At 41.9% G+C, this 70,815-nt stretch overlaps 5 protein-coding genes across 6 annotated transcripts; all 5 read right to left on the bottom strand.

Moving 5' to 3' along the window:
• Positions 1-16,738: 16,738 nt before the first annotated feature.
• Positions 16,739-33,409, bottom strand: LOC130180402 (CD109 antigen-like). The gene is made up of 32 exons (XM_056393904.1): positions 33,303-33,409; positions 32,024-32,175; positions 31,900-31,928; positions 31,559-31,792; positions 31,161-31,283; positions 31,008-31,047; positions 30,296-30,377; positions 30,107-30,212; positions 29,916-30,027; positions 29,706-29,815; positions 29,427-29,618; positions 29,054-29,158; positions 28,896-28,958; positions 28,243-28,413; positions 27,982-28,137; positions 27,103-27,175; positions 26,825-26,906; positions 26,559-26,676; positions 26,092-26,205; positions 25,758-25,976; positions 25,459-25,600; positions 24,630-24,803; positions 24,353-24,434; positions 23,862-24,093; positions 23,545-23,716; positions 22,946-23,136; positions 22,522-22,677; positions 22,319-22,384; positions 18,234-18,373; positions 17,899-18,055; positions 17,563-17,665; positions 16,739-17,286 (listed from the first exon to the last, which is right to left on the bottom strand). The coding sequence occupies exons 1-32, from the start codon at positions 33,407-33,409 to the stop codon at positions 17,090-17,092; spliced, it is 4,200 nt and encodes a 1,399-aa protein (XP_056249879.1). The 3' UTR covers positions 16,739-17,089.
• LOC130179715 (piggyBac transposable element-derived protein 3-like) lies at positions 18,770-21,508 on the bottom strand. The gene is made up of 2 exons (XM_056392700.1): positions 20,173-21,508; positions 18,770-19,963 (listed from the first exon to the last, which is right to left on the bottom strand). The coding sequence occupies exons 1-2, from the start codon at positions 21,233-21,235 to the stop codon at positions 19,236-19,238; spliced, it is 1,791 nt and encodes a 596-aa protein (XP_056248675.1). The 5' UTR covers positions 21,236-21,508; the 3' UTR covers positions 18,770-19,235.
• A 1,095-nt stretch (positions 33,410-34,504) lies between the features above and the next one.
• On the bottom strand, positions 34,505-49,324 carry si:ch211-195o20.7 (cytospin-A). Its single transcript, XM_056394181.1, has 12 exons — positions 48,948-49,324; positions 48,092-48,225; positions 45,719-46,357; positions 45,439-45,491; positions 39,217-39,761; positions 38,749-38,845; positions 38,536-38,602; positions 37,519-37,579; positions 37,056-37,152; positions 36,527-36,643; positions 36,381-36,440; positions 34,505-36,270 (listed from the first exon to the last, which is right to left on the bottom strand). The coding sequence occupies exons 2-12, from the start codon at positions 48,129-48,131 to the stop codon at positions 36,181-36,183; spliced, it is 1,866 nt and encodes a 621-aa protein (XP_056250156.1). The 5' UTR covers positions 48,132-48,225; positions 48,948-49,324; the 3' UTR covers positions 34,505-36,180.
• A 1,095-nt stretch (positions 49,325-50,419) lies between these two features.
• On the bottom strand, positions 50,420-54,604 carry zgc:193593 (uncharacterized protein LOC564090 homolog). Its single transcript, XM_056392756.1, has 2 exons — positions 54,360-54,604; positions 50,420-53,108 (listed from the first exon to the last, which is right to left on the bottom strand). Exons 1-2 carry the CDS (start codon positions 54,408-54,410, stop codon positions 52,815-52,817), a joined length of 345 nt encoding a protein of 114 aa, XP_056248731.1. The 5' UTR covers positions 54,411-54,604; the 3' UTR covers positions 50,420-52,814.
• Positions 54,605-57,592: 2,988 nt separating this feature from the next.
• LOC130179680 (glutamate-rich protein 1) lies at positions 57,593-65,908 on the bottom strand. Of its 2 annotated transcripts, none has more exons than XM_056392643.1 (6): positions 65,843-65,908; positions 64,800-64,940; positions 64,457-64,603; positions 60,614-61,003; positions 59,359-59,553; positions 57,593-57,847 (listed from the first exon to the last, which is right to left on the bottom strand). In XM_056392643.1, exons 2-6 carry the CDS (start codon positions 64,864-64,866, stop codon positions 57,729-57,731), a joined length of 918 nt encoding a protein of 305 aa, XP_056248618.1. In that variant the 5' UTR covers positions 64,867-64,940; positions 65,843-65,908; the 3' UTR covers positions 57,593-57,728. The 2 variants fall into 2 exon arrangements, with proteins under 2 accessions (XP_056248618.1, XP_056248617.1); XM_056392642.1 differs by having other exon boundaries at positions 65,596-65,901.
• Between the last annotated feature and the right edge of the window lie 4,907 nt (positions 65,909-70,815).

The raw sequence follows: 70,815 nt of genomic DNA, 5'->3' as shown, positions 1-70,815 counted from the left end.
TCTTGGACACACCTATATAGGTTTGGACAGGGAATTGCATTGGGAGATTCCCCAAACTTAACTTATGAATCGTCAGTAGTTGTGATCATCAACAAATTAATTTTTTATTTGAAATTTGATGATAATGTTATATAAATTTGTATAAAGTGATAATGATAATTTACTATACACTAATAACATTAAGTAGTTAATGTTCAGTAAATACTTAGTTTTGCCCAATACTGTGCATTCAACCACTAAGTATGTGGGTGGACAAAACTGAGTTTTTGTGTGGGAAGTAAACTCAAGTCACTCTGCAGGCACATTTTGAGGCAGACCAGTATGTCAAGACCTTTAACTGGTATTTCATCTGCTCAAGGTCATTGTAAATGAAGGCTTTACCATCAATGATCTTTGAGTTTAAATAAAGACATATATAAGATAAAAAAGGGCAAGTCTAGGCTGAGAGCAGACGCTATTCCTCCCACCTCTGTGTATTATTTCTTGTTTTGAAGAAATATAATGTTATTTTGAATATTTAAAAATCAACAGTGCCATGTCTTCCTCATCCATCAGTTTCAAAGATTGAGGAAAGAAGGGATGTGGAAACTGAGGTAAGGGAGAGAGAGAGAGAGAGTGAAGGAAGAGAGGACATGGCTAGTAAGGAGAGACACAGAGAGTTGACACCACCCAGTGCAGCCAGCAGCCGTCAACATACCAGTGAGCCAGCAGCCAGTCAATCTGATCTACTGAAGAAAAATAAAGAGACAAGAAAAAAATATATCAAAAAACAAAGGAACCACATTGAAAAATAAGCGAAATGGAGCCCTCAAAAAGAAAATTAAAATTAGGGACATAAAATTCAAGAAAACTTTTTTGAAAGACCAAATTAAGGCATTAGGCAGATTACAAATTGCGTGCCTTGTGAGATGAAATGTGCTGCAGATGTTTGCATTTATTAGGCGCCAGAGATAATAATTACAAATATTCGGAGCATAATTAGCATCATAACAACAAGTAGTGTCCGAAATGTATCAACTGCTGTCTGCACATATCCCTATAGTGAGTCATCTGTGAGGCAAACACTATATAGTGAGTGAGTGAGTGAGTGAGTGAGTGAGTGAGTGAGTGAGTGAGTGAGTGAGTGGACAGCCCAAACACAGCTATGGACTCTTGACTTTGATGCTCAGTAATAAGCTACAATCCAACCTAGCTCGCTAGGTAGCATGAGCAGCTTTGTTGCTAAGACTTAAATGCTACTTTAGATTAGTTTCTGTGTCTGTATACTGTGTTTCTTTAAAACAGCAGCCTCTAGCTGGATCATTCAACATGTTATTGAATAATATTCAATAAAAACCAACAGAGGTTAACTTGCAAAATTTGGTAGCTTGCTTAAGAGGCAGGGGGCATATGATTGGCTGAAAGGTGAGAGCACTGTGACAACAACGCTGTCATGAAAAGTTATGTTACGAAATAAAACTGACTACTGTTATTGGGTAAATACCAGAGAAATAAAAACATGCTTTTAGAGTATGACAGGGGTGAGGCATCTTCTGATCAGCCAAAATGGTGGAAACCCACAAAGAGGCACATAAACAACTTTATTTTTTATCTTCTGATTTATTTTATTGAAAATACATTCTAGTTCTGCGATTCTGGGCAGATGGTTAACTACACACTGAATTCTTTAACTGGTCTGGAAAGCGACATGTGGAAAATAAATGGATCATTTCCAGATCTTGAGGTTTGGAAAATGCACAACAAGTCTGGGAAGTCTATTGAAAATATTGTTACCCTTTGTTGATATGAAGCACTGCAACATTTTATGTTGTTTTATACCTGTTGTCATTTTATGTAATATGATCTTTCCTGTTGTGAAGAAAAGTCTGTTTGGTTGAGGGTAATACTGCCATTATCAATATGCTGTACCATGGGCTGATATCTAATCAAAAATCAGTAAGTCAAGAAATTTTGGTCTGGAGGAAGTGTCGAATATAAAAAAGGATAATATACATCACAGGAATAAATAACCATCACAATACCAACATAGGTCGGAAGTTGTCTATAGTGGCAAAGATACCATTTCATGATAACTGGGCAAACTCCATTTGCTGATGAAGCTCATGTGATGTGCTCAAAAGCTGAAAACATTTCCTAAATGCATTTTGTGGTGAAGTGTCACCACTGTTGTTTCTGAGATCAAGAGTGAACTTTGAACCTCCGCCTTTCTAAAGTTTGCATAGAATATTAAAGTGCTCTCCTTGTCAATAGAGGTTCTGTTTGAAAACCTACTGCAACTTCATAAACAACTGCCCTGATAAATTGATTTTTACAGGACAACTAAAATAAGCAGTCAGACATGTTTAAAAACTCCCAGTTTAACCATAGTTTCCACACCAGTATTTTCCAACTGAAAATGAAAGAAAATGACGTTAAAATGATCAGCGTTTTACTCTTCAGTAGACAGTTATTTCAGTTATTACTGTATGTAAAATGTCATCCTAATGGTGGGAAAAAATATGAAAATAAAACTATTTGGCATTATTTATCAGTCCACGCACCTATCATTCCAGGAAGTGATTTAGTGAGCACACTTGAGCTGTTTGTATCAAACACATGCTATCGTTCAAGCATCCTGTTTGTCTCTGATGTTGCTGAGCGGTTTCTATTTAGTCTGGCCACTGTTGTATAACATATCTCAAAAAGGTTAAGAAAGAGAGAGATTAATGCTTCTCTTCCTGATTACATGGGAAGAGAAGCAATAACCTCTGTTTTAAACATAGCTCTTTATTCTTTTATTAAAACTGGAATTACTGTTTCCTCAAGCTTTTTACTTTGCTGATGATTTCATGCAGTGATTTAATTCCACAGCTTTGGTCGACGCCGATAGGTCTGTCCACTTGCTTCCCAGAGGAGATGTTAATTTTTCTGCAGTGAAAATTACCACATCATTTTCTTCTGGAAATGTTGGTAATGCTTTGCGACACTTATATACCAAAACTAATGTTGTCTTGGCTTTATTGGGGAAAAAGTTCTGTTTTACAATCTCCAGCCTGATGATATTAAATGTGTCATTACTTATTTGAAATTCAAATTCTTATTACCACTGTCCTGTTGAGTAGCTTTGAGAGTAATTGTGATTTTATGGTTAGAGTTAATATTTCATAGAACCCATCAAGGTTCATCCAACAGTTAAATAGCACTGTGCTTTAAATGAAAAGGGTCAGTAAATGTAATTTTCCAGTGCATGTGGTGAAATATGTTAAACGCATACAAATCTGAACAAAAATATTGAGGTAAGATTCCAGTGAAGTAAAGACCACAGTGAAGGAGAATCAAAATATTTTTCTGTGAAATTGAGTCATACGTGCTCAGGAATGCCTGCACTCCGTCTGCAGCAGGTATTTCAATTTCTTGTTAAAATCTTTACACAATAATGACATCAGCAGCGACGCATGTCATAACTCTGCTGCGCACTGACAGGGAGGAAATCCTTTGACCTGGTGTGCATCTGCTCAAAACCTCAGACCCCAAGCTAAATGGATGAATGAGTGTGTTGCTGGGTTATCAGACAGCCAAGGGCTGCCAACAAGTCTCATGGGACCAACTGAGGCAGAGTCATAACAGTCACGACAGTATTACTATCATCTCTGTGAAGGAATGAGAACTATATCAGTAAGTAAAACTGTTCTTATGTTTGCACTGCACCACTTTCTGTGTCAGGAAATCCATCATCCTCTAGACATTAAGACATACAGAAAAGACTGATCTCAAAACCATTCCTCTTGGCACGTCTTCTTCCTTGAGAACAAGTGGTCTTATAGCATGCGAGGACAATAAACTTGAATATTTCCCCTTTCTGTTCTGTTTCTTTGCTGTTCTGCGGTATCAGAGCGGGCCTAGCTTTGGCCCTCTGGGGCCGCAGGGTCTACTGACTTTCATAGTGCTTCAGTGCTCAAGTGGCATAACGACTTGGCCAGGAAGGACCCTTCACCTGGGTGTTCTAACAAAAAAAAAAAAAAGCAAGCGTTGATTTTAAAATTACTGTAAAGGCAGCAAAAGCGTGACCCCTGAGAACCGTGAATAACCCATGTTCTGTAGTGCAAAGTATACAGTGGGCTTGTATTGGGCCAAGCATCTCTCTGTGGGTTTGTAAAAGCTGATGCATGATGTTTGACGGTAATATGGCTCACGTTTAATGCTATTCTGGCACATATGACAAACAATCTGTCACGGTGCAGGTAAGGCTGGACCCAAACGCAGCCAACACAGGGGAACGAGGTGCAAACATGTTTATTAACTGAAGAACTTACAAAACGGGTGAACCAACAGAACAGCAAACTGAAGCACAAGGGCACACAAAGAACAACAACCGGCAACACAGGGGATACCACACCCCACATGAACAGGCTCGGGGACAAACCAGACATGAACAGACAAACCAACACAGACAAAGGGGAGCACAGAGACTATATAGACACAAGGGAGGCCAGAGTGATTGAACACAGGTGAAACACATTAGGGCGGAGAAGACAATCACAAAACAGAAACCGGACCAAGACAGGAAGTAAAAACATTGAGATACACAAGGAAACTACAAAATAAAACAGGAAGTGACAAAAGTCCAAACATAAATTCAAACCTAAAATGTCCGCCATGGCAAACCATGACACAATCATATCAGATGGTAATGAAGAATGATAATTTGAGTAGTTTACAAGACACTTTATAAACTCATAAAAATCACAGCTAGTGAGAGCAAACTGAAGTGACACTGTTCTGTTTCTTTTCTCTTTGTTCATTAGAACTCATGTTTCACTTTAACTGCTTGTCAATAGGCGGAGAAGCTAACAGCCTCAACTCACCAGAGACAAGACACAAATCACATCCCCGGCACACAAACACACACACACGTCCACCCCCTCCCAGCTGTATCCTCCATGACCAGTACACCGGCATGTGAGCCCTGTGGTTTGAAGTGGAAAAAATGGCTCTAAATCAGAGAACCACAAATCACAGACGGGCTATAGTTCAGCTCCAAAAATCACTACTAGTATTCACGTGCAGGCACACGTACACGTACACACCTCTCAGACAGAGCTCTCTGGTTTATGTTCTCATCAATGCGTACATAGGAAAAATAAAGACTAGAGAAATAGTTGAGGGAGTGAGGCTATCCAATTAAGCAATTACAAGCTTTGGGGGCCCAGATTTTCCATGACTTAATCTCAGCAGCTTCTGGTGTTCACCATGGAGGCTCCGCAGCGTCTCCTGGAAAGAGGCCTGAGACAGGGAGATGGTGGTTTCTGATACAGATGGATTCGCCCACCCCCCTCCCACTCCCCCAGGGTTCAGTGGTCCCACTTCCATCATACATCAGAGGAAGTCTAGACAAAAGAAAGGCTCCTTCTACACTGTGGAGAAAGGGAGGCCTCTCAATGCATGATGTTCAATCAGTCGTCACCATCTTCTGTCTTCTCCAGCATCACATTTTTCTCCCATACATCCTCAGGTGTACCTGCTCCTTCCTTTAAGCTTTTTGTCACTGCAGCTATAATTTACTGTCTCTCTGACTCTCTAAGAAAGGCCTGCAGAGGTTACCTGGATAATAAAGGGCTGGGCTTTAGGTTTTGGCAAGATGGAATACAGCCTGTCTAGGCAGAGTTATGTAAGACTTGGCATGACTGGCTCTCACAACTCCTATCCATTCTCCACAGGCTGTGGCCTGCATGGCATTGAGCTTAACCCAACTATATTTCATGCCAGAATCTGCATAAAGGAAGATAATGTCTGCTGCTACTCACCTCTGCTTGATGTTTTCTGCATATGTTGGCTCCCCCAGCGAGGAAGGAGCGGCTGTAAAATCTATTTAGGTCAGAGCTATTACGTTTCAACCCATGTTCCCTGTCTCAGCAGTTTGGGGGTTCAGAGTACCTTGACTCCATTTGTCTCCATCCAGTAGATGTTTCTGCCTTATGTATGGTACATAGTTTACAGGAAACAAGGAGGACAGTCCTTACAATGATACAACACAGAAAAGAAAATGGAAACCATTTTTTCTCAGGTTCAACTATCCGAGGAGGTTTGCTCAGCATGCATGTTCTTTTTCAGTCACACTTTCCTGACATTCATCTTGCTACACGCATTCACACTGTCTGCTTGTCGCCACTGAGCAGCTTGACTTGAGAAATCTGGGGTGAACCTTTTACAAGTGAGCCTTTAACATGGATTGAAAGGATAGGAAACTCTACAGAGCTGTTTGTTTCTGGTTGCACCTGCAAACCACTTCAAATACGTACCACAACAAATTTCAGTTCAGTTTGGGCGATTTAAATGACACGAGTACAAAACTAGAAACCGTGGCAACCATCTTGGAAAAATGCATTAAACTGGGTTCCTCTTTGATTTTTGTACATATAAAACAAAAAAATATGTTTACCAGTAAGTTTTAGGGGTCTTCATATCTTGTTGCTAAGCTAGGCTACGTAGCTGCAAGCAATAGTTTCATATTTACCGGACAGATATGAGAGTGGCGTTGGTCTCTGGTATTGAAAGTGAATAATCGGTTTCCGAAAAAATGTCACACTTATTCTTTTAAATGTATGTAAATCTTTTAGGGCTTTTAGTCATCCCAGTATTTTTCAAGTTTGACACTAACAACTAAGAATTAAATTACATCAGAATCATAACACAGTCTACCTCTACTTTTTCTCTGACAAATTACTGACATTTACCGCCAAGTTTATAATACGTCACATAACAAATCATCACTTACTGTAATTTGCCACAACACTAAAATACCGTCATGGATACCTTGTGCCCAAGCACTGGTGTGTAATGATTTCCATCTCACTTATTCCAAGTGAAATATCCTTTCAAGGTGTTCTTGTGTGTGTGTATTTATATACAGTGTGCAGTGAATCAGTTATGTGTGCATGGGTGTGCTGGACTCAACGTCTTTCCAGGTACATAAGCAACAACACAAAACCGGTGCTGGAGAAGATCCATGGCAGCAGATGACCGAGCGGCCTCATGTGGACTTCAGATGTTTGAAGCGAGATGTTAGAAAAGGAAAATTCCACCGAGTACGAACAATAATTCAACTGCAGCTTGACAGTGTATGGTATGGTATGAGCAGATCAGAGGGTCAACAGGGAACAAGAACAACAAGGCTGGTAGTTGTGTAAGTGAAAGCTTCAGCAGACAGGTCACTTCATGTGTGGAAGATGAGGGCAAAGAGAGGTTACAGTCCTATTGTAAACTTGGGACCATCCATCCTGGGAACAGAGAGATTAATGGTCTTAATTTAAGAGCAAGGTCTCCCTGTCAACGCCACAGGGCTATAGACTGAAGGTCTGCGTGCACGGCAAACAATGCTGTTTGTGCTTGTCACGATGACACTAAAATGACATCTAAATGTATGGTAAGCACTCCAAATCATCCCTTTATGTTACTTTTATGCTCTGGAGTTGGAGACATGAGACAAAGATTCACAATCGAGACAAAAAAGATGGTGCACTTACATTATGTCAGTTAAATTCCCCCCACAGCTTCACAGAGAAAGCTACATTCAAAGACCCTAACCCTAACCCTAACCCTAACCCTAACCCTATCAATATGCATCAAAGATAACAAACATTTCTGGCTTTGTTGCCAAGAGTTAGGTTTGAAGCTTAAATTTGAAGGAGACAGTTAGCTCAGTTCTTTTCACACTGCTTTCAGTCTAAGTTAAACTACCCATCTTGTTGTAGCTTCATATCTAGCAATAACATGTAAGAGTGGTATCAATCTTCTCTTATAACCATTGGCAAGACAGTAAATAAGCACTGATCAAACTATTTCTCTAAGTGTAAATTACCACATTGCATTTTTGTGTATTTTACCCCATTTGTTTCAAATCCTGTGTAATTACAGCTGACAATTTTGTAAACACTGCTGCTGTGTTTATGAAATCTTCATGTATTTTCTGTGTATTCCAACATTTTGATATATCCTCTGTCTTCCACTCATTTTCATATGATGACAGTCTACCTATCATGAGGTAATGCAGTGCAGACTTTTAGCATCAATCCATGCTTAAACTGCACCACAAAAAGATCAATAAACACTGACAAAAAATGATGCATGATATTCAGTACTGCAGATTACACAACTCAAGTATGCAAGATTCAAGAGATGGATTTTCATATTGTACAGAAATGAATGGAAACCAATGGCTGACTAGAATGGTAGGGAAAATACATCCAAAACTGTAAAACTGCACGGCATGCATTCAAAAATGGTGAGCAAAAATGTATGAGGGTAAAGAATATTTTGTATTTAAGGAGCCAAAATCACATGCAAACAGGCTTGCATGTCTCCTCGGATATGTAACGGAACAGAGGTGTTTGGGCAACAGTACTAACAAAACAGAGATTCAGATCTTCTTGTTTTGGTTCTGCAGCGTACAGCGGTCCATTGACCCCTGATTGGTTTCCTTCTAGTCAGTCACATATGTCGTCCTGACAGACATTCCTGGTCTGTATGTCTGCCACAGCAAGAGCTCAGCTTGTCTCCAAACACCACAAGATTGACAGGGGGGGATTTACAGTTAAGTGTGAAAATTAGGAGCAGATTGGGTGTGTTTGCATGAGGTGTTTGATGTGTCAGCAGTCTCCACATGGGTGGAGTGCTTGTTCACTCATTCATACAGTACATGTACATACAGATGCTGTCTGCGGCTAAAAGAAAGTAATACAGTAGATGTTACAAAGCAGCAGCACACAGCAAAATGATGACTGATTCAGATTCACCCATTTTCTTTATGAGTGTATGTCTGTTTGACTGTTGCACATCTGGGGCTAGATACTACATGCAGCTATTGCCAAAGAAAAACCCAAAAAACACTGAACACTGAAAATCCCAATTTCTCACAATAGTTATAATAAAAAATAGAGCCACATATTTTGCATCTAATATCAGTCAAAATCTTCAAAACATCAAGTGGTTATGCGGCTAAAAAACTAAGTTTTAATGGGACAGAAAAGAAGAGTTGAGTAATAAAGGATTACGAGAATCGTTGCAAGCTCCATTAAGGTTGTAAAGAGAGAACTGGATGCACACTTTAGTCCACAATGCCAAAGGTTGTCACATAACTAGTTTTCTAGAAATATCCTCTTTTCATGGTATCCACGGGCCAAAAGGAGCAGCGTGGCCTTACCAACAAGGTCTTAGGCCAAGGTCCAGTCTGTAAAGTTTACGAGCTCATGACTGTGAATGTGAACAACTTGAATTCCAGCTTGAAAAGACTGTATAAGATAAATTCATTTTATTGGATAACGGAAATGTTACATATGAGCTCGTACAAATATATCTGTAAAGGAGATGTTTCAAGGCTGCATGCCTTTTATGGTCTGCCTTTTATGGTCTGCTGACAAAATATCACATGACTGAATGCCACTTCAGAGTGTAGACCTTATAACATGTACACACAAATACATCTGCGCTCATTAATGGTAATGGAGTGGCAAAATTTCTCACCTGGAAGCTTTGGTTATCTAGCCTGTGTCCACCCAGGGTGCCTGCCTATAACTCTGTCACTCACCACATTGTTGTGGGCCTAAAGTGGCTTTGCAGCCCAGTAACAAAATGGAAATATTGTGCTTCTGAGTTTTATACCAGCTGCCCTCCTGTAAAACTCCTTAAACTGTGACAGGAAATATTTAGACAACAAGATCAGCTCTGTTGAAATCACAGGACAGATGGGACTAGACAGAGCTGAGAGACAGAGAAAGAAAGAGAAACTGACTATTGCACAGTAGAATGTGACGTGTCCTGCTTTGAACTGTCAGAATGTTTTTCTATGATTTGGTCAACTTAAAAGTATGGATTATTCTTTAAATAGATTTGTTTGTCTCAAAGAATATGCTTAAAGGAGCTATTTGTAAGTTCTGCTATTGCTACATAGCCAGCGCTAGCATTAACAGATGTTTACTTGCCAGTCTAGAAGAAACGTTGTGAGTTTAGCATCAAACTTCCTTTACTCACCAAGAGCAGTCTCTAGTGGTGGAAAGCAAACCTCTTGTTTTGTTTCCATTTCCATCACCTCTTTTCTTGTACTGAAGTTAGCATGCTAACCCAGCCCAGTCAGACTGTCTGTACTTTCCGATAACAAATCGCTGTAGTGTCAGGCTGCCCTGAAGAAACAGTGCTGCTCAGAAGTATTAGTGCATTATAACCTCTTGTCTTGTGAACACAACAATGGCTGAAGCTCCAAGACTGGTAAGTTAACAGCCGTTAATGCTAACACTATCTATGTAGCAATAGCAAAACTTACAAAGAGCTCCTTTAAGCTAACACAGATGCTTGTGAACATAAAGAGTTCTCCAGTGAGTGAGAGTTTAGCATTGCACTTTTATTAAGTTGGAGGTCTCGCAAGAAGTATATTTGGTGCAGCAAAAGTAAAGATGTCCTGGATCCTGCATTTCCCATTATGCAACCACGGGTAAATGCCACTTTCAGTCTCTCTATTACAGTTTGTAATGAAAGCTTTCTGTTATAAATCTGCAGTCTGAAGACTCAAGCTGAGAGAAAATGGCTGATGACATCACTAAGGCAGCATGTTTTTTGATCCATTTTCCACAATAATAATCAATTGTGCTGCAAAAATATATATAGTGTCATGGAAAATCTAATTGATATTTGATCTTGATTTACTCAGGTAAAAGTAATAATATTACAGTGTAAAAATACTGTTACATGTAAGAACCCTGTATTCAAAAGTATGGGGGGAAATGTACTTAAAGTATAAAGAGTAAGAGTAGCCTACTCATAATGCAGAGTGAATCCTGTCAATGTTATATTTTTTTAGATATTATTCACTTGTTAGTGTTGCTGAATTAAAAAACAAGCAACATTTTACATTTTAATGTTGTAGCTGGTCTCGGTAGAACAAATTCTAAGTACTTGTTTTACTATTGTATAAAGTGATCATTTACTGAATAGGTAAAATCTTGTGCCTGCACACCTGCAGTCCAGCCACACAGGTGTTTTCAATTCCTGTGCCTAATTAGCCCTTTTCTCTGGTGATCGTGGGTGTGTGCAAACTCTGCTTGAGTGACATCTGCCTCATGGTGCAGTCACACCAAAAACACCAAAACACATTCGCCTGTGGTGGTGCAGAGTGAACTTACACCCCCAAAATATTTCTCCTCTGACTTCAAATCAGTGATTTATGATACACTATAAATGCAGGGCTGCATTGTTTGATAATATATGGTCTTCTACCAGACGGCGAGACAGAGAAGTTCATATCAGATGCGATGAGCTCCATCTCAGCTGGGGCTCAAGTAGTTCCAGCAGCATTCAGGTTCACCATTTAAGTCTTCATTATCATCGAGCCATACGTCAGTGGAATAACAGAGCAAGAGCGTTTATTTGCACTGCTCCCTCCATTCATCAATCCCGTGATCCCTGCTACTGCATGAACCCTCACGTCACTTGTGTTTAGCTCGGCCTTTGCGTTTCCTGTGTGAAGTAATCAAAGCAGTTGATCACACAAATCCAGACGACTCAGGCAGTGTTTGGGTCCTAATCACACTGCAGGAACTGCCGCTCTCTCTGTGGTCTAGACACATAATAATCCCATGTCAGTCAGATATGACTGTGCAAACACACATGTGCTGCTTTCATAAGGCTGACCCTGGCTTTCACACACATAAACAATCTTGCTTTGATTTCCTCTCTTCTTTTTTGTCTCATGTCCTCATACAATACAAACACACTCGCACATGCACATACAGGAGCAGTGGTGTAAACCTATTTCCACCTGTTTCTGGTTACTCTAATTGGCCAGTGAGGTGGAGGAAATGTGTGACAGCTGAATCTGGGGCAGCAAAACTGACCCCAGTGAAAAATGAGTGGAAAACTATATAGGGGAGCACCTTGGTGAGAGAAGTCATACTGTCATTTAGAGTCAGGGCTTGCTCCCTTCTCCGTGTGTGTGTGCAAGACTGATTACGTTTAGTCTGTCTTCTATTTTGAATCATTCCTTCTCTCGCTCTCTCCTTAACACACACACTCACACACACACACATACACGCACGCACTAAAATTTAACAGTACCTCAGACCTTGACTGACTCACAGAGTGATGCCAAGAGTGAGTGTGAGGCCGGATAAATGGAGCACAGAGGCGATGAGTCAAGGGACCATCCTGAGCCAGACAGACTAAATCAATCACACTCCAAGAGCTGGTATCGCTGAAGCCTTTCCCAATGATGCCCTTTCACCACAATGAAAACAGCTTCATTCTGTTTTGTTGAAACGTCAGTGGGGCTGCAAAGGAGCTGAAGTGGTCGTTCAATCACACACATAAGGAAATATACAGTGTAGGCTATGAAAGTAGCTGTGAAATGTGGGAGGTAGAGAAATGAGAGTGTGGGAGAAAGCCACAAAGAGCTGAGTGGTACTTCTGTATGTTACTGCATGACCATCTCTCAACTTTAAGATTTCTTCTTCACAGAAAGAGCAGCTGAGGCCGATGGGAATGTCATTACTGTTGCAGGTATTTTATTATATTTAATCATTACCATTCATCCTCTCTGATTAGGAATGTCTCTACCAAATTTCATGGTGATCCATCCCATAATTACTGAGATATTTCAGTCAGTTGGTCGGCCTAACAGTTTGGAGGTGGAAGATAATATTCTTATTCTACAGCCGCCGCTTTGTTAGACAAACCAACCAACTTACACTCCCATCCCTAGAGACAGGAAACTCGTGAAAAACAGTGATCTCTAAAACGACCCAATGTTGTTTTTTCCCAGCTTATAGATCACTAAAAAGATTTCCTACCATTCCATGATTTTGCATTTTTAGCATTTTAGCACAAATTTTATGAGCAGATCTGTGACTGAAATGTCCAAGTTGTGAAAGATAGCCAGATCAGGACCATGATACATAACATATGATTCTGGATCTCGGCTGTGTGGTGATTCACTTGTCTCATTGGGCTTGTAGCAGCTCATACTTCTACAAATAACAGTGATGCAGACATAAACACATGCAGTTGGATAACTGCTGACACACTGAGAGACAGTGACTCACATAAGCAGATAGCGTTTACCTCAGCGCACACACACACACACACTCAAAAAATAGTCTATGGTGGTGACAAAGACTGAAACCAGACTCCACAAGTCTGGCAGCATCTCTACCTGAGAGGACCATACCATAGTGATAAGATCAGGGATGGTTCCCCTGAAGCAGGATGACTGAGTGAAGCTTCAGCCCTGCTTTGTTCCTCTGGAGTCCCTTCTGTCCGGACTGGATTCATCCGTCTGGGCCAGCCTGTGCAGGGTCGCCTGGGGGTTGTGTAAATACACACTCACTCTGGGTGGGATGGAAGCTCAAAGGGATTTTCCATGACTCGTCCCGGTGAATGGAGCGTGCCTTGCCAAACACACGCATCATCCTCCCAATCGCAGACATAGGGAGTCACTCAGGTTGCATCGCTTGAGAGTTGGACGTTTTCCCGTCGATTCATCTTTGTTGCTGCTGCCACCCCCAATTTCTGTCAGGACACCAACAGCAGTGGGTTTCCATATGATGTGGTTGTTTGTTGTGACGGTGATTCTTTCCCACTGATGTCATCTGGAGCAGGGCCACAGGGAGCAATTTAGTATCTCTGTTTTTGGAATAAATGTTTCGCTGAAACAAAGCATCAAGCTTACCAGAAGCACTTCCTGACCACATCATCTTACACTGAATAACTGTGGTTACAAAATGTAAACTATACAGACTTTATTGTGCAATTCATCATAATATTTTTATAACGTCATATCACTTTCATTGCTGAGTTTACAAATCAACTAAGGTACTACACTTAAATATACAGTGTTGTCATCTGACTTTTCCTTTTTGATGAGTGCGTTTGTTAAAATCTATTCAGCAAGAGACAGAGTCCTCTCAGTTATGCAGTACATCCCATTTTGAAGACGCATCTGCAAAACCTGCTGTAAATGAGAATTGCTTATTTGAACAAAACACACACTCCATCTAACGTCCTGTCACAGTGAGTCCAACAACAATATTGCATGTTTCTCAAATGGCTCCCATCAGGAGATGAAACTCATAAATAATCATCGCCTTCACTTTGTGTACCCCCATCTGCATCTCCTTGGTGATAGGCGTGTTGCCAGCATTATTGCTCTCACAGCCGCATTGACGGGAGTGAATATTAATAAACGTCATCAGACTCAAAGGACCTGATTTGCTCAGAGTTGTTATACAGTTTAGACCTCCGTGTCGTTCTGGGCAAAATATGACCCAACCGCAAGCTCCAGAGAGTTCTGCAAAAATCATTCACGATTTCTTTGGAAGATGTTACATTTTGTTCTTTTTAATCTCACGTTGCTCTTCACGTCTAGATGAGACAGTGGTGAGGGATAGATGCTTTGTAAAGCCATAAATCTCTCTCCCATGTGCCTTTTTGGGGAGCGTTCCTTCGGCTCATCTTCAAGTCTCAGTACTTTGACTGCACTTAGCCTAAGCTCTGTGTCAGTTAAGCCCACTGCATATTTGACAGTTATCAACCCTCTGACATAGTAAATGCATGACATCATGGCCAATGCATACCCCTGATTGATCGTCTGTTTTTGTAGCCTGACCCACGAGAAGGCCCAGGGTAGTGGGTCATGACCTTTATGTGTTTGGTGTTATGTTTGGTATCCCATGTGAGTACATATTCAGAGCCACAGCACAGTTAAACAAACACACACAATTACTTACAGGCAATAAATAGTGTGACGTCACGCAGGATGCAAATGCACATTTTTGATTATTCCTCGCATCACAAAAAGTGGCATATTTTGCAACTCTATTTTAAATGCTCTATGGGGAGGAACATTGTCTCATCACATCATCCTGGCATGATGAGAATTTTTTGTATTTATTGGTAACAGCAAAGTTATTATTAAATCAAAAACATGTTCAGACAAAAAGTATTTCCTGTTTGTGGCACTATCAGTTTATACTAATATGGGCTTGAGATCTCAGCTGAGCTTTGAACCTATCATTATTATGATACCAAGCCTGCCATCTAGTGGTTGTAAATCTGTACTGCAGCTGTTCAGTTTTTTTTTTTTTTTAAACAAAGAAGATTGTCAAGAACAATGTAAAAAGTAGTGCATGTTTTTAAGGGAACTGCACTGTATGGAATTACTTTATTTCTTGTAGGGGGCAATTGAACCTCCTTAAACTCCTGTAAACTACTAGTGTGCAGTACCAGTTTCTGCAACATGTTTATATAAGGTAATGTCTTATAACAACAACATATGTGAACGCTATGGGGACAAGCACAAGGTAGTTTGATCACATATGGCCAAAATGTGGGACATCCCAACATATTCACAGTAGCATCACTGTCTACTAAAGGTGGAAGTATATTACTCACCATCTCTGCTTTTCTCTCAAGGCTTTTCATGGATCTGTACTGGTGTAAATTAACTTTACTGAAGGATTCATTTCATTTTAAAAGCGAGGGAGTGAGGCAAATTGTAACCGTTTGTTACATTCCACAGAAGCCAAAAGTTAAAGGTCCAAATGTGTATAAGTTTGCCTGAAGTATGTATTTGCTTTTAGTGAAACAACTCATGTTCTCAGCTTCATACCATGTCTGTTTTTGCTTATGAACTAAAAACTTTATTGCCCCTGGTGGGAGATTGGTTTGCTCAATGAGCCTTATAAAAACATCGAACACATAAAAATCAGACATGCCTTGCCATTTAAGCACTAAACATGAAGACAGCTTTTTTTTTTTCTTTTTAAGGCATCAGGGTAGAGTGTGGTTTACTTTGAAAGAGGTCAAAGGTCAGGTTGAGGCTACAGAACATAACGTAACTTGACAGACATTTCAACAGGACAGATGTTTGTTGACAACAGGTTTAATTTACTGTAAATTTAACTTTACTGTAACTGTAACACACTGTATATATTTCTCAGGTATTTTGCTGATTCATTAAGGGTAAGGTATTAATATCATCTCACTAACATGCATCATTTACAGTACTGTATGTGGAGAAGACGCCAGTATAAAATATATAGAATGAACTATATAGAATTAACTAGCATCATTGTACTCAGGATACAAATATAGTTCTTCTTACCTTTAAAGTAAAATGCTGCCAGTGTGAGCTTATTGATTAGTAGAACCAAAAAAGGTTATTAGGTTCAAGGGAACATGCCGTGAAATGTTTGCATTGTACAAAATGATATATGCTATAGACTGAACACAGTAGGTTGAAACTTTGAAACATCACTTATATTACATGATATGCAAGCGGTGATGATTTACATCTGTGCATATGTGTGCAGGTCAGTCTTCATTCCTCTGGCTTAGCGTGACGTGACGTGGCAGAGGAGTATGGTAGGTTTTATTTCACCCCAAATGATCTTACAGGGAATTTTTGTTCTCAAAGCCATATTTACACCCTGTTTCACTCAAGCAGGAGTGTTTTCTATCAACAGGAGAAGAAACACATTAAATCCCAAAGTCAGCCATTTACTGGAAAGTACAGTAGGGCTGTAGAATAAATCTTATTTTAGTCTTTATATGGCTTCAGGCAGCTTAGCACGTCTGCATTTTCTGCCAGAATGGGGACAACAGGACACACGTGGAACTGAGAAATAAATCCTTTTCATTTGTTCTGCTGCCAACTATAGATGAGATCTTTATTCCAGTCAACATGTGGATTTATGTGGAGAATGGCAGGTTTCATGAAGTGAGTAAAGAAATTCTTTTATTTGTTTTCTAATGTACTGAGCCAGAAAAATATATACACGGTATGGCCGAAATGAAATGTATAGGTAGGTTTCCAAAGACAGTAATTTCAAAAACAATACAAAACAAAACACATTGTAAATAGTAGAAGGAAAGTGTGCACTAAGGAAAAAGTGCAGAATACAAACAGTTCTCTAAATGTTACAATCACTTGACAAGAAATAATAATTATTGTCTAGAATTTTTAAATTGCATCCAGTGCATATCAATGTATACAAACTGTATTAAAACAATGCCTCTCACTGTATATTCATTGCTTCAATAATTTTAAAAAACATTCGGTAAAATCAGACTACAGAAAAAAAGCAGTGACTCCAAGAAATATGCAACTCAAGCTGTAGGTGGCGCTGTTCACCGAGTGAGACAAGAGGGCTGAGGAAACTGTGATGGTGATGCCTGGTCTGCAGAGATCACAATTTCCACCACAGAAGAAGCAGGAGTCCATGTTGTGGAGAAAATCTGAGTTGTATGTTCTTATTGCTTTTCTCACTGTGGAGACAGGGAAAATAATCAACTGATATTATGATTATCTGTCTCTCCTACTCTGTGTAAATCACAGTAAAATAATACTGGCAATTGTATGTTGAGTGATCTTGATTTTTTCCACAGTCCAACGGCAAGAATAATCTCATTTTAACAGCATCACAGTTAAAACAGCCAACTGCTTTTCATTTTCAGGTTTGTGTTTTAAACACATTTTGAATAAATGCATACAACATGATGAAATTACAAGACTGTGTGTTGAGTGAGGTGAGTTGTACTCACCTGATTCGTAGTAGTCATAAACCTGCACCACAGCATCCTGTACATGGGCCACTTTATAGTCTCTGACGACGGGAAGTCCGATGCAAACCTCTGACTTGGTAAGCTGCAAAGAGCCAGAGAAGTGAATGATGATATACTACTGCGTCTATACACACAATATACAGTGTAATAGTGATATTCCTGGTAGTACTTGTGGTAAAATTAAACCACAAAATAAAAATGAAGAGTTTTCTGGAGGCCAGTCTTATGGAATTGAAGTTGCACTCAAAATGATCTAATCATCTAATGACTACTGTCATCCTGACCATGAAACGTTGACCTGCTTTTGACACTTACTGAATCCAGGTACAGGATTACTTTCTCAGGCAGTATCTCCACCTTCCTGATAAGATCTGTTGGGGCAGCGGCTCCAGGAGACAGGCTGAAACCACTGAGCATGCCCACGTCCAATATAGCCATACCTGTATGAGACTGTATCTGACTGTCCTTTAATCTAGAGAGCAAAAAAGCAAGAGGTCATATAAATTCAGAGCCCACTTGTTAGTTAGTATTTGATATGCATGACAAAACAACATAAAGATAAATAGCACTCGAAATACAGGTTTATTTTAAAATAAATGTAAAAAAAAATGATACTGACTTTACATATACGCCTGTGTTGCAGTATTTACCTCATGCATATAGACAGCAGCATGTGATTGTGGTTTCCTTCTTCAGTAACACTGACATCCAATAAAAAAGCCTCCTCGTCTGAGCTGTGCCGGTGGCTCTGTGACAATGCTGTGCTCTCCACGTTGTAAAAGATATTCATCTGGATGGGTTCATGGAGACGAATGTAAAAACATATCCATGAAGAGTGTACAGTTCAGTTTATCGTATTATCTACAAAACCAGAATCTGTTATACTCTTGAGAAGACTCTATTCCATAAACTGAAAAATAAAGAAAATTTAATCTCTGTATTAGTTTACTTGCTTCTACATTAACCCATAAAGACCCGGACCCATTTCTACCGCAAGGAAAATTATGGGGGGCATAAAACAGATTAAATAGAGCACATAGAACACATTTCTCAAAAAATTTTCAAAATTCTGCCACTAGGTGGCAAAGATCTCAAAAGTGACTTAGATGTCACTTCGGGCGTAAAATAGTTAAATTATATGTTACACCTTAATCTGAAATTTTTTTAAAATAAATCAGCCTGAGAATGTATTTCTTTGTCTTTTTATTTGTATATCCTCAGATCAACATCCAACAACATAAATAACATCTTAATAATGAAAAAAAAAACTCTTTGTAGGTTTAGTCTAGGCATTTTCTCAGATCAACAACAAGAAAAGTACCATCTGAACAATGAAAAAAACATGATGCCTCATAGAGTAGGTTTAGCTGCTTATCTTAATAATTATGGAAGGAAATGATATCAATAACACTGTCCCTGCCTTCCACTTCACACCACTGATCACTATTGATCCTTTTCTACTCTCTAACAGGTTGTCAAAGCTCACCAGAATAATAACATTTGTAATTCCACAATGAATAACCTAAAAGCTCAACAACTTTTGTGGAATTTGTAACAGATTTGTTTCTGGACAAAGTAGAAATATAGGGATGAAGGCCAGAGCTTGAACTACTGGTGGATTACCTATTTAGCAGAGGGGTTTGGGTGTGTGCCTAGGCAAAATGGTATGTTTTGAAACAGTTTCTCTCTTCAGTGAAGCAGAGACGCACGTCACATTTCTCGCAGACGGTGGTGGTTGCATTGGTTTTGCAGATTTTGCAGCGGCCACGCTTGGCACATTTCACAGGCCAGTGTGCAACCTGGTCCAGACGAACATCATCAGGAACTCCGACACGGACTCTCTTGGGAGGTGCTGGTGGAGATGGGGTTTTGCTGTCGAGTGATGGGCGCCCCCTTTCTGCCTGGATGAGGATGAGGCTAGTTGCCACCTCTGCCTGGAATCTTCTTTGATTTAGTGGCCTCTGACCAAGCAGCTTGCAGTCACGGCGGTAGGTCAGCCACGCGTTGACCAGGGCTAGCATGATGCTGTGCCAGAACAGGTAGATGTACCACCTCCGTGACCTCATGTTGTATTTGTACCTGGCAATACATCCATCGATGAGGTCAACCCCCCCCATGAAGGTGTTGTACTCTTTGACGATGTGTGGCCGGTTGACGTCAAGGAATGCTTTCTCTTGTTTGCTCCAGCGGTGAGCTTTGTCCTGTGGTTCCACTGCTGTGTGAGAGGAGATCAAGGTGACCGATCTGTTGTCATGCCACTTTACAATGGCCATGGATCCCTCTTTCTCCACCCTGGCATCGAAAGATCCTCTGCCTCTCTTGGCAAGACTCTTGTCATCCTCAAGCTGACATCCAGACAAGCGATTGCTGCGGAGTGTTCCTGTAATACATAAACAATAAGACAAAATGAGTGACAAAACTAGAAACAAAAACAAGAGAGGATACAGGAGAATAAGACAAAAGTGAGAATAGGACAATAGTGAAAGATGATAATTGTTTATGTTGTTAATACCTGTGTGTGTCAGTGTATGTCAGTGTGCATATGTGTGTCAGTATGTGTGTGTGTGTGTGTGTGTGTGTGTCTGTTACCTGTGTAGAAGATCTGCCGCTGAAGAAGCTCAAGCACCAGTGGTGCTGAAGAGAACAGGTTGTCAGCGAACACTTTGTAGTTCTGGCCTGGTGGAAGAGTTTCACACAGCTTGAGCACCACGTCTCCTCCCATGCCAAATGTGGTTCTTTTCCCAGTGCCACCTTCATACACCTGAAAATCACAGAGGATTCCTGTGGAAGTGCAACGGGCCCAGATCTTGAATCCCCAGGGGTGGGGCTTGCTCTTGACATACTGCCTTATTGGGCTGCGCGTTCCTCTGAAAGACACCATTTGCTCATCGATAGAGTTGTACTCTTCTGGGGTGATCTCAAGACATTGTTTGCGGAACATATCAAGCCATGGACGGATCTTCCAGCATTTGTCCCCTTCTTGCCTGTTTGATGAATCCGTATTGTCAGCGAAGTGGAGAGATGCGAGGAGGGTCTGAAAACGGTTGCGTGACATGTTATCAGCTACCATGGCACACCTTGTGTTGTTTTCCCAGTAGGTACGGTTTCCTGGAAGCTGGCAAAGACCCATGCGCAGGTACATGCCAATTAGGATTTCCAGCTCCTTGACTGTGGTGTTCACATTCTTGAGCGTGTCAGTGGTTTGGACACTGTACAGATTGGTTTGCTCCATCAATGACTCTATCATCTCTTCTGTAATGAACCTCCTGAAGTACTGCAGGGGAGTGGGAAGCTCGTCTGGAGGTGTGACACTCTCTCCTTTGAACGTGCAGTCAGGGGCTTCAAAAGGTTTCTTTCTCCAAGAGAACTTATTTTCTTGGCCAGTAAGATGTTTCTTGGTTGAGGTACTTGGTTGAGGTACTTCTCTTGGTTGAGACACTTCCCCTTCTGGTTGAGGTATTTCCTCTTCTGACTCACATTCAGACTCACTTGACTCCTGATTCAAGGGAGTGTAATCTGGATCTTCGACAGGATCGTCTTCATCTGAGCTGGTACCACCAAATCCCTCAATCTCACTTTCATCTCCATTCTGAATCATGTCCAGAATGAACTGGCTATGCTTATCCCAATCCCATCTCTTTTCCCTGTTCATCTAGAGAGAAAAAATGGTAAATATTCATGCCTTGCCTGATGTCATGATGTAGTCCCAGACCTGCCATTTTAGTAGCTAGCTACTTGGTGCCCAACAGGTCTTATTGCAACCCATGAATAAAATTATATAACTGATATTGGTTCAATTAAGCTAGAATAAACAATATATAACTAAATATAATTGAATCAGCCAAGTAAACTGATCAGATCATGATTAGTTTTCTTATTGTGACACATAAGTCACAACAATTTTTTTCAACCGTTTTTAGGCTAATTGCCCGATGTGACATTTGTGTCACACCAATATTTACTTGATCGTTTTATACAAAGTTCTTCAAGAAATGTGTAAACAATAGTTTATTTTTAACAAACAGCATGATATTTAAACATTGCAATTCTTGAATTGGATAAATCTTACCTTTTAGCCTCTGAAAGAGCAGCTTCAAATTAGCTAGGTAGCTGGTTTTTCCAAATGCAACTTTCAGTCAAGTTCAGTCGGTTGGTATGGAAACACATGATCACCCCACTGGTCACATGACCTATCATAAATGCGCTATAGGTGTTACTCTGGGACTTCATGAGTGAAAAATCAAGGATTAACTTAACATGGAACCATCCTGAGCATTAATAGGGCGTGAGACAACCGTGTCACCGTGGGTCCTTATGGGTTAAAGTACTGAATTACAGACAGGTTAAAGCAGGGTATACAGCAGAGGGGATCTGGAATATAAGACAATATCTCATTGATATTATCCAGTAAACTACAGCATGTGCTCCAGATGTTAATTGCTGAGTCATTCATTGTGCTACTTTTGCATTTAGCTGTTTTGGTTTCACATCTACAATGCAGCACATTGTGCTGGGTGAAGCTATCATGCACAGCTGCTGTGTTCAATTTATTCTGGTCATGCTCTGGTGGTTGGACTATACTTAATGTTGTGCTGAATATGTTGGAAGCATGGAAACATTCCTGTATTGTCAGATGTAGTTTGGAGTTGTGGTGTTACATTTTCCTTCAACATGGGCGGCTTTAACAAAACAAAGAAGAGCAGATGATAGAACAGCAATGTTGTAAATCCTGTACCTGAAATAATGCAAATCCTCTTCCTTCCAGGTATATATTCAAGTGTATATCTTTGTCAGCATTAAGCTTGAAAACATAAAGTAAAAGTGGAAATTACAGGTTGGCAGTGGTACAGTAAGGACAGCATCATACAAAGTATCAAAGAAATATGTAATTATACACGCATTAGGCATTAACTCTGAGATTCTACACAGGTTTATTACCTCTTGGCTTTGATACATCCGATAGTTAGTGGAGTTGACACTAAACAGAGACACAAACGAAGACGCTGGAGCAGACACATTAAGCCTGAGGTCAATGGCGTTTGCGCCACCGAATGCAGCGTAGTAAGACACAGCCTGGAGGGCAACCACTGTGTCCTGAGGAAGAACAGAGGTCAAAATCAACTTCATGTCACCACACATATAGTCTGGTGCAGAATAGGGGGATATCTTTGCGATATGGTAACACATTTGCCTAAAGCTGTGATATAAAGCTATTTTCAAAACAGAATAACATATTATGAGTTTGCGATAAACATATTCATGAAATTGGTGTTTAATGATAAGTGCTCCTCATTTACGAGCTTTTTCCTTTGGCCTGAACCAAACAGTTTAGTTTAGTAATAGAATTAAGGTTTTGTCCCACCTGTGTTGTCCTGTAACTTCCCAGATGATTTCTCTGCTTACTTAACCACTTTAGAATTGCAATGCCCTCAATAAGGGTGCCACGCCTAAAGAAAGCCAGCAGCACGTAGGAGGCCATTTCGATCTGCACTGAGCGCGGCTGCCAGTCATGTGACTTCAGCCCATCAGAGGATCTCCACATCATGACTCCATCTTCGGAATAAAATGATTCAATCAACATATGTACATCCACATATTGCTCCTACAGATTTATCATGCAGCACAATGACAAACATTTACATGAAGTGCTTCATTGTTGCTGCTGCTCTTGATGGATCTGGATCTTAGGAATTTTAAGATCCAAAGGAGTTAGATTATTATGTATTTTGTTTTTAGTTTGAAATCTCACCCACTACTCAGGCAGAAACATTCTAGCAACTCAACACATGGTGGTGCAATACAGTAACTTCCTACAAATTGCTCATCGCCTCAGGAGGTACTTCACTATGTGAGTCATGGTCTAAATATAAGACAAGAAATACTACCTTTGATGTTAAGGCATGAAAAGGTACAAATGCACCTTTCTCAACTTAAAACAACAGAAAACCTTTAATAAATTACCTGTGTTGTCAGCTCGCCTGATGAGCTCAGACAGGGCAGTGTCAGCCATACGACTGTTGGCCAGAACCAAAGCATATGCCACCAGACACAGGCTGTAGTTACTGGCCACCCCGCCGGTCACTTGACTCTCCAGGTACGTCTGGGCCAGGGACACATTGCCTGGGTACGTGTCCTTCAACAGGAACCAGAGAAAAGGCCATTACTGTCAAATTACTTCCCTCCCTCACATACTTTAAAATGACAGCCTTGAAATATTCCGTCATTCTCTCATGTAATTTCACCTTCTCCACTGACATACACACATTCCCTTGACGTACCGAATAGGTCTCGTCCTCCAGCAGTGCAATCAGCACATAGGCAGTGAGTGCCACTGGGCCATTATCCAGTCCTCCCTGCATCTCAGTGTGGATCAACCTGCCGACCTCACTGAACTCTCCCTGAGGCCCCTGCTGTTTCAAGAGCCAAGCCATGGCTCTGGTCAGGACACTGTAATCTATCTGCATGTAGGGCTGAGCCTGGAGGAAGCACCGCAGCACAAAGGCCGTCAGCCTACAACCAGAGACAGAGGCGGAAGCAGCGTTGGAGCCATGGAGATTACATTTCTATAGATTCAATGTATATCAATGCAGAACAAAAGATGAGAAGTTGCAAAAAAGACAATATTCTCTCGAACCAAACAATACTTTGGTATGAAAATAAAAGGAGTGCATGATTGATTAACCTTTTGCTTCCCACGTGCAGAGTCTTTCACCTGATTTACAATCAACTACCTGTCACATGTGTCATTTCCAGTGTACTGGTGACCTACCACGTGCTCCCAGAGGTGTCGCTGGCTCCAAAAGCACTGAAGGACCCATCGTCTCGTTGGTAGGACAGTTGTCTCCGATATCCTTACGTGTTCATATGACATGAAAAATAAAGTGAAAATCAGTAATAAATACCTACATTAATACAATGAATTATCACTAAGAATTTGCTCTCTTATGCCCAAATAACATTAATATTACAATGTGTACACAGTATACAGTTTCATTTACTATAAGCGAATATAAGTGACTCCAGTGAGTCACGTAAAGGCTGCTTACCCTCATTCATAACACCCAGAGCCCTGCTCCTGATCTCCTTATTTTCCAGGTTTGACTTTTCCAGGTACTGGAGAACATAAACACTTGGAGCAAAGTGGATCATGTTCTGCTCCCCACAGCCAAGAGGCATCTGAACCAGCGAATCCAAGTTGAAGGACAAGGCCAAGATGTCGCCTGTGTAAAGCAATACATGAGGGAAAGAGGAAGGATTTAACTGTTATATAACATGTTCACTAATAGGTTTCAGATCACAGACAGTCTGTGCTTCAAACATGATATCATGTCATGTTTGAAATGTATGCTTTACCATTGCAGTTCAACTTTGGAAACTGTTGACCTCTATGTAAAAGAAAACCATGCTTTTGAAATGCCAATGCACTTAGAAAGTCAGAGCTGTGGTTTAAGTTGAAAGGTATATGGAAGAATGGCGAATGGAAACAGCAATCTACAATAGAGACAAAAACTCCATCCTGCACATTTGCTTGACGTTTAATAAAGCTGACTATCACAGCAAGCGTAGGGAAACCGCACTTTTGGAAAATCCCGAAGCTTACCCCTCTACCGTGACAAATGCCCAACATCCCTCAACCTGAATGGAGCCAAACCCAACAGCCTGACAGATGTTCACAATCTGTCCACCATAAACAATCCTGTTTGATGTCCATTTTTCAACATGCAGTACCTAAACATTTTCATGAGTTTGACACGCATATACCTAACTTCAACATCTAAACATATTACACATTCCTAATCGACTAACAGCAAATATAAAACTGCGCTCAGATGGAGCTGCCGCTGACACAACAGGGAGGACAGATGGCGGACGTACCAACCAGCGCCACATGGGCCCTCTGACTGCCCAGTACCGTATCTGGTGGGAAGGAGAAGGAGAGGGATCTGGTGTTGCTCTGCTTCTCTGGCTCCAGCTCCAGAAACAGAGTCTCTGAGAAGAACCGCTCCACGCCCTCAGGCTACAGGAACATGGAAGCAAGTCACTGTTATTGTCGAATTAACTGTATGTCATGTGGCACGTTGTATCTTATACATCCATCCCCGCCGTTCTCAACCTCACGAAGGCTTCGCCCACTAAATTCATAGATACTATCCAATCTTTACATCCCAGCATACCTTCACAAGCACTTTCCGGACTATGCTGTCTGAGGCCTCAGCACATACGGCGTCAACGGATATTTCCATCACACCCAGAGCTACAGGCCTTATAGGGAACAGGGCTGAAGTAGAGGCATGACTCCCTAAGGTGAGTTTTTGGGCATTTACCACAGAGACATCCCCTCTGTCTCCCAAAACAAACTCAAAGGCCTTGCTCTGTGCGAGCAGCATGATCACCTGCAGAGAAAAACATATTGGAAGCAAAAAAACAAACAAACAAAAAAATCAGTTATGGAGTTTCTTTCTTCAGATGTTTCAGGCCAGAATATACCACAAATATAGTCTTTCATACCTCTATGTCCTGATCTAAATGGTTGATGATGTTCACCTCTAGCACAATCTCCTCTCCCCTGATGAGGTACGATGGGACATTCAGAGACAATGAGAAATCTTTGGATACAGTCAGCTGTGGATGAGAGGACATAGGCCAGCTCAAAGCAAACAATAATACAAAAACAAAAAAAGAAAGCACCATTAGACTTACAAAATATCAGTCAGATTTATTTGAATATTAGTTAAAGCTACAATGCTTCATGGGATTTTCTTTCTTTGGTTTGTTTTCAGTACAGGAAGTGCGTGAACAGACTTCAGTCCTTCGTGCAAGGGGAAGAACTGAAAATCACTTCCCTTGTCTAGACGAGAAAAGTGGGCCACAGACAGAGAAGCACAACATCCAGTTTTCAAAACAAAACAACAGGACTTCTGGAAACTATCCTAAATCTACTAGTATATAGTGGCACATGCTGAGTATTAAGTTACCTTCAGTGGCACCGGAGTGAAGCCCAAACCCAGGTTGTCTGACATTACCAGTGCTACAGCTCTCAAAGAAGTAACACCGTCTGGCACTGTTATTGTCCCACTCGTCCAAGTGTTATCACTGATAGAAATGACAGAAGAAAAAAAAAAAGCATGACACAGAATTTATTTAACATGTTTTGTCCTAAATATGGGAACGCAGTGAACTGAATGCAGATCACTCATTTTAATCTCCTACCCCAACAACACATGCACCTTTCAGCTCTCACCTCACATTAGTGTCTAACCACAGCAAGGTTTCAGCAGCAGCCGTCCACTGGCTCCAGTACTTCTCCACCGATAGGACATTTCCTATTGAAAACCCCCCCAAGTGAGTGAAAAGAGATCAGAAGAAGCCCAGGCCGTGTTTATATCTAAAGACTGAAGGTTAAATCTACTATTATTGAAATCATGGGATTGATACAATGTGCTAAATGGCCACAAGAGGGACTCCAAATACAGAGTAGATGCTATATTGAAGGACTCACTGTGTAATTTATCATCATACCATTTTTTGGTCCATCAGGCTGCTTTTTCTGATACAGTCTGGCATTGGTCAGAATCCTAATGTGACATTCCTGCTGTGTGAAAGACACAAAAAAAGATGATAAAAATGTGTTGATGTAAGCTGCTGAAAATACGACCACAAACAGTGTTATCTAGATGTGCACCACCATTAAACCATGTACAAAGCGGTCCACCGTCCGATGATACATCATTAGTGTGACAGCCTGTGGAAAGTAGGTCAGGTCTTGGCAGGTGATGTAAGGTGCAAAAAGTGTCTCAGCTCTTGCAGGTGCCTGAGGAGATCTCGGCTTTTAAATGATCTATTCGACCAGACACAATACGCGCTGCCAGAGCTTTGGAGATGAGAAAAGGTCATCCTAAGACCAGCCACTGTGGTGAAGTATCATTTCCTCCATCTTGCATCCATCAATAACCCTCAGGACACACACCCAACACACTAGAGTTACCAGCTCTTAGAAACAGCAGAATCATCTCCTAACAAAGCAGACAGATAGGTTACATCCAGACCGACTGGTTTAGCGGTCACACACTGAATAGTCATAGAGTATCCAACTGAGGAAAGTGTGTCTTTTCAATTTTCCAACAGATTAAGGCGACTGGGAGAACTGGCGCTTTGTAATTAGACTGTGAAATGGACAAAGGAGAAATTAAGTATATCTGACAGTATCTAAACAGGTGACTTTCTGAAGGAAGTTCACAGAAGTTTACGTTTCAGAGATTGTATTTTGCTCTTTTGTCAAGGCTTTTAGAGCACAGAAGCTTCCGGGTTCCTATCAAGTGACTCTAAATCCCAGCCGCAAAACACATAAACTAATCAATGTTTTGAAAGGGCTTTGGCAAGTCAAAAGAGTTGCCATACCTGCTTCACTTTTAAGTCCTGGTCATCCTCTGGAGTGCCGTCATCATGCGCCCCCATTACCGCAATTCCCACATGGGACCTGGGCTCAAGGGTAGTCACAGTGAGTGATACCTGTTCACCTGGCTGCGCCTCGTCACTGCTCCACTTTAGCGATAGCTGAGGAGAGCGAACACACGGGGGATCACAGGAAGGTCCCGGAGAACAACGCACCTCTTTGAATAATACAATAAAGTAGAGTGATAGAACAATAAATGTAAGTACATCGCTGTGTTGATTGATGGGTATGTGCGCCGTGTCACTGGTGACCTCTCCATTCGAGAGGATGCAGTAGACAGTGACAAAGGCCTCAGGGGACCAGGACAGTGTTGGGGTCAGAGGAAAAGGGGAGGAATTCTTTGTTCCAGCGGCCACGACCTGACCTCGAGAGCTCACCTGGAAGTATGACAATAGAGACGAAGAATTTGTTATAAGCATCTGACCACAATCCTCCTCAACTGCGTCCACTGTAGTGCACAGTATTTGCAGTATTATCAATTTCAAAACGGCAGTCAGAACTAAATGTAGAAATATCAGAGGACGAGACTGATATTCTATGTGTGTAACACAACACACAACTAAAAAACTTCCAGGAAATGGAGTGAATTTGGAAACTGCATCCTGGACAGCAGTGTTGTAGATTGCACGGTAAATGATAAATGCTTATCATTGTCACATCTTCAGGTCGTGTTAAAAGATTTACATTTCTAGGAGAATATATATTTAACCTTTAGTACTTATTCAAGGTTATGTGATAAGGACAGTAAGATAAAGTATCTTGGCCTAGTCTATAAAATTCTACTGATTTCCAGCAGAACAGCAATAACTACAAACTGATACAAACGCGTGCATTGTTTGATATATTTCACCAAACGTACCACAAAGTGAAGCGCAGTTGGTTTAAAGGTGCTCTCCACATCTATTTGAAGAGGCAATCCAATCTGAAAGTTGAAAATATTATGTAACGTATAATATAGCTACATGATTAACATCATAATTTAGAACATACATACATTATCACAAAGCCAAAGGTTACCTGTGCAGGTAAGGTATCGATTGGGGAGATCTGAATATATGAGCCACTAGGGGAGGAGTAGTTGTTGTACACACTCAGAGTCTCCTCACTGGATTGGAATCTGGCCTTAATATAAACACAACATTAAAAAATATGAACCACGATAATCATTTGGGGTTGTAGAGAAGATGGTGACAATGTTTGAATCAGAATCTGAGCTTTTCTTAAACTTTAATGCAGTTTACAGGTCCTGGGGTCATTTTTCGTACTGGTAAGCAAGTATGTAATCTTACTGTACTGAAACTACTCATCTTACACATAACGAAACTGCTGAACACCACTTTTATTTTCCCCCCCTGAAGGACCAACATCCTAGGTTAATCAAAATACTCACCCGCATAAAAAGCATCTCCACTTGATCCTGCAATTTAAACTTAATGTGGACGTTCCCGTCCTCGAGCACCGGGACTGTCAGGGTTGTGGGTTCGGTGTTCATCGCGGACTTTCTCTGTGTGACCTCAACCACAGCCGAGTACATGAGATCCTGTGAGCTCAGAGGCCTCCTGTCGTATCTAGAGATCCTGAGCTGCGGAATACAGAGACGGTAGTTAGCTCCTGGAAAGAGCAGTTTGAAACAACTGTCACATAAACAGAGTTATACTAATCCACTCACTTTTGTAGAGAAGTGTAAGGATGGTCTAAGTGATGTCGGGAAATCATGGAACATAAGCTGGTATGTGTTCTGAAGAAGGTGGACTTCAACTGTTTTGTTGACTTTAACTCCTGAGGTGACAAGAGATCATATCATTCAGCGGTGTGAAGAAGCAAACGGAATCCACTTTATACTTATATATAATAAACACTGTTTCAAAGTCCATCTCACCAGTAGAGCTGATGGTAACACAGGCAGCAACATGTACGCTGCTCATTCCTGATGAAGTGTGTGGGGCTTGGAGTTGATCTTTGCTGAAGAAAAACTGTGTTGACCCATAGATCTGAAAAACAATGCTCAAAAGTTAGCCAGTGCCATTATGTCGGCAGATCCTTGGAACTATAAGGACAATAAACCCTCACCTCTTTGGTTTGTGTTAGCACGTGCGGAGAAGCTGCATTATACACATCTGGTGTCAGAGTGACTGAGACAGCTAATGTTCCCCGTACAGGTTGTCCACTGGGGAAACTGAAGAAACAAAACCCAAACTTCCTCAGTGTACTTTTTTTTTTTTTTAAACCACGTGATGTTAATGAGCTCACTGAACTCACAGTGCTCTCACTGATCCAGAGATGTCCCCTCCAACAAGGACCCGTGAAGGCGTCTTGACCAACACTTCAAACTGAGGACCCTCTGCAACAACAGTCGGTAAAGATGTTGAAATGGCAGAAATTAAAAGACAGGTTTTCCATTTTTACAAGTTTATCTTGAATGGAAGTTTCACAGTTTTTCCAAGTCAGTCCTAAAAAAAACAAAAGTCAGGTGCTTGTATGACATTTTGCGTTGTGTGATCATCCCTCTTGTTTGCATTACAAGATCCGTCCCCGACATGCTTCCAGTGTAAGTGATTGGGGACCCACAGTCTTCAGTCTTCAGGGCATAAATGCATTAAAAAAGTGTATCTCAAGATAATATATGAAGCTTTAGCAGATAAATCATCCAAAAGTTACAATTTATTTGGTTTCCCCAGACACAAGTGTGTCCATGCTGAGCTGTAGACGAGGGATAGCAACAAAATGAGGGGATTTGTTCCTAATGAGGCTGTAACCTTGGACAATACCCACTTGGTTTGTCTAGCTGAGACTGTTGATGCCTCACATTAACTTTGGATTTGCATTTCTACACAGCACGAGGACTGTTTGGAGTTGGATAACAGGAATGTTTACAATGGGCCTCTCAGTGTTCAGCACATATCAGTTTGTCAGCACTGTGTTAAGACAGAAAATCTGAACCTCTCAAAAAACAAAATCATAGGTCTGTTACCATGATGCTCCACAGTGAATGTTTTCTCATGGTTCACGCCCTGTAGCAAAGAGGATAAAGAGGTTAAATTGGCAGGTGTGTATTTTTAATTCAAATATTAGTCTTTTAAACAGACACACAAATGGTAATTAAAACAAAAAAATTCAACCTTACGTGCACTGTTGTTGCAATCGCCCACTCTCCAAGAGGAGCTGACTGGGATAAACTGAATTCCCGCAAAACAATCCCCAGATTCCCTGTGGACTCCCACCTGTCCACAACATTCCCACTGGGATCCTGCGCGTGACAAAGGAACGTCAGTCAAACTTCTCCCACCGCCACACAATGCCTGGCTAGAAATCTATCCAGCTCCTGCGGCTTTGTTCTTCCTCTCTCTCACACACATCCATCCACACATCCATCCACGCGCGCGCGCGCGCACACACACCCACACCCACACCCACACCCACACCCACACACACACACACACACACACACACACACACACACACACACACACACACACACAAACACACACACACACACACACACACAAAGACAAAAACACCTACCCGTACAGAGATATCCACTCTGCCTTTGTATGGATGGTTATCCAACTGGACAGACACAACTCTGACTCTGATGGTATCGCCTGGCTGGCAGCGTGATCTGTCCGTTTGGATGACGGAGGAGACATTCTTGCGGTTGAAGCTGAGGGTGGTGGTGTTGGAGAAAATCAGACTGTCGCCCTTATAGCCTCTCACCGTCAAGTTAAAGAGAGAATTCTGCGTCACGGAGCCGGGAACCTGGAGCGAGTTTAAAAGCATTATCAGAAACATAAACGTGATATCAGGCTTAGAAAACATTAAGTATTATTCTCTTGTCCTCAGGAAAGTAAAGTAAATATACTCACAGGAGGGAGTGTGAGGACCCTGGTCAACCCTTAAAAACAGAATGATGCTTTAGCGCTTGAAAATAGTCAAAAAGTCATTATGCAGATCAAGCAGAAATCTATTGCAGTGTGATGGCGGTGTCACCTCCTTGGAAATCCTCCGTTTGGCCTACGCTGGTTTTGCCATGTGCCAGTTCAGCCGTCACCCTGCCGGAGAAGTCCGCAAAAACGGTGACAGCCAGCGGAGTGGGTGTCCCAGCATGCAACACCTCCGGACCTGAGATCAGAAACACTGTCCTAATAGAGGGAGGCAAGAAAGGGGTGTTATCAATCAGTCAGACAACTCTGTTTGTGCTGTGTCGATATACAGTGGAGAGAAAAAAAAGTGTGAATTTGGAATGAGCTGGATACATTATATTTCATTGGTAACAAAAGTGAAGACAAACAAAACATACGTAAGCTAATATCACACAAACCGTTGTAATCTTACCTGTCTCTATTGAACACAGCCATTAAACATTCACACTGCTGTTGGAAAATGTAAGTGAACCCTTATATCTAACAACTGGTTGAACTTCCAATTAACTCCAACAAGCTCCTCCGGTTGCTGCTGATCAGACCTGCTCAATGTTCAGGAGGAACTCTGAACAGGGCTTTTCTTCTTTATAGAGCTGCTTCGGCTCCGACATTATTCTCAGGATGTCTGGTGTGAGCAGCTCTCTTCAGGTCATTCACAGCATCTCTATTGGATTAAGGTCTGGGTCTCTCTGACAGGTGGATTGTCTTTGTTTGAAGTAGCTTTACTTTGATGTTTAACGTCATTGTCCTGCTGCATCACTCAACTTCTCCTGACCTTCAGCAGGTGGACAGACAGACTGACATTATCCTGGAAGATACCTTGATAAACTTGTGAATTTATTTTCCCCCTCGATGATGTCGAGCTGTCCGGGCCCAGAGGCAGCAAAGCCCCAGATCCTGGTGCTCCCTCCCTCCACCCTGCTTCACCTTTAGGATGATGTTTTCATGGTGGTATCCAGTTTCCTTTCTCACACCATATGTAGTGCTTCATGTTCTTCCCACACAAACAATTCAACCATTGCTGAAAACATTTTCTGGTAGAGCTGAGGAGAGTCAAGAGCGCTTCTTTAGCAAACCTCAGGCATGTATGTAATGAGTCCCGCCATGGACAGCAGGCAACCCTGCTCCAGGATTTATGTGTGGTGGACTCAAATACAGAGAAGTTAACCAGCTCCAATGATCATTTTAAACCTTTAGCTGTTCCTCTGAGGTTCTTTGTTGCATTATGAAGATCATTCTAAAAAGGATTCACACACTTCTTCTTGCCACGGTATTCAAAATAAGAAATTCAGGTTTTCTTTGAAGTTGTTGTTGTGATTTCATTTGCAACAAACTGTACAACTTACCTGTTTGGATCCTGAGTCGAGCCAGGCACAGCAAAACACACAACTCCCAAACACAGAACCAGGGTCCAGATCCCATCCATGCTCCTGTTCCCTTCTTCGTCAAACATCCCACCTTTCGCTCTGACGCCAAACTACTGACGGCGTCCACTTACACAAGCTCAACCGATCTGGACTATATGTGACAAAACTCCACCTCCTGCCCTCACACCAACACCCATCACATGTCCACACACACCACCATGCGTACATATTATCACATATATTCTTTGTTACACACAATGGATAAGTGAAGTTGGGGGGGTGGGGGTGTTCACACACTCTTTTACGCCTTTGCCCAGGGGGGAAACATCTCATCTATCTATTCAGAGTCTGACAATTCCCAGTCATGTCCAAAGCACAGAGAGAGACACTCTGGTGTTAGTGTATCCGTGCTGAGAAGGAAGTACGTCCTGAGCGCCAGGAGGAACACAACTCTGGATGTGATACGCGACACAAAGCCACCTGGGAGTTTAATTCTTGGCATGAAAATAAGAGGCTGCTATCTGAATCTGGATTGTTTTTAGTAAACATTTTTTACTACTTTCTAGCTCTCTCCTTGGAAAACAAATCCCTGTTATCACACTTCAGCTATCTGGTAAAAAGGTTTGACATTTTAATTACTTTGTGACAACACAGGGTGTCAGGATGGCAGAGAAGCGGGGGTGATAATGAGGCTTTGTCTTGGGAGAAAAATGTGGATGGTGGATGGAAAATGCAGTTAACTTTGTCCATATGCTCTCAGTCCAAAGAAAAACAAAAAAAACAGCTACAACTACTGGTCTTACATACTATTAAACTGAGAGAAAGATGTCATACTGTTGTTTGTTTTGCTCTGTTGTGACAGTTTCACATAAATACATGTTAGTACACAAAGAGTTTGTGGCAAAAAAAAAAAAATTGCAGCGTGGAGGAGAACCGCTGACATTGTGGGAGCATGTTTTAACCACTAATTCAAATTTTCACTGAGGAAACATGACGGGACGGGCACAATGACAGCCTGCATTAACTCTCGTTTACCAGCAGGAGGTAACAGAGTCAAGGCTAACTCCTCACCTTTAAAACTTTAAACCGGAAGGGAGTTGGGAGTACTTCACTTTACTTCACCGAGCTGAAAGCCAACAAAATAGAACCACTTGATCATGTGTTTACACAATACTCACACATTATTATTTGTTTCATATTAATATTTTATTTCTTTGGTATCATGTTTTTTTTTTCCACACTAGTTACATATTAACATGTTTTACAATATAAGGTTTATTTGTCCAATTATTTGGCACGTACGACTTTGGCAACAAACTCGGCTTCAAACATGTCGTAACAATACCTGGTGTTTAGTTTCTCAGCACAGGTGAAATATGACAGTGTGTTCGTGCATCTGTGAGAATTCAGGTGGAACGTGACATTGTGTTGAAACCTGGATTTTCAAGCCTGTGTCAGCTTGTTTTTTTTTTTGCTCTATGTCACGCCTGCAATGCACGTCCCTGAGCACCTAAACAGCACTGGAACACTTGTGATAACATGGAGGCACTTTCTAAAGGTTTTGATAACTGCCACACAGTCTCAGTGTTTCCTGGGAGCAAACATCTACTGCCATTCAAAAACAAATCTTCTGACTGGTCTGCAGCCTTGCTACTGAATGCCTACTGAGCTTTTAACAAGACTACAGCAGTTCTGTCAAACCTGTACTGTACATTATTACATTCTTACACAAACAAAGTGCTGACGAAGTGCATATTTACAGAGGGCTAAAAAAGGCCAAGAACAAGAGGAATCTCTGGAAAGCATCACATACAAGGTTAAAGGGAAAAACATAATTGACAAAAGACATGTTGTAATACAGTACTTTCTGCCAGTGAAGTACCAGTGTGGAGACATACACAGCAACTCACTCTGTACATACACCATACTCCACATGTTCTGAATTTCCAGGAGTTGGTCAAGCATGACCTTTACTTTGAAAGCTACAGTATGTAATTCTGCATTAAAAAGGCAGTGTTTTGTTGATCATTCGCTCTGCATCCTCCTCCTCCTCCTCCTCAGCTGGTCAGATGCTTACCTCTGCACATTTCACTCAAGTGGATAAGCTCTCTACTTCCACCGTGTCGGAATTCCTCAGACTACATGCTGACGTATGTGAAATGCCGGCTGATTAAGAATATAAAACTTATACGAATGTAAATTCTGACTGTGGAGTCAGTGGTAACAAACCAATCAAATCACTTCCTCTGCCTGGACATTTTTCGTATAACAGCTAATAAAGCAGAGAGAACTTCAACTCACAGCAGCAAATTAAAATTTCCAAAGTTTTATTTCTTAGAGAAAGGTGTGTTTCGACACATATATTATTGTAACAATTTAATGATGAAATATGTCTTCAACAAAAGGACTAAACAAAGATTTTTGTCCAGCGTTACCAACACACCTGCTTAGCTGTGAAAATTTGATGGTAAGTAAACACAATTATTCAGTAAATATGTTAAGTATGTCCAATGTGCTACAATTTTCCACAACTCCTTTTGCCGCCTGAGCTGTAACGTCACATTAAAAGTTAATGGAAAAGACCAGAGAACAGCAGAGTTTATGTCTTCTGGTAATGATGGCTTTTTGTCACTGTTATTGTTTCTAAGATATCCGGCACTTAAACAGCAAGAAAAGTAATATTTTAATGTCTTTTTTTTTTTTTTTTTTGCCAGAAAACAGAAGACAGAAAAACAGTTTCTCCAGTTTCCCGACACCTACCAAAGGCATGGTTTAGTATTCAGGGAGCCGTCATCATGTTTCCTTTGATGAGTCCTTAAGGATCCAGTACGGGATTGTCTGTCAGTTCCTGCAGCAGTCACATCTCAAAGTGACGGTACACGTTCTCCACGTAGCTCAGGACCCTTTGCCAGTCAGGACCACCCACTCTCAGCATCTCCTCCACCGTCTGCCGGACAAAGATTTCAAAGAAGTTGATAAGCTCAAACTCAACCTTCATAGAAAAGTCTGATGAGGCTTTACTGTACAGTTATATTTGTAAAATACACCGGGGCGTACCAAGGTTTGTGAAATCCCAACAGTCTCTCCTGTTTTGAATGCCAGACTGAGATTCTCCTTCTGCAGAGAAAAGAATGAATCGATAAGTTGAACGGCATAAATCAAATGGTGCTATTCGTTTCACAGGCGGCAGGCACAGTTCCTACCTTGTTCTCTGGAGTAAGAGTGCTGTAAGGGATGTGTGAGGGGAGGTAGGTGTGGTAGACAGCACAGAAGGCGAGACCATCAGCCCAGCTGCTGCTGAAGTTGGTGATGTCAATATTCTGCAAGGAAAAGGAATGACGGAAAGGGGAACAGCAAAGAGTTCCAGTGGTTTCAGTTGGTAAGTAACCATTTGAAATTTAGGTTTTTAAAGACTTAAGACTTTTGAAAACTGGAATTCTCACTTCTTCTGAGAAATATTAAAAGTATTGTGACATCTCATCAAGGCTGAATTTCAAGAAGGCGAATCAGGAAATTTATCCGGTACGTATGACGACATACACTACAACCCATGCGAAGCACTAATTCGACATATTCCCTTAGATGAAACTGTCAGATATCAATACAACCTTAGCTGCTGCTTGGAAAAGAAAACTTATTTCATTAATCTACATGAAATAAAAATGTAAATTTACATAAAATATAATCCAGTTCAGTTTCAAGAATATGTACAAAAACCAAATCCAGGATCACCTTATAGCCTTGTGTCCGGATCTGACACCAGCGGAGAAGCGAGTTTCTCTTGGAGCCTCCATGGCGACGCAGCAGTGGGTTGAAACCATCCTGGGACCTGACAACAAGAAACAAACTGCTGAGAGCCTCAGATTGTTGTCGTTATGCGCTAACATTTTGTGGGAGTATAAATGAAATAAATAAATAAATAATAAAAATCTTGTCACATACAGTAGTTAACTTTGGTACTGAAAGAAAAACTTAATTAACACATTGATTCAGGTGAGAGAGGTGTTTTGGCCCCAATATTGAGCTCTATGAGTTCAGCAGACAAATGTACTTGGGTCAAGGCAAGTAATTAGTTTTACACAGGATGTAGCAATTAGGTTGGTCTCTTGGAAACAATGGTCTGTCAGTGTTCAGTGTGTGTGTGTGTGTGTGTGTGTGTGTGTGTGTGTGTGTGTGTGTGTGTGTGTGGACTCACTTGGTGGGAGGTAACTCCGTGAGGGCAGAGTTGTACTTGTTTAGAGATTCCTCACGTTTTCCTGCAAAGACGAGCAACAATAGAGCCTTACCTAACAGCGAGTCATGATTATGAACAGGCAGTGCTGAAAGGAGAGACGTTTAATCACACAACCTGTGACACATCTACATGTTTTAAAGCCGCATTAAATCATCTTTTGGCCACTTGGGGGGGCAGCGTCTGTTTAGTGCTGAGCAGGGACACTACAGCTGGTTTATAAAAAGAAAAAAGAACTTTTATGGTGAAAAAAGCTGTCTGCTATTGATGGAAATGACATTATGAGAAGTTGTGGAACATGAAAAACAAAACAATAAGAAAAATGATCAAATGTTCCATAGAGTTGAGGGATACTGCAGAAAAATGGATCATAATTTCCTGTGGCTTTGTGTTTTATGTGCCTCTCTTTTCATATTACACATTACATCATTTGAGCCACTGTCTATAAAACAATGTTGATTAGTGCACTGTGGAGTTTTCCTGTAAATAAATGTATGTCTATGTCCAGTTCTTTTCTTACCAAAACGGATTGTGCAAATTTTTGAGGTCTAACAAATGTGCACCACATTTCCCTCCTAATAAAACATTTGTAAAGCCGATCTTTTTTTTTTTTTAATTATTAGAAACCAAGCACTGTTTTCATCACTAGTTCTCTTCTTCATTGCCTCTGTTTGTTCTTCCTTCTTCAACCAATGATGTGTGTATATTCGGTTTGGCCGCACACTCAGGCGTGTGCATGTTCGTCACTGTGCGTCCTCCTGCGCATGCACCACACAAACAAAACGGAAAGCCATTTTTTTTTTTTTTTTTTTTTTTTTTTTTTTTTAAAATCACTGCTCAACAGCACCAGTAGTGGTCAAAACCTCAGTGGGAAGCCTTTAACAATTTTAGGATAAAAATTTGAAAGTGAAATAACAGCTGTACCGCACACACTAACATAATGTAACACATTGTACACAAGCAAATTGCACACACACTCACCTATATCAGTGTTTGACTTGCTGTCTTGCCAGTCCAGACTTTTTCGGCCTCTTAGTTGCCCTAAGTTCTTGAAAACAAACAAAATTCATTAAAATTAGGGCAAAAATCACTGCATGTAAAACAAACCACTGATTAGGTGCACAAGCATTTACTGGCCAACAACGAATGAACTACTAAATAATGAAGAATCTTCCTAAAGATTAAGTATCTCACCTTGTTTGTGGGTCCGACCGTTGTGGCAGTGTTGGACTGCGAGGTTCCATTCTGCACGGTGAGGGAGTCTGAAGAGGCAGGTAATCTGGACAGGCTTCTGTAATATTACAACACACAGTGAAGAGAACAGACACAATAAACCGAACCAACTGTTTTGCTATTCCACTCAACTCCAGCCAAGTGGCCCTGTAAAAGCCTGTGGATTGAGTGCAGCACATTCAAAAAAAGGCCACAATCACAGACAGACCTGGCCAAATTTGGTCATTGTTATTGTTATCCATTTCTGCATGTGGTGTCAGAGACAAAAAATGTTTAAGACGGGAAAGAGGCTTTGCTTTTAAATATCTGACTGCCTGAACGCACTGAGGAGCCACCCACACAAAATGATGCATTAGTAATGTACTGCAGAAGTACCACTTGTTTTTGTGTATTCCCCAAAAAAACACAAAGTAAAATAGTTTATCGCACCTTGACCTCTCTGTGGTTACCGTCCTTCGTGTCTCAGTGGATCGCGCCTCCTCTCCGCACCTGTCCTCATTGGTTACGTTTCTCAGGTAACGTTTAGCCACACCCTTACAGCCTGTTCTCGCCTCCTCGCTGGCAACAGTCTTCGTCACGTCATTCTCACTCCGAGTCTCCGTCGCTTCTCGTCCCAGCCGGTGCGCCGCCCTATCCACGCCCCTCTGGGTCCCTTCTTTGCTCTCAGAAGCGTTGGTTGGTTCCGCGTTGGGCCTCTCTGGTTCCTGACACGGAGCCTGAGCATCAGTTTTGCCTTGAGCCTGGGTGAGAGTCGCCAGCCTCTGCCTGCTCTCCTTTAACTCCCCTCTCAGGGTGACCAGCTGCAAATCAGCCTCCTTCTGCCTCTGCTGGGCGGCAGCCAGCTCCCTCTCCACATCCTTGTGCGCCGTTCGAAGCGCCGTCAGCTCCTCTTCTGCCTCGGCTCTCAGGCGGTCTGCCACTGACACCGCCACCTGGAGGTCGGCCTGGAACTGTAGCCATTCCCCACGCTCCGTCTGGAAGGGGAACAGAGTGTGTGTGGGTGTGTTTACATGAAAAAAATACTTTGTTATTCCATCTGACTGAAGATGCTTTGTAGTATTGTCTTTTTTAAAAGATACAGTAGATGAAGGCACACAATTAGCCTTAACGTGTCTGTCAGCTCGTCTGGTCTTTCTTTCTGAATGTTTTGTCTCTGATTTCGCCCCTCACAACACCACCAGCCACTATATTTAATGCTCTTACCGTGTTACCAGGGTTTATGGTGCCCTTTCTCTACACAAAAGTGTACTTGACCCCCACATTTCTGCTAAATATTTCAAATTATATTAATGTTTAACACCTCTGTACTTTACTGAGGATGTCAATTTGATTCAAGATGAATATGTACTGTAGGTAAATCAATTCTAACAAGACTTGGAGACCTCTGAGAGCTCTGTGTGGCTGTACACGCCATCTTCAGTTCAACGTGGTAGCATGGCAATGACTTTAGCTTTTCAGGTATGGTCACCAGGCAAATTACTGGACAAATCATACAAAGATTTTGATGATGACACTAAAATGTTAAAGGATTACCAACGACATCGCAGTTCATCGTGACGTGTTTAGCGTGACGAACAAATTTCACACTCTGAAAAACATCTTCTCTTATTTAAATCTATTCCTGGGTCAATAATATATGCAGCTTGTGTTTTCATGGCAGTACTAAATAAGCTGCTACACTAAGACAGGGGATTATTATACTGCAAGTCATTTTCTACAATCACTCCATACACAGGATTAAAAGAGGCATTTTTTAGAGGCAAACTGGGTCTGACTCCCCTAAAGCAGACATAGCTGAACCCTCTGCAGACAATGACTAATCAAATGAAATCAAACGAGCAACATTAGGAGACCAACTCATTAGGACAACTCATTAGAAGGCTACAAGTTGAACTGAGCTGAGTGGCAAGCCTCAGCAAGCAGAGAGGAATGGCGCTGGCAAGTCATCTCTAATGAGGCAAAACTGAGCCGAAAGGTTTTACTCATGTCATCTAAAATCAACTAACCGAGAAAGAGGAAAAAAAAAAAAAAAAAAAGACCCCAAACAAGTCTGGACAAAGACAGAGAAAACACATTTAAGCAACATTTTGGGAGCATTGTGAAATTGGCTTCTGTGTCACCATCCCTGTGGTTCAATAAGTGTTTTCCTTGTTACCCACTGTTAGTCATTAGAAATGAGCTGCACTCGATTCAGTTTCAAGATGAGGGGTAACTAAGGGAGAAAGAAAGTCTGCAGTTCTCCTTCTTTAAGAGTATTATTGCCCCGGACATGCACAGACATCAAAAGACGCACTCGGACCCAGTGAAGCCAAGAGGTAAACGATACCAGAGTATTAAAAAACTGTTAAGTAACCATCATCATAAAAAGGAGAGAGGGAATGTGAAAAGGGAAAAGAAGAGAGGAAGGACAATAAAAGACAGATTTAACAGAGGAAGCGTACAGACTGTGGCGCAATGTAAGCAAGGGTGATGTGAGGGAGACCGTTGAGGAGCGGAAAGGTTGGGAAGGTCGGTAATTAGATGAAGAATGGATAGAGATGTGGAGGAGGAGGAGGCACTATCTGAGCCAAGTCGCTCCCTCATCTGACCAGTGACTCAAGACCACAGCTGGACCCGATTACACACGCACACACACACACAAACACACGCACATATCATATTCCCCCTCTCTCTCTCTCTCTCCCACACATACACCTCCCTTATTCTTTTACCTCACCACCAAACCACATTGTTAAGTTTTCTCACACACAGCCACACATTGAGGGTACATGCGCCAAACGAATAGCAGGGTAGTGGGTCTCTGTTTGTAGTTCTATATTAAGGAACACTAAAAACGCCCGCCACGATTGGCAGGATGTTGTCTTCGCAGAGTCTTTTGCTATCTGAACGTGGACACTCCAACTGGAGCATGTCTGTTTAAGGAAACAGGAAGGGGCGCTCCTCAGTTCACACTGAGATAAGGGCGTGGATTGACAGTCTTGAGGCACACACGCTCGCTCAGTCCCTCGAGACCTGACCTAGTGCCCCACTGCATGACCAGATGTGGTGTCCGGCATTCACATGGCAACACACACAGATACACTTGTTGTCTGTACTGTTGATTCACATCTGATTTCCTGACAGTTCCTGGAAAGGCTCCAACACACTTGGAGATCTGTGTGTGTGTGTGTGTGTGTGTGTGTGTGTGTGTGTGTGTGTGTTGTGTGTGTGTGTGTGTGTGTGTGTGTGTGTGTGTGTGTGTGCGTGTGTGTATTCTAACCATCTGTCCCTATTTCACCTCCACACCCAGTCTTTCTAACACATACTTGGGGAAACATCCCAACTCTGTAATGGCTCCACTCCTCAGCTTTTCACAGTCTGTGGTGTGCATTCAAAAACTGGTTGAATACACTCTTGTGCCTATTAAGAGACATTCATTCGCCCTACAGCAGTCACACACATGCACTGTACAAAATGGCCAAAATATCCCCTGAATGGCTACTGAAAATAACTTCAGAGAGCCTACAAGTTGCATATCTAAATGTCCTTAGACATCAAAGAAAAGGGTCCCGAGTCACTACCATTTACTCTGCAGAGCACATTTGACACAGTATGCACACAAGCCCCTTCCTCCAACTCCCTAATTCTACATGCAAACAGCCTCCGTGGCCTCCTCCAGATACAGGGCACGTTTTGAGTCTGGTTTGCCGGGGTACGCCTGGCGAGGAGAAAAGAGAGCAGATAGAACCTGGAGATCATTCCAGGAAATCTCCGGCAGCGTTCACCTGGAACTGATTCCAAAGCAGTGCTTTGAGATCAACTAAATGTCCAGGAGGGAGCACAAATCTGACATGCCACCCACTAGTCAGCCATGAATGGAGTGTTTTCATTTTTGTTGGTTAAGACAATTGGAGACTGGTGGTGCACATAAGCACACACAGATGGTACATTGGATAACTTCCTTAGTAGTTTGCACATTGGGTAATCATGTGTCTTTTCTCAGAATTCAGCTCAAACGCAGTACATTAGAAATACATTACAAACAGAGAGAGACAGAAGCTTTTGGGAAAGCGGGGATGAAGATAGATGAAGAGGCATTGAGGTGAGGCTTAGCTGAATGTGACTGGAAGAATAATGGCTACTTAAATTACTTGGAAAAAAGGTGTTTTTTTTTTAAAACAGGAGGTCTGAGCTTAAGAGAAAAAAGGCTTAAGCAGGCTGGGGTCAGATGAAAAGATGGATGGAATTGGAAGAACAGAGAGGAGGGTGCAAGATAGAGAAGGGGTGAGGAGAAGACAGAGAGAGGAAGGGGTGGAGCATTGCAGCAGAAGTTGTAGGGTAATTGTTATGAGTTCTTGTGCTCGGGAAGGAGCGGTCAGCTCTCTAATGGAGAAAGAATGAGGGAATGAAGAAAAGGCAGAGAGGCACAGCAAGGGAAGGAGGGGGGTGGGGGGTGGCTTCCCTACAAAGCTAAAACCCAATTGTACTCGCCAAGACTGTCAATGCATCTGTACGTGTTTGTGAGTCCTCCGTCTCACGTGTAGCACACACACAAAAACACATGGCCGGCCAGTCACTTCAAGCTGCAGCGCACCCCCCACCCCACCCCCCACAGCACAAAACAAAACAAGTTTTGTCTCCCGAACAGCCGAATGTGAACCCCCTCCTCCGCACTGCACTCCCCTTCTCTGGCTCTAAACAAAAAAAAAAAAAAGGCTCCCAGGACAGGAGCTAGCTTATATTGCCCTACGGAGGGCCCATGTAAACACAGTGTTGGATTGCCCCGATTTTTAATACATGGCTACCTCTCAGTACTGCACCACAGTCTCTCTGAGGTTTAGCTGGTCTGCGTGAGGCTTATATTTCCAGGTCCTTGCAGGGATGTGGGAAAGTGGAGGAGAGGGGAAGGAAAGACAGGAGGGAGCAGGGATAGAATATCAAGTAGAGAAAGAAGTGACACCATGGAGAAGAAGTGGAGTGCTTGTGCATCAAATTAGTACTTGCTTGGAATATAATGCAATTAAAATAATTCTGATTCTCTAAACAAAACAGGAGAATTACAGAAGTGAGGACGGTCGCGGAGGGAAGAAAAGAGGGGGAAAGAGATGGTGTTGAGGGAGGCACACTGTAGGTCATATTCCAGCTGTTGTAATCTGTGGCAGATCTAGAGGAAGCTGGGAGCCTCTGGCTACAATCCTCATAAGGGAGGGTCAGGCATTGGAGCGAACGACTGACAGGAAATTACCGCAGAATATCACCATCCTCATGATAGCTTGAAACGCCTGAGCAATTGGACTGAAGAATGTTTTGTTTTTTTGATCGTGCATGGCTTATCCAACTTTGGGTTTGGGACCTAATAATGGGTCAGTCCAAAATAAGCGTAAAGAACAAGCATCTTGTGGATGGATCCCAGGAAGGGACAATAAACGTTCAGGTTGAAACATCTGAGAGAATTCTTGGCGTAGTGGAATCTTCACAATCTACATTTTTAAATCTACAACAATGAAAGCAACAGGTGTCCTGCTGATATTGAAAAATTTGCTTCTCCTTTCAAATGGAGCCACCACATGCAAGCATCTCTGATCAGTTCTGCAGGCTGTTGAACAGAAGATGATCTCAAAGATTTTCCTCCTCTGGGCCTCTCAGGAGAAGCAGAGGACAGGAAGACCTCCATTAGCAAAAGCTGGAACTCCCAGGGGGCTGAGCAGGGGCTCATTTTAGGGCCTATTGTGATTGGGAGATGGGGGTGGTGGAGAGTGACAGGGCGTGTTTTGGCGTTATCTCCTGGATGAAAGGTCACAAGCGCTACAGTGACTCATGTAAAACTGGTGTGCGTGACTTTGACATGAATACTCAAAAATGACTTTCTTTTAGAAGACTGAGGCATTTTCTCCGTCAACTTAGTCTCTAATTGACCGTACGCTAAGCCCAAATCCTTTGTCATGCTTTTCCCTTTCCCGTGGCACATACCTGTCTCCAAAATCAGGAGTTTTAAAAACAAAGGGTCCTTCATTTCAAACACAGGTAGACAAAAGCAGGCTTCTCATTTCTTGCCATGGGACTGTCAGTTTTGCAGGTTGAATGGGTAATTATCACTAGCAGATATTATTAGCTGTAGCTAGCTAATTAAGCTAATGTTAGCTCAATGAGTTTGTTGAAAATATTGTCCCTAGCAAACTTTTGAATGTGTCTGGTTGACTTGTTTTAGACCGTACTGATTTACATATTGTTTCTGTTAAGGGTGTAGCTTCCTCGGCCACCATTTTCATAAGTTTGACAATAGGTTGGTGGTACCTCCGCTAACGCTTACATAGCCAAGATAGCAACTGTTGAAGATGATAAGTGTCCAGCGTTTCACACTCAATTTTTTGACCGTTATGAGTACACCACTTCACACTTCATGAATTTCCCCTAGGGCATAAATAAAGTATCTATCTATCTATTTATCTATCTATCATCCAGGTATTCATAGTGCACTGAATGTTGCCATAATTATCAGTGTGAACACACTTACGCACTCAAAATAACAAGCGCAAGTAGTTTAAGTTGCGGAGCTAAGAATGAACGACTGCTGTTAGCCAACGGTGACTGAACCTTAGTATCACACTTAGCACAAACCCAACACCTGGTAAATATATTTAAAAACAAAGAAACGTTTCAAACACATCTCACCTGCAAAGTATTCTTCAAAGTCTTCACTTCTGTCAGTAGATGCTTCAGTATCTCTGAGGGATGGACAAAAAATGTCACAAGACGTCACATGCATATGAAATACAAAAAAGAAATGTCAAGGACGTGGATTTGCCCTTTTGAAAATAAGGAAATGTTAGGCCTGCAATTTCACGAAAAGTTGTAGTGTTCAAATAAAAATTCTGCAGGCCTGAATATTATTTATTGGCAGTATATAAAGTATATTTAGGAAAAAATATATTGAACATTGAAACACTCTTGCCTGCTGTGTTCGTGGCCCCATCAGGACTGCCAGTGATACCCAGTGATGTCCTACACTCCTCCAGCAGCTTCTCCAGTTCCACACCGTGGCCGTCCCCAGCTTCATGACGAACCAGTAAAGACTGACTCAGACCACTGTCCCTTTCTCTCCAGTCCTGCCCTGAAGAGCTGCCCAACAAAGGTGAGGTACCACACAGAGAAGAGGGGCTCTTTGTCGGGCTCACAGCCACAGTCTTCCCCTGAAAACTCGGAGTCCTCGGGGTAGAAGTTGGAGGACCCCCATTCCTCCCCAAGGCAGCATTCCCTTTAACCACAATAGTTCCTGGCTTGTTGTGTACTGGAGTAACTCCGGGACCAGCGGTTGAGCTGTTGGAGCTGACTGGTGAATGAGGCCTCCAATCGGGAGCGGGACTGGAAATGCTGGGGGTGGTCGGGGTGGTCGGGGTGCTGGGGGTGCTGGATTTTGGCTGTGACTTCTTCCCGATGGATGTGATGACTGGAACTGGAGGTGGAGGTGAAACTGGGGCTGCAAGGGAAGGTTGAGGTGAGGTAGGGTGAAGCTGGGGCACACCAGGGATGAAAGCAGGCACATCACTTTGTGGAGAAGCAGGAGGAGTGTGGAAACTCTCCCCATGGGCCCCTAAAGAAAAAAAAAAAACATTAAATTCGGATAAGATAAGAATGGCGTATACATATTTAAACAGCCCCTCAAGACATGTTTTAAGATTACTGGATACAAGATGTCTCCTACTTCACTGAAAACTCCATTTTCTCTGTATGTGCAGTGGAGGTTTTAAGTTTCCACATCACTTATGTAAGAAGTCACAAAATCATGCTCATCTTTAACTGGGATCTGAGGTAAGCATAAAGAAACTTCCCCTCTTGAGCAGATGAAAGTGAAAACAGCTTTCTAGTGTCAAACTCTGCACATTCATCACTCTGCACAATAAAGCTCAAACATCCGAGTGAAGTAATAAATAATAAACAAAACTTTTTTTTTTTTTTTTGCAAATATTCTGAGTAATTGCGATAGCCACTTAAAGACATGACCAGACAACTGAGTAATGGACAGAACGACAACAGGAAACAGTGTTCACTAATCTGGCATGTTTAAACTGAAAACACTATTCAGTGAGGTGACCAGAACAACAAGGCCCTCATTGGCCCGCAGACATCCAGGCCATGCCCCTGAAGACGCTTTAATAGAGACATTCCTCTCGGACTGCTCATCCGCAATTTTGCCGCAACACTCATTCTGCACACGCACATACAGACAGGACGACTTTTATAGAGACAAATTTGCAGCAGTGGGCCGCAAATAAATTTCCAAACTTGACATAGTAACAATAACACAAGTGATTTTTTACCTTTTGACTTTCATTGCATTCCTTGCCCAACTAATAATAACTTCAGAAGTTATGGGAACCAGTGGGCATCGTGTCTCCTTCTTTTCTTTCCTCCTTTTCCTTCTTTGGACAAAAGCCTCACTGCTAGCAAAATGAATGTTTTTTTTTCATAAGTGATGTAAGAGCAGCAGTCAAACATTTGCAAAGTTATGCACCACCTGCTGTAAGGCCAAATCACTGGAGAAGAATGACAGGATTGTCTAATAACTTTCTCATGCCACCCCTGCGTCTTATTTCTTCATTCCAAACCTTAATGTGCTCGTCCAACCATGGGTGGCAGATTGACTGAATGAGAGAGTGTGTGTGTCCATTCAGGTTTATGTGGGTGTGTATGTCAGATAGCATTAGGCTTCCTATGATTAATCCGCTGCCCTTGTGCTGAGCCGGGGAATTCTGCCGATTCATCACAGCTGGCCTGGCGGGGCCAGAACAAATCACACAGGGACGCGAGGAGAATGACCACTCACTGAGCAACACGCAGGAGGGCTGCCAAGATTCCTCCTGCCGCTCAGTGCGCACACACACACACACACACACACACAGACAGACACACACACACACACACACACACACACACACACACACACACACTCTTTCCGCCTGCTTCTCCTTTTGTTGCCTTGAATTTCCTGATTATCCCTCATCCACCCTCTCTTTTTTAAGGGATCTATTGTGGTATGCTCTCTCTCCTCCTGTATCTGTCCTCTTTCTTTCCCTCCACTATCCTCTTCCTACTACATGAATCAGTGCCTTGAGGTGTGCTGGCTTTATTCTCAAAGAATCACAAAGCATGAGGTCAAAACACACCCACACACACTGCTAGCTGTCTGTATGTAGTGCCAAATATGTGTAAACCATGTCAGAATGCACACACAGAGCAAAGAAGATTCGAAGACAGTGAATCGATCAGAACCAGAGAGTTTAAAAAAAGTAGTCTGAGATTCATAAGTGTGTGTGTGCTGACATACCTGTGAGTCCATGGCCGTCCTTGCTGGAAAAGTTGCCCATACTGCAGTAAAGGGGTTTGGGCCACTGACGCGGCCCTGCAGGTGCTTGTTGCTTTTTCACTCAGCCCACACCAAAGTGGCACTGTGGAGGTGACCTACACACACACACACACACACACACACACACACACACACACACACACACACACACACACACACACACACACACACACGACATCCAGAAAGATGATGGATGAAGTCATGCACTTATGCACTGCTATCCTGCTGAGAAATAATCCAGTGACTACAGCTCTGAACAGAACCAACCCTTGATTCCCCTAAAAAAGTTCCTGCTGGACTGAGGAAAAGAACAGGGAGCTCATGCTGTTCATTTGAATGCTAAGAAAATCAGACTGTTTACACAAAGAGGCTGAGCCACAGGGGTGAGATCAGCCGCAGAAGCAGGACACTCCGGTGTGACATGTGCCACACAAAGTGTTGGCATGTCATGTTAAAATGCATCTGAAGGAGTATAAACTGTGCACATGAGAAATGCGCCAAAACAAACAGAAGCCGCATATTCCGCGCGATCGAAAACAAAACCAACAACAAAACTAATCCAAGTTGGCAAAACAAATTTGGCAAAAAAAAATATATATATTTTTGATAAGAACGTAACATCATTTTTGTTCCACAGCACTTTAACGCGCAACCAAACCCTTTTTTTCTTTACATAGAAGCCTAAAGGAAATGCGCATCCTAAAGTTTGAAAACGTGTTTACGTAACTTAAAAGCACTTTTCGACCACTATTAAAAACCCTTTGCTTTAATTTGAAGCGCAATAAAAAAGAAAAGAAAAAGAGAAGTGGATACAAACCGCTGAAAGCAGACAAATAAATCCCAACTCTTTCGCTCTGAGTTTGGTGAACTGTTCTTCTCCACGCTTTGCTTCCTCCAGCGCTGAGCAACCAAGCGCACTCACTGCTCTGGTGAGTCTTCACTGAGGAGAGGGAATGGCCGCTGGAGAAATGCAACTGCATTGCCTATGACTAAAGTTTAACTCACGCAACATTTTACGGCTAAAAAATATAAATGTTCATAAGCAGGTGGGAAAAAAAAAGTAGAAATGTCTGGTTTTAATCCGCACAACAAAACAAAGAGCGAAGAAGAAGAAAAAAAACACAACGACGATGAGCGATGGGACTGGTGGGCGCTGGATGTGTCCACTGGAGGGCACAGTTAGGCTGTGTTAGGAAAGACCTGTTGCCGCTGGGAAGTGGTGGCCCTCTTCCCTTACCTCTTGACTTATTATGAAGCAGACTCTCACTGATGACCCACTGACCTACTGTACCAAACAGCTCCAGGCTGAAACACTGTTTTTATACCAACGGCTACCGGATACATTTAATTCAAACCTCCCTAACTAAGTGCTTATGTGGCTCCCACATCACTGGATTATGATGATGCTGTTCTAGTGCAACATCTACACACCGTGAAAGCATTAAACAAGGGCGGTGTGTGTATGCTCATAAATTCGACAATTTGTCTGAATAGTTTTTTACCAATGATGCAACTCTTTGATTTGATTTGTCCAATTATTGAAAGGTTACACAAGATAAAAAAGACAAAGAGTTAATATAGCTTAACCCCTTATCTGCTGTTTACTAGGGCTCTTAGTGACCTTTTATTGTGGCTCCATTGCAGGCTAATTTAAGCAATCTGACTGTCATGTTTGAAATAAAAAGACATTTCCTATGATTACCCAATCTTTGTTGCCCACTGGCTATTTTGGATTTGCAATGCTGCAAAGCCTGTCCAAGTTTATGAAAATAAGATATTTATATTGCCTATTTTATGAAATCTACAGCATCAATATTAGTATTTGCACATGTTTTTTTGGATAAACATCAACATTTTTGAGTTCATTGTTTAATGTTATCTTTCTGAGATGAAAAATATCCATTGATGAATCCTGTATCTGCAGATTTGTAAATGGTGGGAAGGTCACTGGTCTTTTCGGGGCCTTAAGACATTTTTCAGACCTAGTATGGATTAATGTCAACCCTGCTTCCGAGTGTTTAACCAAGACCACAAAAACCACAAAAATGCTCTAGAGGAGTGTGGATGTGAATGTCAATGACCCCCAATTTGTTTACTTGACCATATCTTTAAAAGGGCTATTTGTAAGTTTTCTATCATTGTAGACAGCTGCTGTCTAAAAGAGGATAAATTGCACTTTGACTACAAACATATTTATTTTTTGGTACAAAAATAACAACTTCATCGCATAGCACTGTACAGAAACAAGGAGACCCACAGGTGTGACTAAAGTGCAACAGTAGAGCAGCATGTTTGCCAAATGCTTTTATTTCATAAGAGTCCTCTAACATCTTGTCATCAAATAACAATTATTTTGCTAACACAGCAAATCTCTCTTCTAATGGACACAGCTGGACTCCAGTTTGTAGTCCTTTATGGATTGTAATGGATGAGCACTGATGCATGAAACTCACAGCAGACAGAGGAATACTGTGTTTTATTCCAAAAGAAAACATGTTTTCAGATATTCCTTTTGTCGGTGCACTGTCTTAGCAGTTCTCCCTCATAAACTGTACAATGCTGAGTGAAACAGGAAGTTTGCTGCAGTATGGAGACAAGCTCTCCCTCGCTCTCTGACTGAGATCAATAGGTTTGCACAGTGCTCTGTGCTCACTGTGCACCACTGCAGTGTAGAGAGAATCCATCAAAACCAGCCAGGTGCATCACACAACCTCCAACCCCTACCCACATTGATTTCACACTCATGGGAGTGCATTGCTTGAACATGATTATAAAGTGCACTGAGTGCCAGCATGTCAAATACTTTCAGACTTGGATTTTAGAGCAGGTGAAGACCAGGGCGAATCATACATGTACCCGAATCTGTTGTTGCCGGAAGGAAAGTTTTAAAAGTCCCAATATACCCTCTACTTTTCACTCAGGTGTATGAACACCCAGTATGAGTATCGTGTTGTTTTGATACCATCACAATCCCATTGCGAAATTGTTTATGGGTGTCAGTCACTGTCCAGAATAAGGTGACCAATTGTTCAGTGTCTATTGCCAGTTGGAGCCATTAGCTCCCTCTGCTGAGTGGATTATGACAATTTTGTTGGTGACCTACTGCACTAGCGTTCTCGATTGTCACTACTGGGGCTCTAAAACCTCCCAGGCTGCCACAACTAGCCGCTGGTCCAATTTGGCAGACACACAAGGATGGCTCTTCAGCTCTGAAAAAATGGATTACAAGGTCTGGCTGACCTCTAAGTGATGAAACACACACATCCTCATTTTTCACAACTTTCCAGAATACTAGTAAAACCTCCTCCTCCTGTCTTCTTGTTTATGGAGAAATAAAACTCTCCCTTTTACGACTTGAAACACCATCATATCAGATTCGATAGATTTCTACATGTCCATACTCAGCATTAGAGGCAGTAAATTTAAAGACAGTGTGACCCTGTGCGATCTATAAGGCACTGCACACATTCTCAACCACGCTCAGTGTCTCGCCGAAGCTTAAATCCCTTTTAACTGCCAAATGGAAACACCCTTTCCCAATCCCATAATCTATAAATCCACGTATGACAGTAGGACAAATGGTGGACACCGCAGGGGGAATGGTACAAAGTTGGGATGCACAGGAACAGTCTGCCTCTCATGGGTCCTTGCCTGTCTAATACCAGATTAGATTAATGAGTGTGTGTGCCAGGAGTGATTTTCTACCTGGGTTAATCCCCACCGAGGACACTGGTTTATCCAGGAGGAATCACCATTCTACCTTGCCCACCCGCCATCTGCAACGTCTCAGCCAGGTAAATTAGGATTCATAATCCAGCAAAGCGTATTAGTGCAAGTGTTGTTTACATGACTCGGGTCTTGATATCAAATGTTACACAAACTTTAAGATATGTATTCTGTTCACAAAACTGTTCAGCCACTCTCCCAGCTATTTTTCCACCACCCTGACTGAACTCTTGGAGAATGTAACTTTTCTGAAAACACAAAGTCACTGATTCAGCCACAACCTGTGCCTTCCACGGCTGTCTCCTGATTGACAGCCGATGCCAGACCGCGCCAGCAAAATGCCCAGGCTTCTTGATGGATGGCACCTGCTCCTCCTCAGAGGAAATCAATTGAAGTCATGGACAGGGATGGGATGCTCAAGCACTTACACATGGCTGTCTGCCTGGGGAAGGTTGGGGTGGGAGGGAGTGTGTGTGAGGGGGGCACAGAGAGAGGGTTGCCAACCATCTGTGTGCAGAGGGGCACTGCCAAGCGTCAGTCCCTTATTACGGCAGGCCTCAAAAAGACAGACAATGTCTCCAAATTAAAGATGTTAGCTCATTCAAGCTACATTCAGCAACAGTCTTTGGGAAGTTCCAGCATCATTAAGTACTCATCCAATCATTCACATTGCCTAGTGTCCTCTCAGCACATTTAAGACTCTAATATTAGTGACTAATTGATGCAATCCAGTGTAATTTAAACAATTTTTGTATGTGTTGCACTATATTACTATAAGATATCACTCTCAACTTCCTGCCAACATACAGGTTCAGCCAGAACTCCACACTAGCACATCTTTAGAGAGCACATGGGCCACATTGGTGCAATGGGCCAGCATAGCTACAATCGTAGATGTGCAAAAGTGTAGTTACTGGAACTCAACCAATTATGTGGGCCAGCCAACATAATTCACAGGTTACTTTAAGGGAACTTTCTCGCCGACAAAGGAGGGAGGTGGGATCTCCTGGCAGGCATTGGCCCGACGAGTTACATCCAGGAGGGGGGTCCTGTGGGCCGCAGTGCCCGCCATGCTGGCATCAGTGTGTGTGCCAACCCACTGCAGCACACGGGCAGAGGGCCGATGGTAGAGGGCCAACTGCCTGGAGCTGTAGCCGCACATGCCGATCCCCACAGCCCCCAGCAGCACCGCCATACCAGGCATGGTCTTCTCAGCTGGCGGCGTCACAGACACATTATGGTAGGCCTGGGTCTGAAAGAAGACAAAAGTGGAAAGTGAAACGGGATCAGGTGATTGCTGGATTTTCGCATGAAAGACAAATTGTCAAAGCGATCCAGAAATAAAACGATATCATTGCAGAGAATGACCAGAGTTATGATTTGTTAATGTTCTGTTTTAGTTCGAAAGCCCACAGGAGAGGAAGACAACATGCTTTGAAGCCCATTTTTCCAAACAATCGTCTGCATCAAATGAGTGAGCCATAATGTGCTCACCTCATCCCCCACCTCATCCAACCCTCCCACCAATGCCCGAGAGATTAAAAACCCATCTTCTCTCATTTAGCAAATCGCAGTCTGTCTCTTCTGACAAACAAAAAGCTTGTCTATTTTGCAACATGGGTAATTTCCTTCACGGACCCTTGACAATTATAAAGAGCAGAGAGGAGCAAATAATAGAAACTTCATAGTTTCTAATGGAGTTGTGTCACAGGCAGTTAAGAAGCCATTCCTGTGGCTCACTCACTCAGTTCCCATTTCCATTTACAATGCAATGGACTGTTGTAGGCTTGGATTTCTCCACTGTTTCTGGTAAACAGCACAACAAAAAAAAAAAAAGTCATTATGTTTTGTGAGCTAAAACAAAATGCATCCTACAATCACAGAAACAGTAGCCTGGATGACATGTTTAGTATAATATCCTGGTGCTGTATTTCATCATCTTGTCACTACGGAATCTGTTGAGACGCTTGACTGAAAAAAATGGCTGTACGCTGTATGCTATCTCAGCCTATAAAACTGTACTTACCCATAAAGCCCATACCTTGCAAATATTCATTACATCAACGGCTGCACTCCAAAACCGTCAAGTTATTTCATCTGCCACTTTTTTCTACTCCTCAGTAAAGACAGAGCATGTCAAGCACCATGCAACCTACACTTCAAACCCAAGACATTAAGAGGGCTTTCTGCACTTTTATTTTAAAGATCTTAAAATCAAAACAAACTGTCTGGTGCAGATAAACTGCAATAAAGTTCAATCCACTGCAGGCAACTTCTAAACGACTCAGCACTTTAAGCCCCTGATACCCGCTAGTGCAGACAGCTTTAGTGTCACTCTGCATCTGAGAGTAAAAAAGAAATCCCAGCACATGAAAATACACAGCAGGTGGTTACAATTACTACTTGACATTAAAAGTTATACACCTTTGTAATAAATTAGCATTCAAATATCCAAACCAGAACCTCCTTATGTTTTGAACGTTAAATTTTCACAACTGCTCACCTGCAGCAGCCGGATGTAGCCTGGAGTCAGTCTTGGGAGTCTGAAAATCATTTTGGAGAGTTCCACGCTGGCCTTCCTGTCAGATCAGGGATGAATCAAAGGCCGGATAACAGCTGAATATCTTTCTCTGAAGCTCCTCTCCCTGGACTCCCAGGACGGGAAACCCACCGACAGAGGGTCCGTCCGGGTGTATGTGTGTGACTCTTCAACCTGTGCACAGCTATCTGATGCAGGACAGTCTGGCCAGCCCTTATAACGCCCTGTCTTTACATAACAGGCAGTCTGCAGGTGGTGCGTCTAAGGGGATTACAGGAGCTGGCACACGGGGACAAAGAAGTCAGTCTAAACAGAAGGCAGGTTGAATCAAGCGTAGGACTGGGTGACATTTGAATATTAAAGTGAAAGTGGTGTCATAATGAAATTATATAATCATGCTGTATAATTGTTTTACAAAATTCTGTTGTTGAACTTAATAACTGTAATCAAAAATAAATAAAATACACCTAGTCATCGTATGCATAGTTTTGTCTGATGTATTGCATAACAGTGGAACACAGTCCATTGTATTAAACGTAAAGTATTTTTCTAATCTTGTACACATTTGATGATTATCAATATATAAAAGGAGCATTAGGCGCAGATAACACTGTGCATACAGACATTTTTAATATTTTGGTTTCTGCTCAGTGTAACTGAGTGAAACACCAAAACCAAGTGGAAAGTGATGAATGAAAACTTGTTGACTTTACTTGGTAGAGGTAAAGCACATTAGCATCAAGTGTAAATGATTTCTGACTTCAGCAACTCCTTTAATAGCCTTATACAAAAAGCCCAAGTCATCTGAAGCCAGAACCACTAGAATCCGCCATGTGGGCTGATTTGGATGTTTTCCTGTTGATGCTGAGAATGGCTTCTCCTGCCATGTCAGCAAATTTCTGTAAGCTTTAATATCCTTCCTGGCCTCAGGGTCCTGAGCTTAGAGGGAGGTCTTATAATGAGGTAGCTGTGCTGATAACGTCTCTCTTGCTGGACGAGTGGAATTCTCTCCAGCGAGAGCAGCCAACAATGACCTTCTCCTCATCTCTGGTAATAGGTCCCGATTCTGCCTCCCAACTCATGCATCCATGAATAATCTCAAACCCTGGCAATAATGCTGCAAAGTTGATATGATGCCACTGAGACTTGTGATGCCTGGTGGGTTTGGCAAAAGAAACCACACAGCTTTTAAGACATACAGAGAAAAAAAACCCCACTAATCAATGCTGGAAAATGTAAAACAGGCAACGTAAGGTAACACACTCACGACAGCACTAATATTATGACCTTCTGCAGGTAGGCCTATAATATTTACATTTGCTAATTAGAAGTAAGCATAAAGCAAAGCTGAGGTAAATGGGAATATAATTATAAACCATATGATTGGACAGATTCAAATTTGGATCTCACTGTGCATGAAAAGTTAAACCTGCAGTAACTTTTGGCCATTTTGGGGGCAAAGGAAACTAGCTGTGAATACAACATTGACAACTCCTTTTAAGATAGTAAGCAACTTCAGCAATCATTTAGAGTCATGTTTCTGGTCTATGTAAATCCATTAGGCACTCTACATTTTACTGTGTGTTTAGTCTCTTAGTAGCTAAATGCTCCTCTGCCTTTCTGTGTGGAGGCAAATTATAATGGATTTCTTTAGCTGCCTGCTGTGGCCAAAAACAATGTTATGAGAGCTGTGAGAATGTGAGCTATTATAGAAATACCAATTACATCTGATTTAAGGGATAACCAAAGTTATTACAATTCATCCTGATGGAGACATGAATGTCTTTACCAAATGTAAGGGAAATCTATCCAACATTTATTGAGACATTTCCCCTCAAAACTACATGTGAACATCATTGTGGCGCTAGAGGAAAAGTCACTCCATTGGAACCATGAATGTCTGTGCCAAATTTTGTGCCAATCCAGTCAGTAGAGGTTCAGATATTTCACTGGATCACTTACCGATGATGCTAGAGGAAATATCAAAGGATTGCCGTATTCGTTAGGATTCAAGCCCTGGGCATCTTTGATATCTGTGCCAAATTTTATAGCAATCCACTGATTAGTCATTGAGATATTTCAGTCTGGATCAAAGTGACCAAGAGCTTAAACTACAAAGGATGAACTCAATACTATGTTACATAAGCATAACAGGCAATGTGGTCTTTGCCCTTATTGTCTCCTCTGGCTAATGTCTGCAGAATGAGCCCATGAACTTCCATCAGACACAGCACCTGGTGCGTCCATCCATGAATGGAGGCCACAGATGGCTGACCCCATGCTAATTGTTCACCATATAATATGACAGACACGCTCTCCGAGATGCGTGTTACAGCGCTCAGTAGAAACCTGCTGGATTTCTACCGGTGCATCCCGGTTCTGACAAAGACAGCAGCCCCTCTGAAGCTGGTGCGTGGCAGACAGCTCTCACACAGGTCATCACAATGGCACTGTCCAGCCAGGATAATTCTCTGCCCTTTTCCTGAACTCACCCCCTGGCTTTCAGCTATGGGTAAATGTATTAGAATAGATTACCTGAGCTGTAGACAGGTATGGTGATGCAGAAGGTTAAGCTACTGACTCCCTGGGTGGTACTGTATCCCAAGATCCATCAACAACACACTGTGTTGCTATATTGAGCGTCCAGTTAGATAACAGCAACTAGAGTTTGGTGGGAATAATGCAAGGGGACTATTTATTGTTCTTTATCATTCAGCCCAGTAATGAATATCTGCTGAGACACCATTGGTGTCATCACTATTACCTCCCCGAAGACTATCAATTAATCTAATGCAGTTAGGGGAAATACCAAATTTGAAAAGACACATGCAATAGTAACGTGGTCATAAATTGATTTGCGGGGAGTGTACTGTAGATAATTGAGATGCCATTAGGTTAACCGGCTGAGTTTAAATGTCATAACATCTGCAAAGAATACTGGAGCTCTGGCAGAGCTGACATTTACTTCTATAGTAATTAGGGGGTTAGATGAGGAGGACAAGTGCGATGTTAACACCAATTAAATGTTCGATTAATTTGAGCTACATGAAAAACAACTCGAACAAACAGGCAGGTAAGTAACAGCTTGGCTGATAATGACAACTTCAAGCTTACTCATGGTGGGTGGAAGGATTTGCAAAGATCAGGATTAACTGGCCTTGTTTTTTTCTTGTACAATATAAAGGCATGAAAATGGATTACCCAAAAGCAAAAATATTTAATAAAAAATATTTTATACACCATCATGTTAAGTCCAACATTTTGCAATGCAAAATATAGGAAGAAAATTTCAATATCCAGTGGTAGAAATAATCCTTCAGTAGTCTCTCTATCTCAGCGTGACTGACAGTCTCTTGGGTGTGTTGTAGAGAGCCCTGTGTTCTCGTCTCTCTGCATGGGAAGAATGTCTGTGATCCAGTATTGGAACAGTGAAATAACTGCAGCGGCTTCCCCTTAAACACAGAGAGACAGAGAGAAACATTTCAGTTACAGCTAAGACTGCTGACAACACAATACCACAGGAGCAGTCGGGGTTTTCACCAAAGAGACTTATTTGCTGTTGTATTTTGAGCATAAGAAATCAAAATCTCCTGCCACAGTGCAAATCTACTTCCTGACTCTATGCATGTAGCCATTCAACCTCGAACATCTGTCTCCCATCCACGACTGAATCTTTCTTTTACTTATCCTCAAAAATTTGAATTCAATTTAGTCTGTGCAGAACATAAGATGGACAGTGTAAAGGGGAGCAGGCAAGCCAATATCATTCATGAGAGGATCTCCAGGGTGCAGTAAAATACCCTCAAAGGAAATGTGCTTCAGAGCTGCTTCTGCAGTCAACTGATTGCCACTGCAAGGGTAGATAGAGTGAGGAGAGCTTTAGTGAACTCGCTGGAAGGCCACTTTAAAGCACTCCTCTCCACGAGCACATGGATTAGCTCCTGCATTGCAGTGGATGTGGGTTAAATTAAAATACAGAATGCTGATTTTACAAGGTGGATGTTAACTTTTCATAAATGTCTCAAATACATCAAGAAATCTTAAAACAAAAGGTCCATTCACAAGGAATTCTTCAAATTACTGTTTTTCTGTTCTGATACAATCTGCTGGCAGAGTTGCATTTAAAAACAGCAGCATTTAAAAACAGTGAATTGTAGCATGACTCATACAGTGTGAGGTGGGTGGGGAGGGAGGGGGGCAGAAAAGCTTGCAGGCAGCTGTGGAGCAGGTGCATAGAGGGGATAGGCACAACTAAGGCCGGCTCTATTGTGGGTGCTGTTTGCAAGATAGCAAACTGGTTTTTACACGGTGTCGTCTTGGCGACAGAGACAGGCAGAGACAGGCGTCACTTTGTGACCACTGATATGGCAGTAGCCTCAATCTCCTTGCTGGTCTGTCTCACTCTTGTTCTCACACACACATAAACTTGTGCGCGTGACAACAGCAAAGTCCCTGCTGATCCTATTATGCAGCCAGATAGCGCGCGAGCACACAGGCGCGCGCACACACACACACACACACACACACACACACACACACACACACACACACACACACACACTTTGGGTGTTGACAGAGTTAAGGCAACATGAACAAGTTGAAACATGTTAGTTAACTCACGGTGGAGGTCATCGGCATGAGAGATGTAATATGGACAAGAAAAGCCCTAGTGTTGCAAATCAAGGGCAGGTACGTACAGGTGAACAATAAATATCAATGCAAGGGTGCACAGAATGGGAGGCAAGCACAGACAGACAGAGGCAAGTGTTAACCTGCAGGGACAGGTCAGTGAAATGCCTGGGGCAGATCCTTGCAAGAGGAGGCCAGGGATGAATGCTGAAGCAGCATTAGATACAAGTCAGGCTCTCATCAGCAGGGCTCTCACCATTTCTCTTTCCATAACTAACCTCTTGCTCTTCTTGGAAAATACAATTTAAATGTTTTGACTGATCCATGCACTGACCTGCAGACATACAGGAGTTGTTATAGAGCTCCTTCAGTGCCTTTTCCAGTTTCTCTGTCTCTTTCCGTTGAACATAGGCCTTGAGAATGTAGAGCTGCTTCAGGACAGAGTTAGGCTTACATCCACTGGATACGTGGCTCAGAAGGTCATCCACTGTGCCAGACAGGAGAGGAGGGTTGTCTACACGCAGAGAGGCTGTTGAGAGTACAGACGAGGAGAAGGGTGATGGGTTAATTAAAAGCATCAACATCATTATTTCGTATGTTTAATATTAGAGGAGTGTTTTGTCAACTCAAGCTGTCAAAACAAGCAATGAGCCTTTAACACCATACACAGCAACAGTTGTTCAACACATTATTCGATATCTTGTTGCTTACGCTACACTGTCTAGACCCTGTGTCATCAAAATGGGAAAACCGTCACTCGTATATTCAGAAATTGTGTGAATCACTATATGTGCAGTCTCACAATTCATTATTAGTCTCGCTCATTTACAAGGCTGCTCAACCAGGTACCAAGGACTGAGCAGCTTTCTCTTGTTTTGCACACTGGTCAGAGCCTAATCTCCAGAACACACTGCCTGCATCTTAATGAACTTTTTCTCTTGGCGAGTTAAAAACTTTGATTAAAAGCTCAGTGACCGAAGAGAGCAATTGCTTTCCGTAGGCTGGATTTTGTATTGTCAGTCTGCTGCAAATAATCCCCTTTTATTAAACATAATTTATTTTGTAACTTTTACAATGTTGTGACTTTTGTCATAGTGAGCTTTCTTACTTTGGTTTCCTTGGGTTGGTTTCAGCACACATATACGGATATGCCTGACAACTAAAAGCTGTTCAGGCACATCTGGTACATTTATATAGCACTGCAATTTTAGCCGTTATACTTTAAGCAAATTACTGATGCTATGTTTTTAACTGCGCTTCTGTGAAGTTCATGTCGCATCATGTCTCAAAAAAGGCACAGATGTGCAATAAATTCTGGGCATTCGTTTTGATTAACATGCCTTCAGCTTTTGACAGCATTTAATTATATGTTTATAAACTACATCTATGAATGGCACCAGCTTTGAGCATAGTAACTCCCAAAGCGAATCCAAATCAAATTTGTTATGTCAGGGTGTTCATTTTCCAAATATTAACACTGAATGAGGAATATTGCAGCACTAGCTTTAGTAATGACTAGAAGATTTAGCACAGAGAGCAAAAACCTGCGATCCAAAAAGGCAAAACAGTTACATTAAAAAGTCACTTACAATCTGACATATAGATTTCAAGTGTTGTCCTGAGAAAGTCTGACACTTCAGCAGCTCTCCTCTCGTCATCCTCCTCTTCCTCTTCCTCGCCATCTTTTTGGTACGTGAACTCCAGGGCAGCAGCTCGGGGCACCGCGCCCATGGAAAGCAGCTTTTCTTTGTGTCGTTTCTTCTTCAGCTTCCTCTTCTTGTTCCTGCTGATGTGCTCTCCTCCCTCATGCCCGGCCGTCTGACCCTGACCTGTGCTGGACTCACTCCCTGCAGCTGCATCACCTTGCCCAGATTCCTGATGAAGAGTTTTTTTCCTTTTCCTTCTTCTCCTTTTTGTTTTCTGCTCTTCTTGCACTTCATCTTGGTCTAGCTCTTCATTGCTCTCATGGACGCTCTCTTCTGTGGGCAACAAGATGGTTAGCTCTTGATTAGCTTCAAAAACATTGTTAAACTTAATCCATTACAGTCTCCACTATGCATCTCTATTCGTGATGGGCCTGAATCAGAAATGAACAAATGGCAGTTTACTGTGTTCAAATTGTTAAAGGAACAGATTTGGCTGGGGGGCATCTGCAATCAAACCATTAGGGGGTTTGAGTTCCAGTAGTGTCCAATAATGTGGCATCGAGAGCTAAGAGACTGCATGTCTCCCTCAGCCAATCACTGCACCAGCTGATTCCACTAATTAGATACTCGGTCCTTTTCACTGATTGCATTTTAATCATGAAATCAGCTCATGTGGCCTCTGGTTGGAAAAAAAAAAACCTGCTGATTCGTGGATTTACATGGAACAAACCTAAGACTGCAGGCAGTGAATACAAGTACAGTAGAATCAGTATACTGTATGTGAGGTATTATGTGGTGCCTCTTGACAGAATAGCAAACAAAACCCTCTATTCAGTCTTTAATTTATTCTGCAATGATCATGTATAATGAAATTTACATCTCCCATATTGCTTGTAAATTTTCCTTTATTTTGATTTCAGCACTATGTCTGATGAAAGATGAAAAAATAAAAAAGGAGCCGATTGCTCAGGTTATGCAGCAGCTTCTCAATGCGCATAAATGCGCACACACAACATTACCACATTCCTCCTTCCCTGTGGAAATCATCATTAGGGCTCCTGCAGTTCTGTTTTAGCTCTGCAGTTTGATTTGTTTGGCAGTTTACTCTCAGGTAAAATTTTTTCTCACACTGTTAAATCACTTTTATATAATATCTTAACACTATGCATAACTTTAAACTTAACCAGGAATGACTACAGCTTTAATGTGAGCCCGTGCAGAGACAGGACTCTTATTGGCTGAGCAGCTCCCTCTCCAACTCCCCTACTTATCAACGCAAGAAGTACTATAAGGTCAAAGAAATCAGCACCCATCGAATTGTCAGTGACCCGTTCACAATAGTGGGCACCTGACTGGCTGACAGCCGGAACATACTGCAGCTGAGAAAGCAGCAACACACTGACCACAATAGTAACAAAAAGATTCCAAAGGAGTCACAGCTGATTTTAGTCAAACAAGGACTGAAGTGATAACAAACTAGAGTCCTTTACGTCATCATGTGTCTATATGAGCACCAATTTAGCAAAATGTGAAAGAGAACTTGAACTTGCTATCATTTTGTTCCTCATGTGGTAGACAGTCTTGCTACCATCTGGTCACCTCAGCTGAGTCACATCTTTTACAGAACATCATGATGACTTTTATTAGTTCTGTCCTTTATTGGTAGTGAATGAAACATGGTGTCTCACCTCAATATGTTGCTTCTGAATGCACTGAATGCTCATGCAGAGTGTATACACACATTACAAGAATCACCTTTACACCTGCTTATTCATTTAATTATGCAATCAACCAATCATGTGGCAGCAGTGCAATGCATAAAAGCATGCAGATACAGGTCAGGACCTTCAGGTAAAGTTCACATCAAACATCAGAATGGTGTGTGTGTGTGTGTGTGTGTGTGTGTGTGTGTGTGTGTGTGTGTGTGTGTGTGATCTCAGTGACTTTGACCGTGACATGATTGTTGGTGCCAGATGGGCTCCTTTGAGTATTTCTGAAAATACTGATCTCCTGGGATTTTCACAAACAACAGTCTCTAGAGTTTTTACCCAGAACGGAGCCAAAAACAAAAAAACATCCAGTGAGCAGCAGTTCTATGGACAGAAACACCTTGTTAATGAGAGAGGACAGAAGGGAATGGACAGACTGGTTGGAGGTGACAGAAAGGCTACAGTAACTCGGGAAAACCACTTTTATAACTGTGGTGAGCAGAAAAGCATATCAGAATGAACAACATGTCCAAGATTGAGGCTCACCAAAACAGAACATTTGAAGACTGAAAAAATGTAGTCTGGTCTGGTGAATCTGGATTTCTGCTGAGGCACATGGTGGGTCAGGTCTACCTGAGTTTGTGGCCAAGATTTACCCACCTTCTAATGTCTACTTCCAGCATGATAATGCACCATGTCATAAATCAAAAGTCATCTCAAACTGGTTTCATTAACACCACAATGAGTTCAGTGAACTTCAGTGACCTCCCCGGCCTCCAAATCTGAAACCAATAGAACACCTTTTGGATGTGGTAGAACAGGAGATGTTCAGCATGTATGTGCAGCAGACAAATCTGCAGATGTGATACTGTGATGTAATCATGTCAACATGGAGCAAAGTCTCAGAGGGATGTTTCCAACATCGTGTAGAATTCATGCAACAAGGAACTGAGGTGTGCAGTAATACAAGTGCTGTAACACAGAAGCAGCTGAAAAAAAAATTATGGATCAGAGATTTAGTTCTCGAAATATTCCCTGAACCAGATGAAGCCTACAAGAGCACATCAATATGCAAGACGCTTTTAAATTAGTTCTATATCCATATCTTACTATGTAATATTGCGAGTAAAGACTGCAGTGAAAAGGTGTCAACACAGTGTAGGAAACTCTTCTGGGAAATGAAATGAAGCTTTCTTATTCACTCTTAACACATTGCTCATTACTATATCACATCAAAAAGTTCTTATTTTAGTGTTTCTATGATATTATATTGATTGCTTTATTATCAAGAAACCTTTGTAAAGTCCAACTCAATTTGACCTTAAACAGGATTCTGGATTGCAATTTCCATCAAGGCTCACTGCCCACTAAATCTAAAACGTGTTCAATTAATTTCTGTTAGGCTGTTGAGTGCAATTAATCAAACTTAACCTCATCATTTATTCTAGTGAGTATCTCTGGATGCGCCACTGTCTGAGCTTACAAATCTCTTTTATTTCACTGAGGTAAAGCAGAAGCCTGTCAGGTGGATGGGATCTGTATTAAGGGAGATGTACATGAAGATGCTCATGTAACGACAGGGATTTCATTACAGCCTGGGTTTATCATTGGTTCATGAAAATAAACAGTCTTTAAAGGATGCATATCAACTGCGAAGCATCTAACTTATCCTTGTATCAAATGGACAGCCAACCCTACTCGTCACAGGTCAAGAACATTTCAACTTGGCATTAACATCGGCTCACAATTCAGCCTCAAAGATGGCATCAACAAGGGCTAAGTATCTCCTTGCTGTGATATACGCACTTTGAAAAACAACACATTTAATAGAGTGTTCAAAGTGAAAAAATATTGGCCAGGCTCAAACACCATCTGAGCTGCATTCAAGTTTGCCTCAGTTCAGGAACACAATTGATTATCACTGTCTGTTTCCCTTAACTAGAGTGGCGGAGACAATCAGAAAGAGTGACTTCAATACTTGGGAGAGCCAACCTGGAGAAATCCCCATGCCGTAAATCTCGCCAAGCTTTATGGTGCATGGCCCAGGTCCATAAATGTAAGATTATGGTCGACTTACCAGCTGGGTCCTTGGCACTATTTATGCTGTCTAGTTGGGGGAGTGTGACAGATTTCTCAGCATGTGTCTTGTAGTCTGCGGGAGGAGGTAGGACTGTGTACATCCGCCTGCAGGGATTGGCTGTACTCTGCATCTGCCCTGCATCTCCTGAGACAGATGTGGAAAATAAAGAAAGGTAGTAAAACCCTATGTTAAAAATAGGAGGGTGCCAGCAATTCTGTATGTATGGTGTGTCGGTATGTTAATGTATGCTTTTTTGAGAAGAGGGATGAGGATCAAAGGCAAAAAGTCAAAAAAGAAGTATTCTTTAAAACGTTTGTAAGCAGCAAGTTTCTGATCTTACCAGCAACAGTGTACTTCTGAGAGGCTTTTCTTTTCACAAAGGTTTTCTTGGCTACAGCCTCTACCATGCATGGTGGGCTGGCTTCCTTCTCCAATTTGGGACCTGCAGGGTAAAGCCTCTGGAATACTTTTGACTGAAATACTAGATGACACAAGACAAAAAACAAAAAAACAAAAAACTGTGCGTTAACTATGTGTTAATCAGATGCATTGGCATTGTAGGGCCCCTGAAACATACCCTTCATGCTAAAATCAGTTTAGCAATGCAATTCAATGAAGCATGGTTATCAACCCCATATGTTTAGGCCAACCAGTTAGACCAACTAACAGAAGATATGCTGCCTTATGGATTAAGTGTATGTTCTTGGCATTATACTACTACACCAATAGTAAAAAGCACTACACTGCACCCCAACGACAGGCAAAATGCCCAGCCACTCATTTAAATGTTAGTATTTAGCAAACACAACTCTACAAAGAATAGTCAAGCTTTCAAAAATCACAACTAAGTTTTACAGGTTTTTAATGAAAGACAGATACGTTTATACACGGTCAACGTAACCTGCTTTTGACGAATTACAATGGCTTTGCATTAGACAAGGTAACAAAACACGATGTGGGAAAAAACTTAAGATAGCCATTCTTTGACCATAGTACACGTGCATTTGTTTACAACATAGCTTGTAACCTACGCGAGACTTAGTCGGATAGCCACGTTAGCTAACTAGGAACAAACAACACAACGAGAGTTTTGGAATGCATTCCGTAATGTTGTAGGCGACAATGATAAGGCTCACCTTCTTTCCTATGTGCCATATCGACATACCTAGCTCACTGGAGGCGAAGGTGCAAACATGAATGTTGTAGATGGCTAGGCAGCTATAGCTAACATGCTAGCAAGCTAGTCAGCATGCTAGCGTTTAAAACTAGCTCGCTTCATACCCGAGGTGTCTACATAATACGCACAGGTGAAGTAGTAAGAGTTGTGGTAACCCTGCGTGTTAAGAAATAGCTAGAGCTACTTAAAAGCAATTAATTACATACACCAAAGTGCAATAATATTCAGACTTCTTCAGCTGCACTCTCCACCGGTTACTACACACAGTGTGGCAGCACTGAAAACAAGGGGTGGGGGACCTCAGGACTCGTCCCGCAGCGCCAAATTCCATTCAAAATAATGTCCATTTTACGTGGACTTGGTTATCAGAAAAGATATGTGTTAAGTATATCATGACTTAATGTATTGCCTGGCTCATCCGAATCCATTCTTCAAATCGGCATATGAAGTAGCATTGTTTATAACGATATCTAGAATATAACATATACTTTTCACACTGCCTGTCCACGGTGTATTTTGACGAAAATGACTGAGGGAATAATAACTTGAGATTTTCTCAAAGTCATTTGCTTCTGTGATATTGAGCGTAAGACGAATTAAACCGTGACTCTTTGTTCTTTGAAAATGATCTTAAGTCAGTTGAACAGGCGTGTCTTCCTGCCAAAAAAATCAAGGCCAATTTATTTTTTTAATGACAATTTAAACTGCCAACTTTCTTTCATGAAGCGTGAGTGTGATGCATCAGGCTAGAGCTCCCCATGTGTTTGGATCCTGTAATGACAGCGGTTTTGGGCGTGCGCACACCAAGCCAGCTGTAGGACAGGGTGGAAGCGAGATGAGAATACTAAACAGGCACCTCATGGCTCAGCATCAGCACCGGGCTGAGTTAGGATTTGCGCACCCTCCAAACTTGGCTTGGGACCTCAGCATGTGAACGGGCTTTGCAGGAGGAGGATCCACCTAGAATGTCAGCTCTGAAGAAGGTAAATCCCACTCTCTATTTATTAATCCTTGAGTACAGGTATAACTCCAACTATATGACATGAACAGGATTCAAACATTGTATTTTATCATCTTACAGTAAATGAGAAAATGTATGCAGTATTGAAAAAATGGGTGTGTGTTAATGGAGTTTGGTTGCAAGATAGTCTTACTTGTGATCAGGTAATCAGACTTTTGGACAATTGTTTTTTTCACAATGGTAAAATTTTAAAACCGTGCTATGTTAACCAACTATCTTAAATATGAAAATACAAATTTATTTATGGTCAGTGGTCACAATACAGAAATATGATATGATTTTTGCATCACTTTTGCATGCACATGCATTTGGTTCACCACTCCTCTTGGATGTCATTCATGCACTTACATTCATCTTTGAGGAGGGAGAGACTTGGATGAGGAGCATTCCAGGCAGAAAAAAGCACAAGGTTAACCTCTCAAAAGGCTGTTATGTCAGGTTTGATCTCTCCCAGACTCCTCCTGTTGTGCACTGTCACGTAATACTGTATGTACCGTGCTGACTGTAGTCTCTGTGGGTGGACGAGCTTCACTGACTGTCTGACAGAGTCCAAGCCCAGTGCTGGCAATCCTGAATGAGAGTGGAGCTCCTTATAGTTTAACAAAAGATGGCACTGGATGAGTTGTAGGTTTTGTAAGAATCAAGAAAACTCCACAGACCTATGTAAACATGTTACATAATACCTTGCAGTGAACAGGACATTGAGCGGCATACGCACAATTCTCTGTGAATGAGTGATTATTGCTGGTGACGGAATCAAACCTCTTTCATTGTTAGGGATCATTCAAGATAAGAAATGGTTAACTGCTTGTTTGTGCAAAAAGCTTGTCATCACCGTCAGTTGTACACTGACACATTGTGTTCTTTAAGATTCAGTGCAGTTGCAAGTATTGATGTCTAAGCTCCAATAGATTCCCATGATTGAGCAATACAAAAACAAGGGAAGTTGTATAGAATGCCTGCTTCAGCACTGCTGCCGAATCCACAGCAAATACACAGTACTCAGTACACACTGTGAGTGACAAAGTGCTGGCTGCCAGCACTCACATCGTCAGACATCATAATCACAGAGGTGCTAAAAATAGGGGACTATATTCATTGCAATGCTTTAGAAGCTCAATGGAGTTATTGCTGTTCACCCTCGCAGTTAGAAGTTTTACCAAGATAGTGCTGTATTTGTACCCTGCTCAATAATACAAAAAGTCCTTATTTTTAAGACAGCAGTGGTCATCCAGCCTTTCTTCGATGACATACAGCTGCTTAGATGACACTTTGACGTGTACGTTATGGACCTGAAACAGTGTGCATTGCACAGCAGTCCATACGTGGGAACTGCATTTTCTGCCATAGTAACAAGCATGTTTTATTTTAGGTATGAGTAGAGGGTCCCACATTCATTTATTATGCAGGTGGCTAGAAGAGCTATAGAGCAGTGGTAGTGGCAGCAAGCAGTCTAGGGCAAATGTAATTACTTTAAATCATTGAGAAGGGAATTCACAGTATCTTTGTGTGTGTGGATCTATGTGTGTAATAATTATGCATGTCTATGCCTAATAGAGAGGGCATCTGTGGGTGGACAGGTGCCAGGTGGCAGGTGAAAAATGCATCTCATCTCTATAATTCCTTATGTGACTGAAAATTAAATTACTTGTCACTTACCAGCTTTTGGGGGGCCCACCTTTCACCTCATCCATATCACCACCTCTGCTTTGAACCAGGCGACTAATCAGACTTTCAATGAAAGCCTGATGATTCATACGAGATGGAAAAAGGCAATTTCTTTAAATAAAAAAAGATGAGAGCTTAATTAAAAGCTACCACTTGTGCTCAAAGAATAAAGGACCAAAAATTGATTGGAAACTAGCACTATTTCCCCTCAGAAGTGCTTTGGAATTGAGGGTAACTTGTTTCAGGTTATTTCCGACACTGCTGTTAAATTGCTTGCATTCACAAGTAACCACACACACACACATGCCCAGGCAAATAGAGTCATCAATGGGAAGCTTGTGTGGACTTTGCGTACTTGGCAGTGACATGATAAGGCTCTCATAATCTGTTTGAAGATGCATAGCGAACTTGAAGCACTACATTTATGCGCGTGGTGATGTCATTTCGGTCTACAGGGGGAGAGGAGCAGCGGTGAATGTAGACGAGTCTGACTAAAAGTAAATGTTGAAACATTTAGAAGGCTCTTTTCTTATTCATCCACTCACCGTGATGGATGTGTTTCTGCTTTCTCTCATTCTTCTTCTTCTTCCTCACTTAAATACTTTCTCTTACCGCGTCATGCTCTCTTATTCGCCGTCTTTCTTTCTCTCTCCCTCTTTCCCTGTGTTCCCCTCTTTTTATGTCTCTATTCATTCCCTGATGAATGCCCCCCTACCTCTCTAATAGTTTGGCTTCTGTAGAGGGATGTAGAGGAAATGGAAGGGATGGATGGGGCAGAGCGTTATGAATCTAATAATGTATGAGAGCCAAGTTTGTGTATATGCAGTATGTGAGTTGTTGTGTGTGTGTGTCTGTGTATACCTGGGCACCAGCAATGCTCCGTTAATCACCAAACACATACATACAGACAGTTTGATCCTGGTTTGTAATATGATCATTTATGATGATTTCACCAGGCTGCCTTCGACAGCCAGCCTTGTTCATTTTCATCATGACTGCCGCCTTTCAAAGTTTGCACAGCAGATAGACAACTGCCTGTGATGCTTGTCAGCTGTATGCCTTTGAAACCCTTTGACTGGAGATAAAGGTAAATCACCTCATTGTTTAAATTGAATTCCAAATTTGTTCCCTTTGGCCCACTGTGTTAACACTGTCAAAATTTGGTATTTGATACTAATGCAAGTGCAAGGTCCCGCACATTTCCAAGTGTACTTGAGGTCTCCCTTGTAGAGCATAAGTCTTAATACCATTACTGTTGGCGAAAGGCCCAGCTCTTTTAAAACTGAGTCTTGACCAGACCCGTTAAACTGAGCAATGAACTTGAATATATTGGCTTAATAAAATAGCCCAGTCTAATGAAGGACCATCAAGGCAGCAGAATTTTTTTTATTGGGGCAGGTGTAAGAGATTTGATTAAGCGTCAGAGAATTACGTAGTGCTTTAATTGGACTAATATGTTCAAGCTGTTTGACATAAATGGCAGTTGTCTTTCTACCAGGATTGAAAATACTCCACACCTCATGATTTTGCAGTACAAGTCAAAAATCAGTGGCCTTGGATGCAGTATGCCGCTGATGCCATGATTACAGTGTACCTAGGTGGGTTTAACCTTTGGAGAGCAAGTCTACAGGAGTCCAGTGCTGCAATTCTAAATTAAGCGCGAGAAAACTGCCCTCATCCCTGCTGTGGGAAGGACATTTATGATAATGGTAATGAAATTTGGAGCTCGGGTGCAGTAAAAGCAAATAGCTCCCCCAATTCAAGGAAACCCTGTCCACCAAGGACAGACTTGAGGAATTTGAGGAGGATTAAGATTAGCAGAAGTCAAGCACTTTCTTTTTTTCTTTCTATATTGAAATATGGTGCTTTGAGTCACCAATTACAATACAAAGTTACCCCATGGACTCAAGTGGTGTGTGACTGACAGAGCAAAGCTACTTTACTGTAAAATAAACATTTAACATTTTTTACTGATGGTGTGTCAAAGACATGTTAATTCAACTCTCTGCTCATTCTGAGGCCTTAGTTTGTGTTGTTGTTCACTTGAACTGTATTATATTGAAAGATGCTTCTAAGATTTTATCTATTTGTGTGTTGTATCTATTATGGCTATTGCTGGGGTGAGTGGTTCCAGTTCAAACCTTATCTGCTGCTCAATCTGCACACCCCTGCATTTGATAGCTTGACCGGGTAAGAACGAAGCAGACAGCCCTCCAGGCAGACAGGAAGAGCTATGAAATGCACTGGAGTAACTCCACTTCCCGTCCGTCCTCTCAGATCTCCATCAGCTCACCAAGAGTTGCACTCTAGCCCTCAGCAGCAGGCGCCAAGATATCCTATTATACACTGCCACTTGTAATAATTGCCTGTACCCAGCAGTAATAGTGTGTGGAGATAGATGTAGAGTCTGTCTATGCATGCTTATTCAACTTGGATTTTGACAGGTATTGTCTTTGTGAGCAGCCTGAAACACCACTGAGACAAGAGCGG

This window comes from Seriola aureovittata, chromosome 13, assembly GCF_021018895.1.
Source record: "Seriola aureovittata isolate HTS-2021-v1 ecotype China chromosome 13, ASM2101889v1, whole genome shotgun sequence".
Taxonomy (NCBI): Eukaryota; Metazoa; Chordata; class Actinopteri; order Carangiformes; family Carangidae; genus Seriola; species Seriola aureovittata.
The sequence above is the reverse complement of the archived record's forward strand: the minus strand, read 5'-3'. Positions and strand labels throughout refer to the sequence as shown.

What these genes read in the sequence shown, in the direction of transcription:
- LOC130179715 (XM_056392700.1), bottom strand. Translation starts at nt 21,235, where the DNA reads ATGAACAGGGAAAAGAGATGGGATTGGGATAAGCATAGCCAGTTCATT. An exon ending in GCGGCAGATCTTCTACACAG is followed by an intron (nt 19,964 to 20,172) that starts GTAACAGACACA and finishes TATGTATTACAG; the next exon opens with GAACACTCCGCAGCAATCGC.
- LOC130180402 (XM_056393904.1), bottom strand. Translation starts at nt 33,409, where the DNA reads ATGTTTGACGAAGAAGGGAACAGGAGCATGGATGGGATCTGGACCCTG. An exon ending in ATTTAGATCAGGACATAGAG is followed by an intron (nt 25,977 to 26,091) that starts GTATGAAAGACT and finishes TTTTCTCTGCAG; the next exon opens with GTGATCATGCTGCTCGCACA. An exon ending in GAGGATTTGCATTATTTCAG is followed by an intron (nt 18,374 to 22,318) that starts GTACAGGATTTA and finishes GAACCCATCCAG; the next exon opens with ATGAATATCTTTTACAACGT.
- si:ch211-195o20.7 (XM_056394181.1), bottom strand. Translation starts at nt 48,131, where the DNA reads ATGGGCAACTTTTCCAGCAAGGACGGCCATGGACTCACAG. An exon ending in CGGTCGGACCCACAAACAAG is followed by an intron (nt 38,603 to 38,748) that starts GTGAGATACTTA and finishes TTTGTTTTCAAG; the next exon opens with AACTTAGGGCAACTAAGAGG. An exon ending in TTGGGATTTCACAAACCTTG is followed by an intron (nt 36,271 to 36,380) that starts GTACGCCCCGGT and finishes TTTGTCCGGCAG; the next exon opens with ACGGTGGAGGAGATGCTGAG.
- zgc:193593 (XM_056392756.1), bottom strand. Translation starts at nt 54,410, where the DNA reads ATGATTTTCAGACTCCCAAGACTGACTCCAGGCTACATCCGGCTGCTG. An exon ending in GCTACATCCGGCTGCTGCAG is followed by an intron (nt 53,109 to 54,359) that starts GTGAGCAGTTGT and finishes GTCTTCTTTCAG; the next exon opens with ACCCAGGCCTACCATAATGT.
- LOC130179680 (XM_056392642.1), bottom strand. An exon ending in TGAAATCTATATGTCAGATT is followed by an intron (nt 59,554 to 60,613) that starts GTAAGTGACTTT and finishes TACTCTCAACAG; the next exon opens with CCTCTCTGCGTGTAGACAAC. An exon ending in CAACTCCTGTATGTCTGCAG is followed by an intron (nt 57,848 to 59,358) that starts GTCAGTGCATGG and finishes TCTGTGTTTAAG; the next exon opens with GGGAAGCCGCTGCAGTTATT.